General features: G+C 41.2%; 1 non-coding gene across 1 annotated transcript; it reads right to left on the bottom strand.

The window, feature by feature from the left end:
* Window positions 1–28,273: 28,273 nt before the first annotated feature.
* LOC131222308 (small nucleolar RNA R71) lies at window positions 28,274–28,380 on the bottom strand. The gene has a single exon (XR_009159993.1). It is a non-coding gene; the product is annotated as a small nucleolar RNA R71 (small nucleolar RNA).
* Between the last annotated feature and the right edge of the window lie 43,709 nt (window positions 28,381–72,089).

The raw sequence follows: 72,089 nt of genomic DNA, 5'->3' as shown, positions 1-72,089 counted from the left end.
GGGCCTTAGATTTCAAGATAATTTTAACCACTTTGGTCCGAATCACCCATTAGTGTCATGCACCAAACTCGAAAATCGGGCTCACAAAATCCCCAATCGCCGAATCCGGTATCGACAACCTCCATAATACTCCATTATAGGCTCCCAACACCTATACGGCAGATTCCAATCCTGATATCCTAAAAGGAGGATTTTCCAACGTACATTTGTCTCATAAGAAGCATAACCACAAGTTTACCCAAATCACAAAAGCAACATCATCATCACATATCCACTAATATAATTATTTGCATACAATGCTGAAAGGAAAATACATATATCAAAAATTAAATCTAGAAGATCGCTGCATGCTCCAAGCTCAACGCTGCTGCAACCTAATGGCACCTGCACGCATCTATCGTGCATAAGCTTATAAAAAGCTTAGAGGGTGGTGTAAGTGTGTGTCAGGTAAGTGTCAAGAATATATCATCAATCATACATCATCGGTAATACTAACAAGATCATGAATCATACGATATTAGAGTAAGTGGAAATATACTGGCAGGTCCATGAATGCCATCACCCGTACCAAGGCTATGTGATGCAAAAACATAATAAGCCAATATCGGATGCCGATGATGCAATGCAGAGACATAGTGAGCCAAGTATTAGATGCCGAGAATACAATGCAGTATGCAAATCCTGACAGTCCAAGAATACCATCAGCCATCTAGGCCATATAAATGCAGAAACATGGCAACCTAAAATATTAAATGCCACGGATGCAATGTAATATGCGGTGTGAATGAAATGACCAAGCTGGAGTGAAGTTGAGATGATAGTACGTAGTATCGCAGGCTACGGGGTCCATCATAAGAGAATTCTATCCAAACCAGTCTCATACCTAAATTTAGATAGCTAGACTCAATGTAGTAGACTCCTGATCTCAGGTTAGTCGTATGCCCAACCAAAATCCTTGCCATGCGAAGGTACACAATAATTAGTTGTGCACCACCAGCCCGAGTGGATAGTGAATGAATGAATGAATGAGTATGCAATCTCCTACTCAATAAGTCCACATATTAGTACGGTTCCTCTCTGGGAATTCACTAGGGTCTATTGCACTCCAAAATCAGGTTGTCGCCCCATCGTGCGCAACAAGGTGAGTGGAAGAGACCTCACTATCTGCCTGCTAATATCGGGCCTAACTCATCGATAATGGACTCATTCCTCGAGTTGGTCAGACTCAGCCTAGCATTGCCCCCTCCTCTCGGGAAGGTAAGGCCTTACCCCCTTCCAACTGACCACGACAGAGTGGGAGACGCTATCTAACGGTATATAACCCTTATGTGCTCATGCATCCACTTGGTCTAGATGTTGGAGCAACCTCCGGAACCAAGAGGGCTTAGAAACTTTCACCCAAGGATATCTATAGCACCCCATGTAGAACAGATTTCTGGTGTCCCATCTGACCATTCACGAAATACCTGTGGAGGCTACGACCCTAATATCGCTAGGGCGTACAGTAATCACAATACATAATGTAAGATGCATGAGTCATACATTCTAGTCATGCATCAATCCTGCGCATACCGTGTACTCTTGTGAGATAATCTCCGCTTATCAGGGAGTCTCATAACAACATGCCCAATGTTATATGCAATGGTTAACCACATCTCGTAATAAACATGTAGATAATGCGTATGGGCATATATCATGATGCTATGCTGTCACATACTCATAATCGGTATCAATAACTGGCACCGACAATCGGTATTGACAATCGGCCTCGACAATGTGGACATTTAACCAACATTACCCCCAAGGAGTGGCCCACATAGAGCCTAATATATAGTGGACTCATGGCCTCACAAATGGCCTGATATACAACACTATGGGCCTCACTCGAGAGCTTAATACACATCACAATGGACCTTTCACATGGGCCTAACATACATCACAATGGGCTCCATCGCCTGGCCCTTAAATGCATCACAATGAGCCTGATCACATAGGCCTCGACAATTAAAATCAGCCTTGACAAACGAATTCGGCCTCAACAATCGAAATTGTCACTCAGAATCGGCCTCGACACTCGGTCTTGACAATCGTAATCGGCCTATAGAATCGGCCTCGACAATCAGAATCGGACTTGACAAATCAGAATCGACCTCGACAAATCAGAATTAGCCTCGATACTCAGCCTCGACAATCGGAATCATCCCCGATACTCGGCCATGACAATCGAAATCTGTATCGACAATTAGAACCGGCCTCGACAATCAGATTCGGCCTCGACAATCAGAATCGGCCTTGATTATTGGAATCGATCAATAATCGGAATCGGTAAATCAGTTACGTATACTGGAATCGCTAATTGGTCATGATAATCGGCCTCGTTCGCTAATCAGCAATCGGCCACGACAATCAGAATCGATCGATAATTGGAATTAGCGAATTGGTTACGTCAATCAGAATCAGCAATCGATCACAACAATCAGAATCAATCGATAATCAGAATCGGCAAATCGGTCACGACAATCGGAATCAATCAATAATCAGAATTGGTAAATCGGTTACGTCAATCGAAATTGACAACCAGTCATAACAATCGAAATTAATCGATAATCAGAATCGACAAATCGATCACATCAATCGGAATCGACAATCGGTCATAACAATCAGAATCGACAAATCGGTCACATTAATCGAAATCGGCAACCAATCATGATAATTAGAATCAATCGATAATCAGAATCGACAAATCAGTCACGTCAATCAAAATTGGCAATCGGTCATGACAATCGAAATCGATTGATAATCAGAATCGGCAAATCAATCACGTCAATCAGAATGGACAATCAGTCATGACAATCGGAATCGATCGATAATTAGAATCGACAAATCGATTATGCCAATCAGAATCAACAATCGGTCATTACAATCGAAATCGATCCATAATCAGAATCAGCAAATCGGTCACCTCAATCGGAATCAGCAATTGGTCATGACAATCAGAATCGATCGATAAATAGAATCGACAAATCGGTCACGTCAATCAGAATCGGCAATCAGTCACGACAATCAGAATTGGCAAGAATGGGCTTAACAAGGCCTAAGGGAAGGTCATAATGAGGACATCTAACCATCATTGCCCATCAATGTGGACATCTAACCAACATTGCTCCCAAGGAGTGGCCCACATAAGGGATTCATAGGCAACATAACGGCCACACATACATCACATCGGGCCTCGCCCATGGGCCTCAAATACATCACAATGGGCCACAACCCATGAGCCTCAAATACACAATAGGTGGGCCCTACACATGGGTCTCGTATGCATCAAATGGGCCACGTATCTGGGTCTCGAATACATTAAATGGGCCACGCATCATGGGCCTCATACACGTCACAATGGGCCGCACGATTAGGGCCTAATACACATCTTAATAGGCCTCGTGTACATCAAGTCGGGCCTCATCATATGGGCCTCATATACCTCAAGTGGGCCGCACTAATGGGCCTCATACACATCAAGTGAACTGCATCAATGGGCCGCACTAATGGGCCTCATACGCATCAAGTGGGCTACTCAATGGGCCGAACTAATGGGCCTCATGATGGGCTATAAATACATCAAGGTGGACCTCTTGAATGGGCCCTAAAATACATCAAAGTTGGCCTGACGGATGGGTCACAAAATACATCAAGGTGGGCCTCACATATGGGAGCGTGGTTTACATCTAAAATCATTTCAATAGTTGCAGGGGCAACATGTGTATCACTGTACACTATCATTTCATGGGGTACATGGCTCACCAATGACGATTAACATTGTTTAAACAATGTCCAAGTAAATCAGCACCATCTAAACATTGGACAGCACCGTCCAAACATTGTCCAACACCATCCTAACCATTGTCCAGCACCGTCTAGATTATACTGGACGGTGTGGATGAAACAATACATCATGGTGTGGTCCACGCCATGGACAGATGGATGGCATGGATATACAACACATGCATCAAGGCGGCCCACGTCCATGTAATGGACAATGTGAATAAAACCCATACAACAGTGGGTATAAAACACATACACTGAGTGGGTCCCACATAAGGACAATGTGAATAAAATACATACATCCTGGTGGTGTCCCACGTCCAGGGACTGGACGTGAGGTGTCCCACATCCACCATCCAGATGATGGACAGTCTAGATGGCGTGGATATAAAACATACCTCATGTGGGCCCCATATAAATGGACGGTCAGGAAATATGTACGCCTGGGGGGGTGGGGGGGGGGGGGTTGGTGGTCCACACATGTGGATGGATGGACGGTGAGGATGCAGAATACAAACATCCAAGGTGGGCCACGTCTCTACTAGATGGACGGAGAGGATCAAACATCTGGTGGGCTCACACCACCCGTCCAGATGGACAGTGTGGATATAGGGCATATACATCAAGGTGGGTCCCTACCCACACATGCTACACGTGTGGGGTGGGCCCCACATCCCACGTCTGGCCAGCACGTGTACAACTGCTAGAGGACGCATACATCGAATAGGATCCCACCATCCAGATTGCTGGATAGTGGATGTCGTGAATATAAAAAATATATATATCAATGTGGGCCCCACCTCTACACGTGCAACACGTGTGGAGTGGATCCCACCATCAGAAAAAGGGATGGACGGTATGGTTGAAACACATGCCACGGCCACAGCACGTGCAACTTAGCTGTTGGGGCCACCGTCCCTTGGACAGTCTAGATAAAGCACATTTAGGTGGGTCTCACATCACGTGGGCCACACACAGAGGGTCCCACATCACGTGGGCCACCCACACATACGGGTAAGCCCTGTTAAGGGTATATACATACAATATATGTATATATATTATAATATATAATATAATATTATATAATATAATATAATATTATAATATATATATATATATATATTATACAACCTCTGTGTAGCGTCCAGCCACCGTCCAGTAAGCTGGATGGTGGTGGATGGTGTACCTTCATCATGGTGGTCCCACGTAGTGGCCATGGGATTTTGATCAAGCTGATATTCGTCTTTCCCTTTCATCCAGGCCTATGTGACCGTCCGATCATGTTGGCCCCAACTGGAATCAAGGTGGCCCACTTGTCGGACGTCGTGGATAAAATATACACATCATAGGTAGGTCATTAATCATAGAGAAAGAAAGAGAGGGAGAGAAAGATGAAAGGAGAGAGAGATCGGTGATAACGGAGGGGCCTCGCCACTATGGGCCCCTCTTGAATATAAGCATACATCAAGATGGGTCCCACCAAGGTGGGCCCTTAAATCACAAACAAGTAAATACAAGATCACCCACCTTTGATCTTCTCCTCCTAGTTCCGCCAAAGTGTGCTAGAGCTCCAAAGGGACAATTCCAACGATTGAGATGAAACTTGGATGGTGGAGATGGGAGATAGAAAGTGGGCCACACAAAGCTTCTCTCATGGAGAGCCATGGATGTGGGTTTCTTTGACTTTGGGGTTGCTTGGGGATGGGGTTTTGTACTTGACATGAGAGGTGATTGATGGTTTTAATTAATGAGATATTTCTCTTGGGATTGCAACACGCGGCGTTTTCGTCGAACTGAACGCGGACCCACATCTTCTGGCCCGAGTATCGCCTTAGGGCGTGAGACGCGGCAGCGGAACTGCAGCAACAACGCGATCTCAAGGGTACAAGTCTCGCGTCGACTCTGATAACGGGACACGAATCAGGATCACGTGCAAATGCCAGTAATAGATTGCGGGTCATCAAAATTCAACTGGGAGGACCATGGAAGCCTACGGAATGGTACGGTCTAGGATACGAGCCTTACAATTAGCCTTAGAGCCTCAGTGGATGGACCGTGACCAGATTATACAAATAGTTCAAGAATGTGTTGGCCGAGTGCTTGGCCGCAACGCTATCCCCGTGTATCACAAACTATACTCTGAGTGGTTAGATTGACAACATCCATTGTCGAGAAATTATTGAGTGGATTTTTCCTTATTCTCGGGTGAGCCTGGTCAGTCGACTGTTGAGCATGCCGGCCAGTTGACAATGCAGTGTGGCGAGCTAGCCAACAGTGATTACTATAAGCTATAGTTATTCGGTCACTCATTGACCGTAGTGGCCTTTACCTGATACTCAAATTTGCTTCCAGACTTAGTACATACTTAGTAAGAGTCGGAAGAAAATTTTCACGCTCAGTTCTTTTCAAGGAACGGAGAGATTACCATGGCCGATCTCACGCGATTCTGACAGTTGCTTGGGGAATCATGTGAAAGTTTTATTATGCGGTTCAAGTGAGCAGAAAGCCGCTATAAAGTTGTCTTGATTGAGATTGAGTGTGTGTAACCGCACAAGATGGGCTGGATTATAAGCCACGTAAGAAATTCATAGGTACAAAGTTTGTTGATTTATATAACCTGACTAAAAAGGTCTCTCGTTACGAGGAGCTCTTGCAAGAAGGGGATAGGCAGAAGATCTCGTTACTAGGGATGTATTACAACCACCCTAATTATGACATTGCAATTATTGAAGTAGTGGCTAAGAAGCTATTGGTATGTTCAGCATTGGTCAAAGTGGAATCGATCACACAAAAGGCTCAGAAGGTGTACTCCTTTGATATCACCCAAGCCGAAGAGATATTGGATATTTTGTTAGCCGAAAAATTTATTAAAGTTCCTATAAATCATAATATACCTTTAACCAATGAATTACAGAAGATCAAGTACTGCAAGTAGCATGGAACTCAATCCCACTCAACTAACAAGTGTGTTATGTTTATGAATGTCATTCAGGACCACATCGACTGTGGGCTATTAAAATTCCTAAAAAAGGGTGAAGAGGTGATGTTGATTAACACTAACCCATTCCCGGGCTATATTGAGGTGAACATGGTCACTACCAATCTCAGGAATCGGCTATAATGCCCCGAAAATCGAGGGTCGAGCAAATCTCAACTCCCGAGTTCCAATGCATCACTTATGCAACATAGATAATGATGTTTAAATGTTATCCATATTAGTGCATTAAACATGGGTGGGATTACACTAAATCAGCATATCATACTCCAGAGTTAATATAAATAAGCAAGCGAAAGACTGAACTAATTATGTAAAGTATATACATGTTTCATAACCTCCAGATTATGAACGTCTTACGAGGCTGAATATATACATAATTTGTTTCAAAATATACAAAATGACAAAATGTGAATGTACGACTAATCCATGTAATTCCTGTAATCCCAGCGATGCGGATCTAGGTCCACACAGACTCGCTCGAGAGCTGGACATAGGAGAACTCCCCGTTTAAGAAATCTAGTTCTGTTGCGTAAGCCTTACCATAACCTGCATCTAAATCAGAGTATGGTTGGTGTTTTAAAAAACCATCCTAGAGTGGGAGTGAGTGATCCACTCAGTGGAACTATAAGGTAAAGGTTAACATGTTATCAATCTAATCAAGTAGTAATGATAAAGCAATACAGCAATCACTTCCTAATTACTCTTATTAATGAAGGAATGATATGCAGTAATGATGCATGCCCTCTCCTGCACTCCCTCAGCGACTACATCTAGCGATCACGCATGGCAAAATCCCTAGACGTGTGCTTCCTCGCCAAAGCACATACAATGCGGTGCATGGTTGTGTTAGCCAAGTAATTTATTAGGCTTATTCATACAATAGATTTGGAAAGCTAAGGTACCTCTCTTTTTATCAGTTACCCAAACAAGGATCCATCTAGGGTCGTCAATCCTAGTTAATCACATACGATAGGCAAGTTGTAGGGCATCACCCCTGATGAAAGCAATGGATAGGCAAGTTCAAGAGTTTACACTCTAGGTCACCACAGGGAGGCTGGTCACCTTAGCGTAAGCCTAGTTTATACTCAAGGTCACTATGGGAGGCTTGTCACCCCAGCGTAGGCTGACAGCTCGAATACAGTGTCCCATACATTACCATATTCGGCTCATGAGGTTAAGGTTGCTCATGGTTACTACGGGGAGGCTTGTCACCCCAGCGTAGGTCGACAACTCGACCACGGTGTCCCATACACCACTAAATCCGGCTCATGAGTCTTAGAGGATCTTGGTACCATGGTTAAAACGGGCTTTACATTGGTAAGCGGTACTTAGATTTAAACAGTAGCGTCCATACATAATAAATACATAATAGGCCAATCGGGTTATTTGAAAAGTTTGATTGGTATGAGCACATGCTGAATAAATCGACATGGAGCACTTACGTACTCCACGTGGCCTAACCACTGTTGACAATCACCGTACGGCTCGGATTCATTGAACGTATGCAATGTGGCGAAACTAGTTCGGCCACTCAATCGAGAACCGTTACCGATTGCCTGGACTGCGTAGTAGTCCCAATCATACTCAAATGCAATAGGTAGTCACATATGTTAATCATAACAACATTAAATGAACAATTCAAACATAATTCCCATTTGAGCATTTTATCAAACACATTGAACAAGTTATTATACATATGCATTTCATCCATAAATCACATAGTAGCAATTTACATTATATGAAGGATATTATAAATATGGATAGGGTAGTTGAGAATCCTATCTCAATACCCTTGTTAAAAGCAATTCATCAAATAATTTGTCATTCAGACATTTTATCAAACACTTTGACTACACAATACTACATACATAAACTAAATTAGTTATAGCACATATTATGGCAGATCCTTCATAAAGGAGTTGTTATACATACAACAAACATGTATTCTAGATTAATAATCATGGCAAGCATAAATCATAATTTCACTTTCATTCAAACATTTCAACAAACACATGAAATGCATTATATATTCGCATACTTCACACACATGTATAGTTAATCGAATACATCGTAACTAAGATCCTATGGTAACAATCAAGTCAGACATAAATCATCGCTGACATTGAAAGCCTTGAAAACTATAACTTAAATGTTTATAGTCCGTACATTTCGTTGAATTTCTCATTTTGAACTCGGTTCGAATCCTACGTCCTCGTATATAGAACAACAGTACTTAAACATCGAAATAGGTTAGCTATTTCGCTGATTACCCTATCTGGGCTTCTGAAACAAATTCAGGGTTAGGATTTCTTACCCAAATAGCAGTTAGAATCGATGGTGTAGCGATGGCGAGGAGACGAAACGGCGTATGGAGTCGTGGGAAAGAATCCCAGCAGCGATCTCCCTATCTCTCTCTCTCTTCTCCTCACTCTTTCCTCCTCCTTTCTCTCTTCTCTCACCTAAGGTTTGAGAAATTCGTATGAAAGAGAGAGGGGGTAGTTTAAGGTCTTTAAATAGGCCCAGAAGTGATGTAAATGGCCCTAGGACCATGGTATACTTAGGTTATAGCCAAAGGGTGTCTGTTTTCGATAAATAGGGCCCTTAGGAAGGTCCATTTCTCACCTAAGTCATGAAGCAACTTCCCTAACAATAGATCTATGTCAGGACTATGTTTATGGTGCGATCTATCAAACTGATCGGCCGTGAAGGACTCGTATCAAATCAACGGTCATCGTTCCTCGATCAAGGCCACAAGTATATGGATAAGAGTAGGGAAATTTTCCTGATCCATGGGTAAAGTTTGGTCAGAATCGGACGGTTCGAAGTCTTCAATTTTGCCTGTAAGTGAATGGCCCAAATCACTTAAGTTTCATGTTAATTTCTAAAGATATTCGCGTTTCTTACACACTTCGCTCAAGGCTCAAGTTGTACGTTTCTGAATACTATTTGGGCTCGATTCCCGCGATGGTTGTCAAACCCAATAAGGCAGTCATAACTTTATAGTTTCGCGGTAATCGGACTTTCGATGCGCGGTCCAGGTTTGATACAGAGTTTTAATGTGCTCCCAAGAGCAACTGGGTTTTGGGGTTTCTCCTAGGTTTTTATGTATTGTTAAGTTAGAGATTTTAATGGTTTTGGGTCTTGCCATTTACATTAATAGTGGTTCAAATTAAATCCACCGATTATTTAGTTCAACACTTAATTAATTTTCATTTAATTCCTAAAGAATTCAGTCCTTAAGGATTTTTGCCTGAGATGGTACTCGGGTCTTTGTACGAATTTTTTCAAGAATTACAATCTACCCCCTTAAAGAAAAAATTTGTCCCCGAAATTAGTACCTTTTCGTACTCCTCGAGGATCTGAGGGTAGTTCTTACGGACTTCAGCTTCCGTTTCCCAAGTAGCCTCTTCCTCAGTGTGGTGAGTCCACAATACTTTCACAAGAGGGATAACTTTGTTATGCAGCACCTGTTCCTTCCTATCCACGACCCATGTTGGTCGAAGTACGTAAGTAGCCTCTTCACTTAGCTGCACCTGCTCCCACTTGATAATGTGAGTGGGATCAGAAATGTATTTCTTCAGCATGGACATGTGAAATACGTTGTGCATGCTGGCGAGTGGTGTGGGCAAGGTGAGACGGTATGCTACCACACCCACTCGGTCTAGAATCGGGAATGGACCGATAAATCGCGGTGTGATTTTTCCTTTCTTGCCAAAATGGAGTATTCCCTTCATGGGGGAAATCTTAAGAAATACATTGTCACGCCCCAGACTCGGTAACCGGACTCACAAGGAACCCGATGGCCGGTTCTGGCCGCAACAGCCTCCGTAGTACCCCATTCTCGGCTCCTGAGGTAGGTTCCGATCCTGGGATCCTACAAGGAGGATTTTCATAACAATATAATCACTTCCAATGCGAGCATACTCAAGATCACAGCAAGTACATCTGAGAATAACAAAGGCACACATCACAAAATCCACTAAAAATTTAAACTTTTACAATCATCCAAAAGGTCCAAAAGGACATACATGATAATAAAAGGAAAAGAGAGAGAAATCAGCAACACCGGAGTCCTCACTGCTCAACTCTACTCCATGCTCTGCTGCTACGGCGCCTACCTAGAGTCTCCTGCACGTATCAATCGTGCATAAGCTTATAGAAGCTTAGAGGGTGGTGTAAGTGTGTGACAATGGTGCACAGAAGAATAGTAGGAGGTATAAGGAGAGAAGCATAATCAATGAACATATCACTAGTCTTACCAAGGCTTACCATGAATGCGATGCAATAAGTAATGAGTGCCATGCCAAGGCAATGTATGAAAGGGGGGGCTTGTACAACCAATGCTAATGCGATGTAAGTGATGTCAATGCTCATATCCAAACCATAAGTCAAGTACATTTTCAATCATAAGGAAATCACCAGGGTCCATTACACTGCTGAATGACTGCCGCTCTGCAGATCCCGCACAATCAAACGAGCGTAAGAGACCTCACTACCCGCCTATGGACAACTAATCACCAACAAGGCCTGAAGGTAGCGGACCCATTTACGAGCTGGTCAGACTCAGCCTAGCAATGCCTCCTCACACCAGGCAGGTAAGGCCACACCCCTATCCAACCGACTACACGACAGTGGGAGTCACGGCCTAACGGTATAAGGCCCTCGTGCGCTCATGTATTCCACCCGGTCACGGTGTTAGAGCAGATCCTTAGTACCATGGAAGTTTTGGGAATCTCACCCGTGGGCATCCTATGCACCCGGTATGCTCAAGTAATATTTCCGGTGTCCACACATGCGGCCATCCACAAATGTCCCTGTGGAGGCAAGGCCTTGATGAAGCAAGGGCGGTATCCTCATGAAATGCGATGTCAATGCATGAGTCGCACACACAGATCATGCACAAGTTTCAGGCACTCAATGTGCACAAGGGAAGAAACTCCATCCCTGAATGACCATTATACAATGCAATCAATTCATACAGATGATGCATATGGGTCGCAATGATGTAAGTGTGCTACCTGTGGAATATGAAATCGTCTGTCCCAAGGAGGGTTAAGATCTAGGCACATCGACAGGTATTCTAAGAAGAAGAGAAGTCCTTTAGTGGGAGCCCAGTACGTTGGGATGGCCCACAAACTAAGGGAGTCAAAATCCTAAGGAGGAACAGTCCTAGCCAGGCCCAAGGTGGGCCTTTAACCACCTATAAGGGCCTCTATGGGCCTACCTTAGGGCCACCAAGGAGGACATCTAACCTCAACTTGGTCCCAAAAGGTAGCCTGCTACATATGCAAAGAAAGGTCCAAGGCACAATCAACCCATGGCCTAGTGGGCCATACACTAAGCCCAAAAACAAAGGCAACCTAGTGGGCCCTTAAGCAAGATTAAGGCCCAACCATAAGGGTCATAGGTTCATTCATTATGGTGGGCCTAATGGGCAGCCCATTATCCCAACATATGGGAAATCCTTAAATTTTTAACACATGTAAGTTGGGCCTCACATCTCGGCCCAAGTATGGATTTATTATAGTGGGCAAACAAGGGCCCAACTACTTGAGTATTTGGCCCATAAGGCCCATCACAATGACATGGTAAATATAGGACCCAAGGGTTCAATGGGCCTATCAAAAGTTCGGACCAACCAAGGCTATAAGGCCCTTACTTAACTAAGAGACTAGCCCAAGAAGAATCCTATTTGGGATGGGCCTTTAATCATACACTAATTAAGCCCAAAAAATAAAATTAAGATGATAAGATACTGACATAAATCCTCCTCAAATCTAGTGGGCCATATTGCCCCAAAGAACATCTATAGGCAACAGTTATTGGGCTCAATGCCAAATTCCAGCCCACCCAAATTTCTGGGTTGGTTGGAGTTCAGCATTAGAAGTATTTCTTAGTATAATTAATTTTGGATGGCTCACACACATCACTGTGGGCCCCACCAGATGAGAGAGGATATACAATACATATATGAAATGGGCCAGACTGTTAGAATGCAAGCCCAGCAGTAGCCTAGGCAGGGATGTCCCATGTGTAGGCAGTCCTATGGGCCTGGGGTATATGGCCCAAAAATCCACCTAATGTGTTCTAATTGAATAAAAAGGGGGCAAGTATGATCAATCCCCTAAGGACCCTACATGGATGGGTGGTGGGACATTCAACACATCGAGGTGGGCCCACGAAGCAGGCTAGATGCCCCAGCCTGGGCGTCCCTGCCTAGCAGACCACTTCCAGCCATACCACGGGCAACTCAAATGTATTTTGGATCTGAAATTTTACAGAGTAATACTTCCATAGGTGACCTACACCTCCACAAAATTTCAAGATTTTTGGACACTTAGAAATATTTTAATTTATTTAAATAAAATAGACTGTCCAGAAAATCGGACTGACCTGGACGTCCCAACGTGGTGGGCCAGTCCGGCCCTTGCCATGGTGTACACAGAGGTCCATTGGCCCTGAAATTTGGTAAGTGGGTCCTAGAATGGGTGGAACATATCTCCACGAAATTTCAGAATTTTTAGACATATATAAATATTTTAATTTATTTAAAGAAATCAATCTGTCCTAAAAATCGGACTGATCTGGACACCGTATTGTAATGGGCCAGTCCAGCCACCACCATGGTGTGTATAGGTATCCATTGGCCCCAAAATTTTGTAGGTGGGTCCTACCATAAGTGAAACACCTCTCTGTAAAATTTTATGATTTTTGGATACTCATAAATATTTTAATTAAATTAAGAATTTCAATCTGTCCAGGAAGGGATGTTGCTGTCCATGCATTGTTTACCCAATAAGGTGGGCCCAACCTTCATCCAAGAGGGGAAAAATGGAGGTTTAGTATTTTCTTCATAAAATAAAGTAAGGTGGGGTCCATAAAAGTGGCCCATCCTTCAGAGAAACCAAGCTGAAGTGTATGTTTTCCCTCCATACATGTGGGTTGGACAGCCCAACAAGGTGGACCGCCCACCCCTATGGGCCTCCTTTTTGGGTACCATATCATGGACCATCTGAGGTATGACCCATCACACCTCATGGTGGGGTCCACACCTTCTCATTACACTCCATACTTATAAAGAAAATAATGACAATCATGATCCAAAAATCCATGCCAAAGATTGAACATGACAATCCATGCAACAGTCCAAGTTTTGGACAGCAATACATGGCTGGACACATCAGCCTATATCTCAATAATCCCAGCCATAAACAGGGTGTGTGGCCTTCCTCAGTGGGCCCCACATAAGTCCAAATCACATACTAGAACTAGGACACTTGCATGCATTTGATTAAGGTGTCCGATGATCATGGAGTTAGGTGATAAGAGCATCCCACCTTGCTGGATTTTTATTTTTATTTATTTTGGGACATCCAAGGCCCACTATAAATGGGCCACACACACACTATCATCCATAAATCAGAGAAAAGAGAAGAAGGAAAGAGAGTAATCCGGCCATGGGGGTAGGGCCCCGCCACTAGTGGGCCCTCCCAAGAGTGAATCATACCCATACAACTACATTGATTTTACATGCAACATAAAATCACTACATGCATGATATATAATTGTTATGGATAGTTGGGATGCCATCCCAACATGATCCTTAGGGTCTAGATGACCTTAAGATGGAGTGGATTATAAAATACATCATGATGGGGTCCATGGAGAATGGCCCCATCATGGATCATGACATGCATGTAGGATGGGCCAAAGGGCCACATCCATGGGATCAAATGGGATCCCCACCATGGATTGGTGGGTCCCATATGATCCATCTAGAAAGAAAAAAAAGATCAAAGGGTAGAAAATAAGATCAACAATTATAATCACCCACATTGAATCTTCAAGCTACCACCAACACTAGGTACTCCAAGCTCCAAGCTTAAAGGTTCAATGGTCAAGATGAGTTTGTGATGGCTAGATGGAGGAAGAAAGGAAGGGAAAGTTGCTGGAAATTGGGAGAGGGAGGGCTGGAAATTCTTCCATGAAAGAGGAAAATGAGAGAATGAAAGAGGAGAGAGAGGAAGGGAAGGTTGTAGGGGAGTCATCATTACTCTCCCTCCTTGGTTAGAGAAAGAAATCATGACCTATGGTGATACAAACAATGCTTGCTAGGGTAGGTTAGGTGTGGGTAGTGTTTAGGATGGGTAGTGTTTATTCCATGGGAATTGTAGTGTGTGTGGGTGGTGTGCATGGGAACTTGTGCAATGAGAGTGGTCCATATGCTTTTGTACAAAAAGTGGGCCACATGATGAAATGCTCACAACTTTTGATCTATAAGTCAGATGAATGCACAAGACGCGTCGTTGGAATCGCAACGACGATGCGGTCACAATGGTATAGGTCTCAACTCGATCTGAGTCGGGTCTTCATGACTGGGCTCACGGATGACCGCAAACACTATCCAAGGGTCACGGGTCGCCGGGATTCGACCGGTAGGACCGCGGGATCAAGATGGACGGAATGCATACTCACACACACACATGCACACATGCGAACTCAGGTCGGGTCTCACATACATGGTCCCCAACTTTAAATTCCAGCTGTCACCGTCTGGTATTAGTCTAACTCTTCTGTCTACTCTGTATTGTAAGGAGTCGGTGTCTAATAATATCAATCTTTTTTGAGGTCGCTTGAACCAAATCTGGTCCAATCAGGCTCTTCTCGCTAACTTCCGCCCAATAATCCGGTGCTCGACATGTGCGCCCATACAATGCTTCGTAGGGAGCCATGCCAGTGCTCACTTAGAAGCTATTGTTATAAGCGAACTAAGCATAGGAAAGATAGTCATCCCAACTGTCCTTGAAATCAAGCACACATGCTCGCAACATATCTTCAAGTATTTGGTTTACCCGTTCCGTCTGCCCATCGGTCTGCTGGTCGAACGTGGTACTGAACTTCAGTTTCACTCCCATTGCTTCCTGGATTCATGTCCAAGAGATGGACGTGAATCGCGTGTCTCGATCCAACACAATCTCCATAGGCACTACATGGAGTCGTACCATCTCCTTGATGTACAACATGGCTAAATCATCTACTGAGTTTAAAACTTTCAGCGGGAGGAAACGAGCTGATTTCGTTAATCGATCCATAATCACCCAAATGGAGTCATGTCCCTTCCTCGTCTTCGGTAACCCTAAAATAAAATCCACAGATATGAAGTCTTATTTCCATTCAGCTATGGGCATGGGCTGAAGTAAACTAGGAGGTCGGCGATGCTTGGCTTTGATCTGCTGGCATGTGAGATAACAGGATACAAAATCTATTATCTGGGCCTTCATGTTGTCTCACCAGTATGAACGCTTCAAATCTCGATACATCTTTGTACTACCAGGATGCATTGCCAATCTTGATTTATGTTCATCTTCCAGAACCTCTCTCCTCAGGTCAAGGAGGTTCAGGACGCATAGGCACGGCCGTGATATCTCAAACCGCCATCTAAGCCAACCCTCCATTCGGAGTCTTCACTATCACTTGCTCATCTTCTCATTTTCACCAACAATTCATCTTTCTTCTGAGCCACATTGATTTGGCCATCAATGAGTGACTGTAAGTGGATGTGTACGATGCTCTCGAACGGCTCCTCTACTGTAAGCCTCTATTTGAAGTCTCACACAAACTCTACCATGTTCCATTCTTCTATCATCAGTGGAGCTGTAAATTCTATTGTCTTCTTGCGGCTCAATGTGTGTGCTATAAGGTTGGCCTTGCCAGGATGGTACGAGACCTCAAACTTGAAGTCTTTCAAGGTTTCCATCCAATGACGCTGCCTCATATTAAGATCTCTTTGCGTGAAGATGTACTTAAGGCTCTTGTGGTCATAAAAGAGCTCAAACTCATCTCTATAGAGGTAATGTCTCCAGAGCTTTAATGCGAAAATAACTGCCGCCAATTCCAGGTCGTGCGTGGGGTAGTTTTCTTCATGCTTCCTCAACTGTCGCATGGTGTAGGTAATCACTCTGTCCTTCTGCATAAGAATACAACCCAAACTAACACGAGAGACATCGATGTAGATAGTGTACTTGACCCCCTGCTCTTGTAATATTAGCACGGGTGCGGATGTTAGCTTATCCTTTAATTCCTAAAAGGCTGCTTCTGCTTTCTCGTTCTAGGCGAACTTAAGATCCTTTTGATGAGTTGTGATAACGGTTTGGCTATCTTGGGAAAATATTTAATGAAGCGGCAATAGTAGCCTGCAAGTCCAAGGAAACTCCTCACTTCTGTAAGCGAACCAGGCTGCTCCTAGTCCTGAACTGCGGTCACCTTTGTGAGGTCTATGGCAATACCTTCTTTGGACACCACGTGTCCCAGAAATTTAACTTCTTCCTTTTAAAAGTTACATTTTCAGTATTGAGCAAACAACTGATTCTTCCTGAGAGTATCGAAGACTGCTCGCAGGTGCTCTTCATGATCCTTTTGGCTCTTGGAGTATATTAAAATATCATTTATAAATACGATGACGAACCGGTACAGATACGGTCGAAACACCCAGTTCATGAGGTCCATGAACACTACTGGTGCGTTTGTAAGTCCAAATGACATCACAATGAACTCATAGTGCCCAAAACTAGTTTTGAAAGCTGTTTTCTACACGTCTTCATTCCTGACGCACAACTGATGATATCCGAACTGTAAGTCTATCTTGGAGAAATACTGTGCCCCTTTCAACTGGTCGAACAGATCATCTATCCTGGGTAGAGGATACTTGTTCTTCACTGTCACTTGCTTCAACCTGCGATAATCAATACACAATCGCAGCGATCCGTCCTTCTTCTTTACAAATAAAACAGGTGCTCCCCAAGGGGATATGCTAGGCCGTTTGAAACCTAAATCCAACAGATTATCAATCTGTCTCCTCAATTCCTCCATTTCACATGGAGGCATGCGATACGTAGGTAAAGAAATGGGTGTCCCACCAGGCACAAGGTCAATAGTAAAGTCGATCTCACGCCGAGGAGGTAGCCCAGGTATCATCCTGAACACGTCTGTGAAATCTTGGACTACAGGCATGTCCCCAAGTGTCGGACCATCAACATTCTCCAATAAGGAAGCATAACAACTTATACAGTAGGGCCAACTGACCTGCACTAGGAAAGTAAAGGTCGTGCCCTCAGGTTCATGGGTTGTCACCAATCTGGTATCGTAGTCGATCTCTGCCTTCATTTCGGTGAGCCAATCCACATCGAGAATGACGTCGTAATGATGCAGTGGGGTGACAATCAGGTCATTGCGCATCGTTCTGCTCCCTAAGTCTATCGAGGAATCCTTACAAAAACTTAGTAGCATCGGAGAAAGTCCCCGTTGTGGTAAGGACTCTCACCCCAATCATAGGGGTAGTGCTCAACCTAAGCGCTTGACTGTAGGGCATGATACCATTGAGATAGTGGACCCAGTGTCCACCAATAGAAATACAAGTATACCTTGAATGTGGGCAGTGACTTCAAAGGCTAAAGGCACTGCAGTTGCTATCTCAGATGCACCAGCTGCTAGTGCATGTACATGTGCCTATTGAAGACAATTCGGTTGTGTTGCCAGAGGTCGTTGAGGTAGCCTATTTCGAGGTACAGGTGGTCAGTAAAATGGCTATGCTGGCAGTGCCAATCGCAGATGTGGAGCTGATATAGCTTGTGGTGGCCGACGGTTGATCTTTTGTGGTGGCATAAAACTATTGTCCCTCATCTTAGTAAAGCAGTAGGTGTCTGAATGGCCCATCCTCTCACAACAAGTGCACCACAAATTTGATTGCCTCTCCTGGGTCAGTGGAGCCATAAGCCTGGGAGGCGAATCTGCACGCGGCTTCTTGCCGAGGAATGGCCGGTTCGGCATTTTAGGTCGAGGCCTTGGGCCCATTGGTAAACATGTATGGGATAATCTATCTCCATCCTGCTCAGCTCTCAAGGACATGTTCACGAGCTCAGCAGAGTTAGGAGTGCTAGCGCAACACATCTTCGTGCGGATATCAGGCCACAGACCATCTAAAAAATGCTGCATTTTCATTGGCTCATCTGTTAGGATCAAAGGAGCATATTTGGCTAGCTCTATAAATCTGCTCTCCTATTCTGACAGGGTCATTCCTCCCTATTAGAGGTGAAGGAACTCACCCTCCTTTTCATTACGATAAGTGAGGGGGAAGTACTTTTCATGGAAGCGAATCTCAAATGCATCCCATGTCTACACGTGTCCTGTCGGAACTGTTCGTAGGGTGCTTTCCTACCATAGACTAGCCTCCTTCTCGAACATATAGGTGACTAGCTCAACTTGTTCTGCCTCAATACAGTGCAGTGGCTTCAGCAACTTAGAGATGCAATCTAGCAAGTATTTGGCTTGCTCAGGTTTGTGAGTGCCCGCAAAGGTGGGAGGTCGGAAGTGCTGGAAGCGTTCAAATAAACTGCTGGTATTCATATTTCTAGCAGGGTGCATAGGTGGTGCGGGCGGGACTGTACTCATGTTTTGGGCAATGGCCCCGTAATAGTGGTAAAAAACTATTGCTGCTGCTGCATTAAAAATATCATCTGCTCCAACCTACCAGGAGGAGGAGCTGACTGAGGTACATGCAGTGTCGATGTAGACGCACGGTTTTGTTCCAAAACCGGTGGTGCAAAAGGTGTTGGCCCATTAGTGGGGCGAGTGGCCGGCTGTGAATTTGGCATAGTCTCAAAATTCGGGCCCAGGCTAGGGTCCGTCTGGCTATCGTTCAGGGGAGGTGCCCCGTCGATCAATCCGTCAAGTGCAAGACGTGTCATATTCCGAGTGGTTTTTGGAGGCATTTCCTATATACAACATAGGGTGCAACATGTGTAAGATTTCAGATAACTACACTCAATTTTTCTAAGCATTCTACACATTCCAAATCAAAAGAAGCTTCATGCATTTCATTTAACCAAAATTGTCACAATACATGAGATGTGGTATTACATGGATCATGACAGAAGATGCATGTGAGCTAATCTAACAAAAGCTTTAAACACTAAGCATACCAAAAACTAAGGCTATTACAAAGGAAAACAAGGAATAAGGAAAACCCAAAGACGGCTACAACATATGACTAGTCGTCTGACTCTGGTGAAGGTGGAGGTACACCCTTGTCCTGCATACAACACAGGAGAGCCTTCAAGGTGCGAGACATCTTCTTAAATTTTTGTTTCAGATAAGCCTGATTCTCTTCCAGCCTTTTCTTCAATTCGGTCTAGGTCTCCTTAATCTCCTGACTCAGGGCGGCCTAATTCTCTTCAATCTGAGCTATGTGAGCTTCCAAGGTGGCCCAATCACGGCGGTCGTCATGTGTAGCGGGAGGAAGTCCCCCATCAGAATCTTGGGTCTCCTCTTCTTCCTCACTGCTTTCCTTATCATTTTCTTGCTCAATGCCTTCCTTGTCACTGCCTTCTTCCATACTTCCTTCATCTAATCATTTTCTTCCTCTTCTTCACTACTTTCTTCCTCTTCTTCTATCTCATCTCCATACTCATCGAGCCTTGCTTGTTGCTACCTAGGGCCTATGCCCATATTGTTCAGCATAGTGTCACTGATGATATAGATCGGGGCATGGTTCTCCATATAGAGTCAGAAGTTTAAATTTTGGGTGATCTTACAAATAAGTCGACTGAAAGGAAGTGAGGCATCACCATGTGTAGATTATGAAGTACCCACAATATGAGACAATACGAATGTAGGCAGGCATAGCTTGTCTCCCTGACCAGCTTTGTATAAGAAATCTACCATGAGCTGAGTACATTTCGTGTGATTACTTCACCTGGGGTACACATTATACGTAAATATGTGGAGTAGGCAAAAATCGTTAGTCATTTTGGTCGATGTAAGGCTATTTCCTCACCTCCACCACTCAAGCTAGCTGCAAAGAAAACATGTGCAGCAATTCCTTTCTTGTTCACTAGCGAGGTTTGTCTCGCTAGCATGTACAAGTCCACGCTCCATACCCATGATACGAGCTATCATGTCTACATTAACTATGGCCTCCTCTCTTCCTAAAGGGATAGTAAACTATAGTGGTTCCAGTAATGGGTCTCGTATATGAGCATAGAAGGCACGCACTGCTCCTTCACTCGCATGGGTATTTCCCTTAAATATGGGACCCCATCCATTTTCCAGGAGCATGTCCATCACTGGGTACAACCTGAAAAGCCTTTCATCCACATGAGCCTCAAATACAACTTTTTGGTTAAGGAACCTACCTAATTCGACGCCCGCCGGTAGCGATCTTTCGATAGGGATCCACAGGTTAAGATCCCATTTTGTTCTTCTCTCTTGCTCAGCGCTCGTGCTTACTTCAGCGCCCGTCTTTTTCCTTGTACATGTTGAGTGGCTAGGCTCAGCTTCATTCGCAGACACCCTCTTCTTTCCCATAAGGGAAAGGAGCGTTGAGAGCGAGAATATGGCGGTAACTAACTCGAAGAGTACCATGGAAGTGGAAAAAGCTTGTATATTGAAGTGAATGGGAAAGTTTAGGAAATTTGGGACACAAAGATGGGTTTATGTACTCAAATGAGGAGAAATAGGGGAGATGGAAGGTTGTAGGAGATGGGTTTAAGAGAATAGTGGAGGTGTGTAAGATATTGAAGAAGATGAAGCTTGGTGTATATGAAAGAGAGATTTGAGAGGGAAAATGAGGTTTTGGAGGGGTTTTGAGAGCTAGGAGGGGGGTGAAATGGACAAAGGGGAGTAAAGGGACCCAAATAGGGTGGTCTCACACGAAAACGTGGTCCCACACATGTGGGTGAGGGCGGTGGGTAGCCAGAACCGCAGGCCCGTTGCGGCGCGTTGGAGGTGGCCGGTGCACGCCGCTGACCGGGTAGTGCCACCGTGGTCCTTTGGACTGGTGGCAGTGGCCTCTACCACCCGGGTTGTCAGAAAAGTGCGAGGGACCCCTTGGGTCCCACCGAAAAATGGGCTTTATGCCCCTACATTCGTGTGACGTATTTTCTCGGTCCATTTCGCATATATTCACGCCCTTTGGAGTGATTTAAGTTTGGGATTCGCCAACTAATAGTTTAAACTAGTCGATTGATGGTCAAACAAAAGAATTGAGATCATTTCACATGCTCTCAGATGCATACACGTCACATTTCAACGGTCAATCTCGCCCGTCGGTGAAACTTGGGATCCTACGATCATTTTTATTTTTTTTGCCTCCACCTAAGTCAAAGCGCATCAAAGTACGTTGTGTTACCATAACCTAAGTCCAATTTAATCCAAATCATGCTCTGATACCAACTTGCAATGCCCCAAAAATCGAGGGTCAAGCAAATCTCAACTCCCAAGTTCCAACGCATCACTTATGCAACATAGATAATGATGTTTAAATATTGTCCATATTACTGTATTAAACATGAGTGAAATTACACTAAATCAGCATATCATACTCCAGAGTTAATGTAAATAAGCAAGCAGTAGACTGAACTAATTATATAAAGTATATACATGTTTCATAACCTCCAGAGTATGAATGCTACCGGGCTGAATATATACATAATTTGTTTCAAAATATACAAAATGACAAAATGTGAATGTATGACTAATCCATGTAATCCCTGTAATCTTGACAACGTAGCTCTAGGTATACACAGACCCAGTCAAGAGCTGCACATAGGAGAACTCTTTCTACTCGTTTACAAAATCCGGCTCTGTTGCGTAAGCCTCACCATAATCTGCATCTAAATCAGAGTCTGGTTGGTGTTTTAAAACACCGTCCCAGAGTGGGAGTGAGTGATCAACTCAGTGGTACTATAAGGTAAAGGTTAACATGTTATCAATCCAATCAAGCAGTAATGATAAAGCAATACAACAATCACTTCATAATTACTCTTGTTAATGTAGGAATGATATGTAGTAATGATGCATGCCCTCTCCTACACTCCCTCAGCGACTTCATCTAACAATCTCATATGGTAAACTCCCTAGACGTGTGCTTCCTCGCCAAAAGCACATGCAATGCGGTGCATGGTCGTGTTAGCCAAGTAATTTATTAGGCTTATTCATACAACAGATTTGGGAAGCTAAGGTACCTCCCTTTTTATCATTTACCCAAATAAGGATCCATCTAGGGTCGTCAATCCTAGTTAAGCACATACGATAGGCAAGTTGTAGGGCATCGCCTCTGATGAAAGCAGTGGATAGGCAAGTTCAAGAGTTTACACTCGAGGTCACAACGGGAAGTCTCGTCACCTCAGCGTAGGCCTAGTTTATACTCGAGGTCACTATGGGAGGCTCGTCACCTAAACGTAGGCCGACAACTTGAATACGGTGTCCCATACACCACCATATTTGGCTCACGAGTCTAGGGTTGCTCACTAGTCGCTACGGGGAAGCTCATCACCCCAACGTAGGCCGACAGCTCAACCATGGTGTCCCATACACCACCATGCCCGGTTCATGAGTCTTAGTGGATCTTAGTACCATAGTTAAAATGGACTTCACATTGGTAAGCGGTACCTTAGATTTAAATAGTAGCGTCCATACATGGTAAACACACAATAGGCTAATCGAGTTATTTGACAAGTTCGATTGGTACGAGCACACGCTGAATAAATCGACATAGAGCGCATACGCACTCCACGTGGCCTAACTACTGTTGACAATCACCGTATGGCTCGGATTCATTGAATGTATCCAATGTGGTGAAACTAGTTCGGCCACTCAACCGGGAACCGTTACCGATTACTTGGACTGCGTAGTAGTCCCAATCATACTCAAATGCAATAGGTAGTCACATATGTTAATCATAACAGAATTAAATGAACAATTCAAACATAATTTCCATTTGAGCATTTTATCAAACACATTGAACAAGTTATTATACGTATGCATTTCATCCATAAATCATATAGCAATAATTTACGTTATATGAAGGATACTATAAATATGGATAAGGAAGTTTAGAATCCTATCTCAGCACCCTTATTAAAAGTGATTCATCAAACAATTTGTCATTCAGACATTTTATCAAACACTTAGACTACACAATACTGCATACATAAACTAAATTGCTTATAACATATATTATGGCAGGTCCTTCATAAAGGAGTTGTCATACATACAACAAACATGTATTCTAGATTAATAGTCATAATAAGTATAAATCATAATTTCACTTTCATTCAAGCATTTCAGCAAACACATGAAATGCATTATATATTCACATAGTTCACACACATGTGTAGTTTATCGAATACATCGTAACTAAGATCATATGACAGCAATCAAGTTAGATATAAATCATTGCTGATATTGAAAGCCTTGAAAACCCTAACTTAAACGTTTATAGTCTGCACCTTTCGTCGAATTTCTCGTTTTGAACTCGGTTCAAATCCTACGTCCCCGTATACAGAACAACAGTACCTAAACATCGAAATAGGTTAGCTATTTCACTAATTACCCTATTTGGGCTTCTAAAACAAGTTTAACGTTAGGATTTCTTACCCAAATCGCAGCTAGAATCGATGGTGTAGCGATGGCGGGGAGACGAAACGGCGTGTGTAGTCATGGGAAAGAATCTCAACAGCGATCTCCTTATCTCTCTCTCTTCTCCTCACTCTTTCCACCTCCTTTCTCTCTTCTCTCACCTAAGGTTTGAGAAATTCGTATGAAAGAGAGAGGGGGTGGTTTTAGGTCTTTAAATAGTCCCAAAAGTGATGTAAATGGCACTGGGGCCATGGTATACTTAAGTTATAGCTAAAGGGTGTCTGTTTTCGATAAACAAGGCCCATAGGAAGGCCATTTCTCACCTAAGTCATGAAGCAAGTTCCTTGACAATGGATCTATGCAAGGACTATTTATGGTGCGATCTGACAAACTGATCGACCGTGAAGGACCCGTATTAGATCAACAGTCGTCGTTCCTCGATCAGGGCCACAAGTATACGGATAAGAGCAGGGAAATTTCCTTGATCCATGGGTAAATTTTAGTCAGAATCTGATGGTCTGAAGTCTTCAATTTCACCTGCAAGTGAATAGCCCAAATCACTTAAGTTTCATGTCTATTTCTAAAGATATTGGCGTTTCTCACACACTTCGCTCAAGGCTTAAGTTGTGTATTTCTGGATACTATTTGGACTCGATTCCCGCGATGGTTGTCAAGCCCGATAAGGCGGTCATAACCTTATAGTTTTGTGGTAATCAAACTTTCGATGCACGGTCTAGGTCTGATGCGGAGTTTCAATGTGCTCCCGAGAGTAACTGGGTTTTGGGGTTTCTCCTAAGTTTGTAAGTAGTGTTAATCTACCGATTTTAATGGTTTTGGGTTTTGCCATTTGTATTAATAGTGGTTCAAACTAAATCCACTGATTATTTAGTTCAGCACTTAATTTATTTTCGTTTAATTCCTAAAGAATTCGGTCCTTAAGGATTTTTGCCTAAGGTGGTACTCGAGTCTTTGTACAGATTTTTTCGAGACGTTACACCAGTCGGGACCGACGATCGATGTCGGCTCAGATGGTCAGCGAAGAATGCCTAGCCGACCAGCGCAAGGGCGCCGATGGGTTCCTCGTCCTCAAGATGATTGATCGATCGCCATTAGAAGAAGAAACCAAGGTCCTTGAATCTGCGATCGGTGCACTCGAGAGATTATGTCCAGGTCATAAGAATCTCCTAAGATAGGAGGGTAGTATTGTAATCACAGTCTTGACCGTCACCAGCCACCGTACTTAGCCTCCAATCGTTGTTCACAATGGGCTCCACCTTTGTTAAGAGTGGTCAAATCCCCTACTACACATGAATGGGTATGAATGAGTCACTCACCCAAAGTTTCTAGCAATACTGGAAGCTTTAACAAGGATCCAAAAGTGTTGATGGCAAAGACAGTGGGCTGCCGCTAGAAGGGAAATGGAAGGGGAAAGGACACTTCCTCGACCAGTAGCTAAACTGCCCCATCCTTTTTGGAAGATCCCCCTTCCTGATGAGCATGTGGCAGTAAACATGGTCAAAGCAGTGCTACCAACTGCAGTATAGGAGGGTCAAGATGCCCTTGACGACACGGGTCGATTGGATGATCTTAAAGAGGAAGATAGTTATGGTAATTTTTTAGATTACGTTAGCGACGATTGCTTCCTAACAGGAGAATGGCTAGTTAACGGTCGAACTCACAGCTGATGAATATTCTAATTAGATTAAGAAGATTGGATCTGAAACACTAGGGGGGTGTTGAGTGTCAAATATTGCATATTTTGCCCCATTTATATCTTGGTTTTATGAAGATGATAATGCTTAATGGTATATTTTATACATGTTTGTGTTACAAGGTGAGTTTAAGAGCTTGGATTGAAAAGAATGTTAAAAGCATAGATTTGACGCTCAAGAATCACTAACCCAAAGAATGGATCTTTAGAGACTAAGATTGAAGATTTCAAGGCCCCAAGTTTCAAGAAAATCAAGTGGAGAAGGAAGTGCAAAAATTCATATAGAAATTCGCAGAATTTGAGCTTCTATGTCATCAAAGCTTGTTCAATGAAATTGAAGGCTATTTGATGACATAAAAGAAATACAGAAAAATCATGTTTGGTTGCTGGACAAATTGGATGTAGTTCTCGATGACATCGAAGGTAGTTTGATGACTTTGAACTTTTGTAGATTTTCGGAGCAACTCGTTGGAACACTCTAAACACATTCTCGATTCATCGAAGGCGTTCGATGACATCGAAGGCAAGTTCGATGACAAGAAAAGTTATAAAGTGCAAAAGGCATTATATAGTATGAAAAGGCATGACTTCCAGATTCAAGTTACCTTCGATGACATCGAAGGCTATTCGATGACATCGAAAGAGTTACGCGGACTGCGTAAATTTGAGGCGATTTTGCAATCTATGCAGACAAGGCTATAAATATGGGTTTCCTAAAGACTTCTAGGGATATCTAGGGTTTTAAGGAGCAGAACAAAAGGGTGGGGCAGCTTCTCAAGAGTTTTTCTTCATTTCTTTCCTATTTTTAATGCTTTCTTTCAGGATTTTAGTTCCAATTATGTCTATGGTTGGCTAAACCTCTTAGCTAGGGCTAAGAGGTGAATCTTGTAGTGTGTTGGGGTGTTTTTATTGCTTTGATTCTTGTTTTTAATGAACCTCATTGATTCTAATTTGATTTTAAAGGAATATTTTCAGTTTTTTATGATTTATTGTGACTTAAATTGCAATGGATGCTACGATAGTTTTGAATATCTTCTTTTCCTATTTTTGAGATTGTGGGATTAGTAAATCCTATTATTCACCATCGTCTCCTGGGCATGGTAGGGTGATGGAATCCCTTACAAACATCAGAATCCTCCTCCATTGAGAATTAAGTCAATGAAAGTTCAGATTTGATTTAATTGTCATATCTTCCAATTAGATAGGATATGACTCCAATTCCAATTGTGTTCCTTGAATCAAGTATGGAAACATCCTGATAGCTACAAGTGGATCCTTGGCACCCTAGTTCCCACTTTTAAATTCACAAGTTTCAATCAACTTTATTCACAAATACTCTCTTTTATTTTAGATTTAGATTTAGATCTTCTTTTAGTTCTACTTCTAGTTATTTTCAGCATACGCATAAGATTAGTCCCTGTGGATTCGACCTCGGTTTCACCGAGATTATTACTATATCGTGACTCTACACTTGGGGTTGTGAATAAGTTTTTGGCGTCGTTGCCGGGGACTACGGATATGTTTTTCTGAATTTAATTAGTATTAGAATTAGGTTAAGGTTAGGATTAACTTTTTGTTTGGTTTCTAGGTTAGGATTTTTCTAAACTTATTTTTAGAATCTAACTTGGTTTTCTATTTTGTAGGATTCTGACGTAGCAATCTTCAATCCGGTAACCTCTTTCTAATTCGCTCTCTTATTTTAGATCTCTTATTTGTTTTAGTTTCTCTAGCTTTCTTTCTTAGGTTTAGGTTTAGTTACTTGAAGGCTTCAAGTATTTCATGCCCAAGTGGGTTCATGACAACACTCGATGTCGCTTAAGTGAAGGAGGATTGGTCAAAGGGTTGCCTATCCATCACAGGATTAGACACCACCATAGATCCTGAAAGTCAATAGAAGTGATGGTTGCAAATCAACATCAACCTCTAGTTGAGGAGGCCTAGGATGAGAATGAGGTGCATCATGTACCCCCGCCTCGTGCTTTACGAGACTATTTTCAACTGATGGGGGTAAGCACACCTTCCTGTATGATTTTTAAAAAAAATATAAGAAATATAGATATCAAGTCAAGAGTGATCCGGCTCCTTCTAAAGTTTCATGGACTTGAATCTGAAAGTCCATATCTACACTTGAAAGAGTTTGACGAGATAATAGCCACTTTATATTTTCCTACTGTTTATGAAGACATAATTAGACTGAAACTCTTTCCCTTCTCCTTAAAAGAAAAAAACTAAGATGTGGTTACATTCATTATGTCCACGATCTATTGGCAGATGGAATGACATGACAAGGGAGTTCATAAAAAATTCTTCCCTATCATAAGACGAACACCATCAGAAATTCGATTATGAACTTCGCTCAAAAGTAAGATGAGACATTCTTCCAATGTTGGGAGTGGTTTAATGATCTTGTCAGTTCATGCCCGCAACATGGTTTTGAGATGTGGCGCATAACAAAATTTTTCCATGAAGGACTGACATCTTCCATGCACTAATTTGTCGAGACGATATGCAATGGGGAATTCATGAACAAGGATGTCGATGATGTGTGGGATTACTTTGACAAACTTGTTGAAATCGCACAATTATGGGACATCTCCCCAAGACCTAGCACCACTTCTAAGCCTACTCAATAAAAGGAGAAGGGCGGGATATATCTTTTAAAAGAGGAAGACGATTTGAATGCTAAAGTGGCCGGTCTCATAAGGAAACTCGAGGCTATGAAACTTAAGAAGGATAAGGCTAAGGAAGTTTTTTGCGATATTTGTGCTTGAAATATTTATACAACTGAAAGTTGTTCAACAATACCTACTTTTCAAGAAATATTGAATGAGCAATCGAATGTCGTGAACAACTACCAAAGGCCTTTCAAAGGACTCACTTCAAACACATACAATTCAAGTTGGAGAAATCATCCAAACTTTAGTTGGAGGAATAGACAAACTGCTACTCCTCAAGGAATCCCTAAAAAATTCTTGAATCAAAGGAAACCTCAAGATGAATCGGTTCAAAATCCCACACAAACTCAAGAGCTCATCAAGCAAAGTACTCTCCAAGCCTTACAAGAACTTACTAAGGCTATACAAAACATAGACTCATGTGTTACGATTATGGAGAAAGGGATCCTTCCAACTCAACCTATCCCTAATCCTAAACCGTAATATGGAGTTAGTGAACCAAGCTCTTCAAATCCAATGGAGTAAGCCAAGTCTATCACCACTCTTAGGAGTGAAAAAACAATTGACAAATATATTCTGGTAAAGGCTGAAAAGTCTAAGGACTCGGAAGAAGACATAGATAATAAACCCAACGCTACTTAATAGGGATTAGAACCAAAACCTTTGAGTAAGCCGATTGCTCCATTCCCCTAGTGATTGATTGCACCAAAACCTTTAGCCAACTCACAAGATATTCTAGAGGTGTTAAAACAAGTGAATGTCAACATCCTTCTTCTGGATGCTGTAAAACAACTTCCTTCATATGCTAAAATTCTGAAAGACCTATACACAACTAACAGGCGGCAAAGTATCAAAAATAAAAATTTCCTAATAGAAAAAGTGAGTGCCATCCTCAACCTGCCACAAAAATATAAAGATTTAGGTAGCCCAACTATCACTTGCATAATTGGGACTCACCAAATTGAGAATGCACTTCTTGACTTAGGGGCAAGTGTAAATCTGATCCCTTAATCGGTCTACGAACAATTGAGTTTATGTGAATTAAAACCCACCCGGACCACATTACAACTCGTTGATCGCTCAGTTCATGTACCAAGAGGGATGATTGAGGATGCATTTTTCCAAGTAGATAAATTCTACTGTAACGCCCTAGATTTTGAGGGTCGAGCAAAACTCTACTCCCAAGATCCAACGCATCACTTATGCAATATGGATAATGATGTTTAGATGCTCTTCATATCAATGCATTAAACATGAGTGGGATTATACTAAAACAGCATATCATACTCTATAAATAATTAAATTTAAGCAAGTGAGAGACTAAAACACATATATCAGAACGGTAGATGTTTTACAACTTCCAAAGTATGATGATGTAACAAGGTTTAATATATACAAGGGTTATTCAAAATATACAAAATGTCAAAATGTAAAGTGTTCGACTAATTCATATATCCCTGTAATCCCGTCGAATCAGCATGAGGTCTACATAGACCCGCCAGATAGCTGAACATAGGAGAATTCCTCCTCCTCATCTATGAAATCCGGCTCCACTGCATAGGATTCGTCATTACCAGCATCTAAACTAAAGTCTGGTTGGTGTTTTAAAACACCGTTCCAGAGTGGGAGTGAGTGATCAACTCAGTGGTACTATAAGGCAAAGGTTAACATGTTATCAAGTCAATCAAGTAGTAATGATAAAGTAATACAACAATCACTTCCTATCTACCTTGTTAATGCAATAGTGGAGTGCAGTAATGATGCATGCCCTCGCACAAAGCTCCCTCACAAGTGACTTTGACAACCAAGTTTGCACATGACAAGCTCCCTAAAGTGCAACTTCCTTGCCAAAGCATAAGCAATGCAGTGCATGGTCGTGTTAGCCAAGTTCTTAATTAAGCTTATTCATATAGCAGGTTCGGGAAGCTAAGGTACCTCCCTTTATATCGTTACCCTAAACGAATGATCCATCTAGGGTTTCAATCCTAGTTAACCACATACGATAAGCAAGTTATAGGGCATTACCCCTAATGAAATAGCAGTTGATAGGCAAATTCAAAAGTTTATACTCGCGGTCACTACGGGAAGGCTGGTCACCTTAGCGTAGGCCGACAGCTCGAACATAGTGTCCCATACCACCATGCCTAGTTCATGAGTTTGGGTTGCTCACTAGTCACTACAAGGAGGCTCGGCACCCTAGCATAGGCCGACAGCTCAACCACGGTGTCTCATACCACCATGCCCGACTCATGAGTCTTAGCGGATCGTGATACCATGTTTGAAATGGGTCTTTACATTGGTAAGTGGTACCTTAGATTCAAGCAGTGGTGTCCATACATGGTAAATACACAACAGGCCAATCGGTTTGCTTGGTAAGTTCAATTAGTATAAGTACACGTTGACTTAATTAACATTGAGTGCATAAGCACTCCTTGTGGCCTAACCACTGTCGATAATCGCCGTGCGACACGGATTCGTCGAGTTACCAATGTGGCAAGACTAATTCAGCCACCTGTATAATGATTGTTACCGATCACCTGGGCCACGTTGTAGCCCCAATCTTACTCAGATGCAATAGACAGACACATGTGATAATCATATAAGCATTTAAAAATAATCGAAAAAAACTCTCATTTGAACATTTCATCAAACACATTGAACATGTCACCAAGCACTTGTATTTTATCCATAAATTGCGTAGCGGTAAGTATGGTTGCATGAAAGAAATAATACATATGATTAAGGTAATTGAGAATCCTATCTTAATACACTTAATAAATACAAATCATCAACATTTTCTCATTCAGACATTTTATCAAACACTTAGGTTACACTTCACCAAATACATAGATTAGGTTAGTTACGCCATGTGTTTTAGCAAATCCTTATACAAAGAGGTCAACATGAATATAATAACGATGAATCCTAGATCAATAGACATGGAAAAAATAAATCATATTTTCATATTCATTCAGACATTTTAATAAACACATGAGATGCAAATTTTGTTCAACATAATTCACACATGTATATTGTATCGAAAACGACGTAACTAAGATCGTATGGCAGCAATCAAGTCAGTCATAAATCATTGCTAACATTGAAAGCATTGAAAACCATAACCTAAATGTTTATAGTCCGCACCTTTCGTCGGAATACACAATTTGGACTCGGTTCGAATCCTACGTTCCCGAAAATGGAATGACGGGCACCTAAACAATGAAATAAGTTAGTTATTTCATCGATTGCTCTATTTGGATTCCTAAATTAAGATTAGGGTTAAGATTTCTTACCCAAATCGTAACCGAAAATGATTGTGTAGCGAAGTGGGGAGGAGAATCCGTGGCATGGAGTCATGGAAAAGAATCCCAGTAATGATCTCTCTATTTCTCTCTTCTCTCCTTACTCTTTTCTCTTCTTTTCTCTCTTCTCTCTCCTAGGGTTAGAGAAATTCGTATGGAATAGAAATGGGGTCATTTAAGGGTTATATATAGGACCAAAACTGATGCAAATGGCCCCAGGGCCATGGTATACCTAGTTTGTATCTAAAGGGCGCCTGTTTCGGGTAGACAGGGCTCATCTGGGGGTCCATTACTCACTTATGGCGTAGGGTAAGTCCCCTGACAATGGATCTATGCTAGGATGTGTTTTCTGTGCAATCAGATACGCTAATCAACCGTGAAGGACCTATGTCAGATCAACGATTGTAGTCATTCGATCGGGGTCACAAGCATAAATATATGTACAGGGAAATTTTCCTGATTCATGGGTGAAGTTCTATCAGAAATTGATGGCCTGAAATCCTTAATTTTTCCTGTGAGCGTCCAATTCACTTATGTTTCAATACCCTTTCTAAGGATATTCGCGTTTCTCACACACTTCACTCAGCATTCAAATTGAATGTTTCTGGACACCATCTGGGCTCGATTCCTGCGATGGTTGTTAAGCCCAATAAGACGGTCATAACCATATAATTTCGTGGTCATCGAACTTTCGATGTGCAGTCCAGGTTCGATTTAGAGTTTCAATGTGCTCCCGAGAGCGACAGGCTCTTGGGGTTTCTCTTAGGTTTTTATATAGTGTTGAGTCAGTGATATTAATGGTTTTGGGTCTTGCCATTTGTGTAAATGGCGGTTCAAACTAACTCCACCGAGTAATTTGGTTTAGTACTTAATTAATCTCCGTCTAATTTCTACAGAATACGATCCTTAGGGATTTTTCCTGAGGTGGTACTCGGGCCTTTGTACGGATTTTTTCGAGATGTTACAATCTACCCCCCTTAAAGAAAAATTTCGTCCCTAAAATTAGTACCTTTTCATTCTCCTCGAGGATCTGAGGGTAGTTCATATGGATCTCGGCGTCTGTTTCCCAAGTAGCCTCTTCCTTAGTGTGGTGCATCCACAGTACCTTCACAAGTGGGATCACTTTGCTACGTAGCACTTGTTCCTTCTTATCGAGAACATGTGTTGGTCGCAACATATAAGTAGCATCTTCACTTAGCTGTACTTGTTCCCATTTGATAATGTGGGTAGGGTCAGGAATATACTTCTTCAACATGGACACATGAAATACGTTGCGCACACCTGCGAGTGGTGTGTGAAACCTGAAATGGTATGCCACCTCACCCACTTGGTCTAGAATCTGGAATGGGCCAATGAATCTCGGTGTGAGTTTCCCTTTCTTGCCAAATCGAAGGACTACCTTCATTGTGGAAACTTTCAGGAATACGTGGTCCCAAACCTCGAATTCTAGTTGTCGCCATCTAGTATCGGCGTAACTCTTCTATCTACTCTGGGCTGCAAGAAGTCGACGCCTAATAATGTCGATCTTCTCTGAGGTTACCTGTACCAAATTTAGGCCAACCAAACTCTTCTCGCCAACTTTTGCCCAACAATATGGAGCTCGAGATGGGCGTCCATACAGAGCTTCGTAAGGAGCCATGTCAATGCTCACTTAGAAGCTATTATTATAAGCAAACTTGGCATAGGGGAGACAGTCATCCCAATTTTCCTTCAAATCAAGCACACATGCTCGCAACATATCTTATAATATTTGATTTACCCATTCCGTCTGCCCATCGGTCTATGGGTGGAACATGGTACTAAACTTCAGTTGCACTCCCATTGCTTCTTGGATTTGAGTCCAGAAAATAGACGTGAATCGCGTGTCCCAATCTGACACAATCTCCATAGGAACCCCATACAATCGTATTATCTCCTTGATGTACAGCTTGGCTAGATCATCTGCCGAATTAGAAACTCTAATAGGGAGAAAGTGAGCCAATTTTGTCAATCGGTCCATAATCACCCAAATGAAGTCATGCCCCTTTCTCATCTCTGACAACCTGGAAATGAAATCCATATATATGAAATCTCATTTCGATTCAGCTATGGGCATAGGCTGAAGTAAATCAAGGGGTCGGCGATGTTCGGCCTTGACCTACTGGCACGTGAGACAACGAGACACGAAGTATGATATGTGGGCATTCATGTTATCCCACCAGTACAAACATTTCACATCTCTACACATCTTTGTACTGCCTGGATGCATCGCCATCCTTGAATTGTGAGTGGCTTCTAGGACTTCCCTTCTCAAGTCATGGAGATTCGGGACGCATAGGTGGCCATGATATCGTAAACCTCCGTCCGAGCCAACTCTCCATTCAGATTCTTCACTGTCACTTGCTCGTTCTCTCATTTTCACCAACAGTTCATCTTCTTTCTGAGCTACAATAATTCGATCATCAATAAGTGGTTGTACATGGATGTGTGCGACGCTCTCGAATGGCTCCTCTGCTGTAAGCTTTTGTTCGAAGTCTCACACAAACTCTACCATATTCCACTCTTCTATCATCGGCGGAGCCACGGATTCTATTGTGTTCTTGCGACTCAACGCATTGGTCACCAGGATGGCCTTGCCAGGATGGTAGAGACCTTAAACTTGAAGTCTTTCAAGGTTTCCATCCAACGTCGTTGCCTCATGTTTAGGTATCTCTGAGTAAAGATGTACATGAGTCTTTTGTGATCGCAAAAGAACTCAAACTCCTCCTCGTAGAGGTAATGTCTCCAGAGCTTTAATGCAAAGATGACCACCACCAATTTCAGGTCATGCGTGGGGTAGTTTTCTTCGTGTTTTCTCAATTGTCGCGATGCATAGGCAATCACTCTATTCTTTTGCATAAGTACACAACCCAAACCAACATGAGATGCATTGGTGTATATAATATATTTGACCCTTTTGCTTTGGCAATGATAGCATGGGTGCGAATGTCAGCTTCTCCTTTAATTCCTGAAAGGCTGCTTTTGTGTTCTCGTTCCAGGCAAACTTAAGATCTTTTCGAGTGAGTTGAGACAACGGTCTGGCTATCTTGGAAAAATATTTAATGAATCGGCGATAGTAGCCAGCAAGTCCAAGGAAACTCCTCACTTCTTTAACTAAGCCGGGTTGTTCCCAGTCCGGTACCACGGCCACCTTGGTAAGGTCCACGAAAATTCCTTCCTTGGACACCACGTGTCCCAGAAACTTGACTTCTTCTTTCTAGAAGTCGCATGTTCGGTATTGTACAAATAACTGATTCTTCCTGAGAGTATCGAAGACTGCTCGTAGGTGTTCTTCATGATCCTTCCAACTCGAGGAGTATATTAAAATATCATCTATAAACATGATGATGAATCGGTATAGATACGGCCGAAACACCCGGTTCATAAGGTCCATGAACACGGTTGGTGCATTTGTAAGCCCAAATGGCATCACGAGGAACTCGTAGTGCCCAAAACTGGTTCCGAAAGTTGTTTTCTGCACGTCTTCATTTCTAACGCACAACTGATGATACCCGGACTGTAAGCCAATTTTTTAGAAATACTGTGCCCCTTTCAACTGGTCGAGCAGGTCATCTATCCTGGGCAGGGGATACTTATTCTTGATGGTAATGTGATTCAGTTTGCAATAATCAATACACAATTGCAGTGATCCATCTTTCTTCTTTATAAATAACACAGGTACTCCCCAAGGAGATATGCTTGGTCATATGAAACCTGAATTCAACAGATCTTCAATCTGTCTCTTTAACTCCTCCATTTCACATGGAGGCATCGATACGTTGGTAAAGAGATAGGTGTCACACTCAGCACTAAGTCGATGGTAAAATCGATCTCACGCTGAGGAGGTAGCCCAAGGATCTTTTTGAACACATCCATGAAGTCTTGGACTACTGCCATGTTCCCAAATGTCAGACCCCCAACATTTTTCAACAAGGAAGTGTAATAACGGACGAGGAAGGGGTAACTGACCTGAGCTGGAAAAATGAAGGCTGTGCCCTCGGGCCCATGTGTTGTCACTAATCTGGCTTCACAATCGATCTCTGCCTTCATTTTCGTGAGTCAATTCATGCTGAGGATGACGTTGTAATAATATATCGTGGTGACAATTAGGTCAATGCACACCGCTCTGCTCCCTAAATATATTGGGCACTCATTACAAAGCTTTGTGGCATCAGTAAAAGTTCCTGTTGCTGCGATGACTCTCACCCCAACCATAGGAGTAGTGTTCAGCCCTAATCGCTTGATTGTAGAGTATGCTATCATGGAAATAGTGGACCCAGTGTCCACCAACAGAAAAACTGGTGTACCTTGGATGTGAGCAGTGACTTTGAAAACTAAAGGCACTACAGTTGTTGACTCAGATGCTTCAACTGTAAGTGCATGTACCCATGCTTATTGAGAATGATTGGGTTACACTGCCATAGGTCATTGAGGCGGCCTATTTCGAGGTACGGGTGGTTAAAAAAATGGTTGTGCTGGCGGTGCTGATAATAGAAGTGGAGCTGATATAACCCGTGGTGGCTGACGGTTGATCTTCTGAGGTGACGTAAAACCATTGTCCCTCATCTTAGTAAAGCAAAAGGGCTCATTATGGCCCATCTTCTTACAGTAGGCACACCAAAGATTTGATCGCCTCTTCTGGGTCGGTGGAGCCATTAGCCTGGGAGGTGAATCTAGACACGGCCTCTTGCCGAGGAATGGTCAGTTCAGCAATTCAGGCCGAGGCCTTGGGCCCATTGGTATACGTGTTCGAGACACTCTATCTCCATCCTGCTCAGCTCACAGGGACATGTTCAGTAGCTCAGGATAGTTGGGAATGCTAGCGCAACACATCTTAGTATGGATATCAGGCCGCATACCCTCTGAAAATCACCACATTCTCATCGGTTCGTCTCCTAGGATCAATGGAGCATATCTGGCCAGCTCCGTAAAGTGATTCTCGTATTCAGCCGCTGTCATCCCCCCTTATCGGAGGTGAAGAAATTCACTCTCCTTTTCATTACGGTAAGTGAGGAGAAAGTACTTTCCCTGGAAATGAATTTCAAATGCGTCCGATGTCCACACGTATCCCACGGGGACGGTCCGTAGGATGTTGTCCCACCACAAACTAGCCTCCTTCTCGAACATATAAGTAACCACCTCCACTTGCTCTGCTTTAGTACAGTGCAGCGGCTTCAACATCTTGAATATATGATCCAACAAATACTTCACCTCCTCAGGTTGGTGAGTACCCACAAAAGTAGGAGGGCGGAAGCATTGAAAGCGCTCAAACAAGCTACTAGTGTTCATAGCTCCAGCAGGCTACACAGGTGGCATAGGTGGGACCACGTTAATGTTTTGGGTAATGGCCCCTGCAATAATGGCCAAAACTTGCTGTTGTTACTACATTAAGAGCATCATCTGCTCCAACCTATCAGGGGGAGAGGCCGCCTGAAGCATGTGTGGCGTCAATGTAGACGCATGGTTCTGTCCCAAAACTGGTGGTGCACTAGGTGTTGGCCCATTGGTGGGGCCAGTGGCCAGTTGTGAATCCCGCATAGTTCAATATCCGGGCCTAAACTGGGGTCCATATGGCTATCGCTCAGGAGAGGTGCCCCGTCAATCGATCCGCTAAGTGTGAGATGTGCTATATTCTAAGTGCTTTTAGGAGGCATTCCCTATATACAACGTAGGGTGCAACATGTGTAAGATTAGGATAATATTACCCACTTTTTAAAACATTCTACATATTTCAAATCAAAAGAAGCTTCATGCATTTCATTTACTCAAAACTTGTCACAATACATAAGATGTAGTATTACATGAATTATGACAGAAGATGCATGTGAGCTAATTTACCAAAAGCTTTAACACTAACTACCCTAACATCTAACTAAGTCGTCTAGGGATATTACAAAGAAAAGTAAGAACAAAAAAATCAAGAAAACAACGATAACTCATGTCTAGTCCTCTGACTCTGGAGAAGGTGGTGGCACCCCCTTATCCTGCATATAACACAAGAGGGCCTTTAGGGTGCGCGACATCTTCATGAACTTCCTTTTCAGGTATGCTTGGTTCTCCTCGAGTTTCTATTTTAGTTGGGCCTGGTTCTCTTTAATCTTAGCCATGCGGGCTTCTAAGGCGGCCCGATCACGGCGGTCCTCATGTGTAGCAGTAAGAGGTCCCCCATCTGAGTCTTAGGCCTCCCCTTCTTCTTCTTGCCCCACTTCCTCACTATCTTCCCCTTCTTCACTTCCTTCCTCTTCTTCACTGCCTTCTTCTTCTTCTGTCTCTTCTTCTATTTCATCCCCATACTCATCAAGCCGGGCTTGGTGATGCTTAGGGCCAATCCCCATATTGTTGAGTGTAGTCTTGCTGATGAAATGTATTAGGGCATGGTCTTCCATATGGAGTCTGAAGCCGAAGTTTCTGGCGATCTTGCAAATGAGTCGGCTGAAAGGTAGTGAGGAGTCTTCCCTAGTAGATCGTGCAGTGCTGATTATTTGAGCTAAGGCGAGAGTAGGCAACACAACTTGTCTCCCTGTCCAGCTCAATATAGAAAGTCTACTATAAACCTTGTGCATTTTGTGCGGTTGCTCCACCTAGGATACATGTTATACGTGCATATGTGATGGAGTGGGCGAAAATCATCTGTCATCTTAGTTAAAGCGAGGCTATTTCCTCGCCTTCACCGCTCAAGTTGGCCACATAGGAAACATGTGCAGCGATTCCTTTCCCGCTCAGTAGCAAAGTTCGTCTCACTTGCATGTACAACTCTACGTTCTATCCCCATAATACAGGCCATCACATCCACATTGATTATGGCTTCCTGCCCCCCAAAGGGATAGTAAACTGAAGAGGCTCCAACATCGAGTTACATATATGGGCATAGAAGGCTCGTACGGTGCCTTCACTCACATGGGTGTTTCCCTAGAATATGGGACCCCACCCATTCTCTAGAAGGAGATCAATCATGGGATATAATCCAAATAGTTTGTTGTCAACGTGAGCTTTAAACACAACTTTGCGGTTACGGAACTTACCAAGTCCGGTGCCCACCGGTAGAGATGTTTCGAGCGGGATTTGAGGATCGAGATCCCATTTCAATCTTTTCTCTCGCTCGGCACTTGTGCTTGCTTCGGCGCTCGCCTTCTTTCCCGAGCAGCTTGGAAGGCTCGGCCCGACCTCATCCGGGGCCTCTCTCTTCTTGAGTGTGGAAATAGAGAAAATAGTGGTGACTGGCTTAAAAAGATTCATTGAGTTGAAAAGCTTGAAGGATGAGATGGGTTTGTGGGTTTTAAAGGTTATGAGACACAAAAGAGGGCCTTTGTGCTCAAGTGGGTGTGAATAAGGAAAATGGAGAGTTGCAAGAGATGGTTTTTAGAGAAATAATGGTGGAGGGGTGGAAGATGTGGAAGAAATGAGGGGTTTAAATGTATGGAAGGAGAGATTTGAGAGAGAAATGGGGTCTTGGAGGGTTTGGAGGTGTTTGGAAGGTTAGAAAAGGGGTGAAATGAGCAAAAAGGAAAAAGGGGGGTTTATTGGGTGGCCCACATGTGGGAGGGCCACACTTGATCGGCCGGCTGGCCGCTCACCGCCGCCCGTGAGGTGCTACCGTGCCCCGCTGGGAAGGCGGGCAGTGCGCCGCGGCTCCCCTCTGGGGTCGCCGGAGGTGGCTCCGCCCTGGGGCGGTGGCCAACCCCTCCCGGGGTGCCGTGGGTGTGCGTGGGACCCCCCTGGGCCCCATTGGTTTTCACGGTTTGGGTCCTTAGGCCCGCAAGGTCCGTTCTCCTAGCTGTACGCAAACGTATTCATGCCTTTTGGGTCTGTTCTAGTTTTCAACTTCATCGACTTATAGTTTAAACCCGTTGATTGACGACCTAAAAATTGTTGAGATCACTTCACATGATCCAGAACGCGTATGGGCTACACTAGTGCAATCAATCTCGCTTATTGGTGAAATTTTTAGAATCCTAGTTTCTAAATTCTATCACCCCCTTCTTAAGTCAAAGTGCGTCAGAGTGCATCATGTTACCATAACCTAAGTCTAGTTTAATCCAAATCATTTTCTGATACCAACTTGTAACGCCCCGAATTTCGAAGGTCGAGTAAAGCTCTACTCCCGAGATCCAACGCATCACTTACGCAACATGGATAATGATGTTTAGATGTTGTCCATATGAATGTATTAAACATGAGTAGGATTATGCTAAAACAACATATCATACTCTAGAAATAATTAAATTTAAGCAAGAAAAAGACTGAAACACATATATATCAGAACGGTAGAAGTTTTACAACTTCCAGAGTATGATGATGTAATAGGGTTTAATATATACAAGGGTTGTTTCAAAATATACAAAATGTCAAAATGTAAAGTGTTTGACTAATTCATATATCCTTGTAATCCCGTCAAATCAGCATGAGGTCTACATAGACCCGTCAAATAGCTGAACATAGGAGAATTCCTCCTCCTCGTCTATGAAGTCGGGCTCCGCTGCATAGGTTTCGTCATTACCTGCATCTAAACCAGAGAATTGTTGGTGTTTTAAAACACCGTCCCAGGGTGGGAGTGAGTGATCAACTCAGTGGTACTATAAGGCAAGGGTTAACATGTTATCAAGTCATTCAAGCAGTAATGATAAAGCAATACAACAATCACTTCCTATCTACTTTTGTTAATGCAATAGTGGAGTGTAGTAATGATACTTGCTCTCTCACAAAGCTCCCTCACAAGCAACTCCGACAACCAAGTTCGTGCATGAGAACCTCCCTAAAGTGCAACTTCCTCGCCAAAGCACGTACAATGCGGTGCATGGTCGTGTTAGCCAAGTTCTTAATTAAGCTTATTCATACAGCAGGTTCGAGAAGCTAAGGTACCTCCCTTTATATCATTACCCCAAACGAATGATCCATCTAAGGTCATCAATCCTAGTTAACCACATACGATAAGCAAGTTGTAGGGCATCACCCTTAATGAAATAGCAGTTGATAGGCAAATTCAAAAGTTTATACTCGCGGTCACTATGGGAAGGCTCGTCACCTTAGCGTAGGCCGACAGCTCAAACACGGTGTCCCATACCACCATGCCTGGCTCACGAGTTCGGTTCCTCACTGGTCACTACGGGGAGGCTCATCACCCCAGCGTAGGCTGACAGCTCGACCACGGTGTCCCATACCACCATGCCTAGCTCATGAGTCTTAACGGATCATGGTACCATGGTTGAAACGAGTCTTTACATTGGTAAGTGGTACCTTAGATTCAAGCAGTGGTGTCCATATATGGTAAACACACAACAGGCCAATCGGTTTGCTTGGTAAGTTCTATTGGTACAAGTACACGTTGACTTAATTGACATGGAGTGCATAAGCACCCCTTGTGGCCTAACCACTGTCGACAATCGCCATATGACACGGATTCATTGAGTTACCCAATATGGCAAGACTAATTTAGCCACCTATACAAGGATTGTTACTAATCACCTGAGACACGTTGTAGCCCTAATCTTACTCAGATGCAATAGATAGACACATGTGATAATCATATCAACATTTAACAAATAATCTAAATAAAACTCTCATTTGAACATTTCATCAAACACATTAAACATGTCACCAAGCACTTGCATTTTATCCATAAATTGCGTCGCGGTAAGTATGATTTCATGAAAGATACTATACATATGATTAAGTTAATTGAGAATCCTATCTTAATACACTTAATAAATACAAATCATCAACATTTTCTCATTTAGACATTTTATCAAACACTTAGGTTACACTTCACAAAATACATAGACTAGGTGAGTTACACCATGTGTTTTAGTAAATCCTTATACAATGAGGTCAGCATGCATATAATAATAATGAATCCTAGATCAATAGACATGATAAACACAAATCATATTTTCACATTCATTCATGCATTTCAACAAACACATAAGATTCATATTTTGTTCAACATAGTTCACACATGTATATTGTATCGAAAATGGCATAACTAAGATCGTATGACAACAATCAAGTCAGACATAAATCATTGCTGACATTAAAAGCATTGAAAACCATAACCTAAGCATTTGTAGTCCGCACCTTTCGTCGAAATACATGATTCGGACTCGGTTCGAATCTTATGTTCCCGAAAATGGAACGGCGGGCACCTAAACAATGAAACAGGTTAGCTATTTCATCGATTGCTCTATTTGAATTTCTAAATCAAGATTAGGGTTAGGATTTCTTACCCAAATTGTAATAGGAAACGATTGTGTATCGAAGTGGGGAGGTGAATTCGAGTGGTGGAGTCGTGGGAAAGAATCCCAGCAACGAGCTCTCTATTTCTCTCCTCTCCTTACTCTTTTCTCTTCTTTTCTCTCTTCTCTCTCCTAGGGTTAGAGAAATTCGTATGGAATAGAAATGGGGTGGTTAAGGGCTATATATGGGCCTAGAACTGATGGAAGTGGCCCCATGGCCATGGTATACCTAGTTTGTATCCAAAGGGCATCTATTTCGGGTAGACCAGGCTCATTTGTGGGTCCATTACTCACTTATGGCATAGGGTAAGTCCCCTGACAATGGATCTATGCCAGGATATGTTTTCGGTGCGATCGGTTAAGCGGATCGATCGTGAAGGACCTGTGTTAGATCAACGGTCATAGTCATTTGATCGGGGCCACAAGTATACAGATACGTGCAGGGAAATTTTCCTATTCCATGGGTGAAGTTTGGTCAGAAATTGAGGGCCTAAAATTCTCAATTTTACTTGTGAGTGAGTAGCCCAATTCACTTAAGTTTTAATACCCTTTTCTAAGGATATTCGTGTTTCTCACACACTTCACTCAGCATTCAAATTGGACATTTTCGAACACCATTTGGGCTTGATTCTTAGGATGGTTGTCAAGCCCAATAAGATGGTCATAACCATATAGTTTTGCAGTCATCGGACTTTTGATGTGCGGTCCAGGTCCGATACGGAGTTTAAATGTGCTCCCGGGAGCGACAAGCTCTTTTGGTTTCTCCTAGGTTTTTATATAGTGTTGAGTCAGTGATATTAATAGTTTTGGGTCTTTTCATTTGTGTAAATGGCGGTTCAAGCTAAATCCACCGAGTAATTTGGTTTAGTACTTAATTAATCTCCGTCTAATTTCTACAGAATACGGTCCTCAGGGATTTCTGCCTGAGGTGGTACTCGGGCCTTTGTACAGATTTTTCTGAGACGTTATATCTACTATCCAATGGATTTTATCATCCTGGATACTCAGCCCATCATAGACATGAGAACTCAAATCCCTTTTATACTTGGCTGCCCATTCCATGCTACATCCAATGCGATCATCAATTGTAGGAATGGGGTCATGAATTTGTCTTTTGGAAATATGACATTGGAGCTCAATATCTTTTTCGACATGAGCAGATAGGTAGAGGATGATGACGAGGCCCATGACATTAATGTGACATGATTAGGGAGATGGATGCCTTGCTTGATGCTGTGCTGGTACTTGAAGTTAACTGGTAGAGGCCATAATTTGAAAAATTACCTTAAACTAATGTTATGCCTCTACTTCTAGCCTCAAAGCACTGAAGCTTTACTTAAAAATTTTACCCTCTGATCTTAAATATGTTTATTTAGGTCAAGATAAGACATACTCAGTAGTGATTTCTTCCAGTATGCTTATTTCTACTCTCATTGAGCACAAAGGAGCCCTTGGATGGTCGATTGCGGACCACAAGGGAATTGACCCTTTGATTTTTACTCACCGCATTCATCTTGAGGATAAGGCGAAGACCTCCTAGCAACCACAACATAGATTAAATTCAAACATGAAGGAAGTGATTAAGGCCGAGGTACTTAAGTTATTGGATGTGGGTATTATATACCCCATATCCGACAGCCAATGGGTGTGTCCAACTCAGGAGGTTCCTAAGAAGTACGGAATCACCATTGTAGTCAATACTAATACGAACTCATGTCAACTAGAGTTACTACAAGTTGGAGAATGTGCATTAACTACAGGAAGTTGAATACATTCATGAGAAAGGACCACTTTCCTTTACCCTTCATTGATTAAATTTTAGAAAGGTTAGCTGGTCATTCTTACTGTTGTTTCCTTGACGGGTATTCAGGCTACAATCAGATAGAGATAGCTTTTAAAGATTAGGAAAAGACAATGTTCACATGTCCTGAGGCACCCTTGCTTACCGAATTGTTATTCGAAATGTGTAATGCCCCGGCCACTTTTCAGCGATGCATGTTGAGTATTTTCTCTGACTTGGTGGGGTAATATTTAGAGGTCTTCACGGATGACTTCTCTATCATTGACCCATCCTTTAGTGAATGTCTGGAAATTTTGAAAAATGTGCTGAAACGATGTGATTGAAAGAATTTGGTACTAAATTGGGAGAAGTGTCATTTCATGGTTCATAAGGAAATTGTTCTTGGACATATCATCTCGTTCAAGGGAATTGAAGTAGATAAAGCTAAAATTGATCGCATCTCTAACCTACCTCCACCCAAGAGCATACGAGACGTGCGATCCTTCTTAGGACACATCGAATTTTATAGATGATTCATAAAGGACTTTAGTCACCTCTCTCATCCTTTATGCAATCTACTTCAAAAAGATGTACCATATGAGTGGACTAAGTAATGCCAAGAAGCTCTCACTAAGCTCAAAGGCATGTTAACTACCACACCCATCATGTAGCCACCCGATTGGAGCATACCTTTTGAGATTATATGTGATGCATCTGACTATGCTATTAGGGCGGTGTTAGGCTAGAGAAAAGAGAAGAAACCCTATGTTATTCACTATGTAAGTAGAACTTTAAATCCTGACCAAGTGAATTACTCTACTACGGAGAAGGAACTCCTAACTGTAGTATTCGCTTTAGACAAATTTAAGTCCTACTTAATTGGATCCAAGATCATCATTTATAATGATCATACAATACTTAGGTACCTTCTTTCTAAGAATGATGCTAAGCTCCGCCTGGTAAGATGGATCCTCTTACTCCGGGAATTTAATTTAGAAATAAAAGATAAAAAGGGAGTAGAGAACATAGTGGCTGACCATCTTTCACGACTTAATCTTCTTGATTCCCTTGAAACAACACCTATAAACGACATGTTCCCTGATGAACAACTGTTTAAACTCTCCCAATTACCTTGGTTTCCTAATATTGCTACTTATCGGGCCACAAGTTTCACGCCAACTCATTGGATTGCGCAAGATAAGAAAAAAAATCTTTATTAAGGTATGCAAATTCTTCTGAGATGACCCATATTTATTCAAACATTGCCCAGATCAAATTCTAAGGAGATGTGTGCCAGACAATGAACATCAAAGTGTCATCTCCTTCTGTCACTCTCAGGCCTGTGGTGGTCACTTTTCTGATAAAAAGACCATGACCAAAATTTTACAGTGTGGCTTTTACTGGCCCACTATGTTTAAGGACACTCATGAGTTTTGCAAAGCTTGTGAGTTTTGTCAGAAATTGGGAGCGTTGTCCCGTAGAAATATGATGTCTCTAAATCCCATTCTGATATTGAAGCAAGCATCAATTTCATGGGGCCATTCCACCAATCCTTTGAGAACTTATACATTTTGCTAGCACTAGACTATGTCACTAAATGGGTCGAAGCGATCCCATGCCGGAACAATGACCATCGAACGGTCATTCGATTCTTAAAATAAAACATCCTTTCCTAATTCGAAACACCTCGGGCCATTATTAGTAATGGAGGTTCACACTTTTGTAATAGGCCATTCGAGAACTTAATGAAGAAATATGGCATCTCTCAAAAGGTGAGCACTCCATACCACCCGCAGACAAGTAGGTAAGCTAAAATTTTTAATAGTGAGATTAAACATATTTTCGAGAAAACGGTTAACCCTGATCATAAGGATTGCTCAATCCATTTGACTGATGCTTTATGGGCATACCATATAGCTTTTAAGACCCCCATTGGAATGTCTCCTTTTAGATTCGTCTATGGGAAGGCTTGCCACCTGCTTGTAGAGTTGAAAAATAGAGACTATTGGGCTATTAAAAATCTAAACTTTAACTTGGATGACGCTGGCTCGCTACACAAGCTACAACTGAACGAACTTGAGGAAATCTAGAATGATGCATATGAGAACTCGACAATTTATAAGAATAGGATGAAGGTGTTCCATGACAACAACATCCTTCGAAAAATCGTTCTTGACTGGTTAAAAAGTCCTTTTGTACAATTCTCAGTTACATCTTTTTTCGGGTAAACTCCGATCTCGTTGGACCAGTCCTTTCACTATTACTAATGTTTAAAATCATGGGGCTATCGAGATAAGGAATCCAACGAATGACAATGCTTTCAAAGTGAACGAACATCAGTTAAAGCCATTTGTTGAGAAATTTGATTAAGAGGACATGTCCATTCCTCTGATTAATCCTGTTTACTAGGATTGACCTCCTAGTCTGATCGAGGTGTAGTTAGGTTTATTGCTTTCATAGGATTTAGGACTAGAATAGTTTGCTTTTCGCTTATCTAGTCTTCACGCTAACCCATATTCACGTTGAGATCCTTAGCAAAGCCTCAAAATTCCTTCTTCAGGTACTACCTTTCCATTGCTTCTCCTTTCTTTTCGTTTCCTCTTTTACATTACATGCTTATTTCCTTTACATAGAGGACAATGTAGATTTTAAGTTGGGGGGGTGTGGATACTAATCAGTGCTTTCTTAGTTTTGAGTAAAAAAATTTAATTTTTAATGTTTTGAGTTGAAATCTGTTTGAAAAATGATAATTTATGCACTTAAGAATGTTTTGAGTATAATGAGATAAAGATTGAATTTTAAATTGTTGGAGTTTGATCAGCTAAGTAATCTATCACCTATAGTTCTTGCATTCAATTGATTAAGAGGAAGTTTGAATATCATATTAATCTAAGAAATAAGACACTTCAAATTGCTTTCCATGAGTGTGCTGAAATTTCTAATTGTTAGCATGAGAATCATTGATAGATGTTGAGAATTGAGTCTGGAGAATTTTATCTACCTTAAAAAGTTGAAAAGAACCAGTTAAAAAACAAAAGATCGACAAAAAGGTCATGAATGGTGAAAAGACTAGACTGAAAAGAATAAAAAAGAATGTACAGTCTGAAAAGAAAAAGAATGAATAGAAAAAGACCGTCGATATAAAATCAAAAACTAAAAAAAGAAGAAAAGGGGGATAAGTTTAGAATCAGTACTTAAGTTTTTAACTAATATTGATTTGGTGAGCATGGCTAACATTATGACATGATAGTATTCTTAGGAGAAGCTTATTTTCACTAAGCACATTGAAAAGCTTGATATATGAACTTAAGCTATGATTTAATCGATAAAGAACTTATTTGACTGATTGCTTAGATGATTCGGCTCTAGGTTTTCAAAATCACACTTTCTCACCTTAATTCTACTCATTCATACTTGATTGCATATAGGGTTGATTTCTGAAAAGGATTTGAGCATTGAGAAGTGAGAAGTACTTCACACATGTTTTGCTCAGGACTAGCAAAATGCTGGTTGGGGAGTGTGTTGAGTGTCAAATATTACATATTTTCCCTTATTTATATCTTGGTTTTATTAACATAATAATGCTTAATGGTATATTTTATACATGTTTGTGCTGCAAGGTTAGTTTAAGAGCTTGATTGAAAATAATGTTAAAAGTGTAGATTTGACACTTAAGAATCACCAAGGCAAAGAATAGATCTTTGGAGACCACGATTGAAGATTTCAAGACCCCAAGATTCAAGAAAACCGAGTGGAGAAAGAAGGAAGTGCAGAAATTAGTGCAGAAATTCATGTAGAAATTCACAAAATCTGAGCTTTTATGTCATCGAAGGTTGTTCGATGACATCAAAGTCAGTCTTCGATGACATTGAAGGTTATTCGATGAATTCGAAAAAAATATAGAAAAATTGAGTTTGGTTGCTGGACAAATTAGATGCAGTTCTCGATGACAACAAACTTTTACAGATTTTTGGAGCAACTCGTTGGAACACTCTGGACACATTCTCGATTCATCGAAGGTAGTTCGATGACATCGAAGGAAGTTCGATGACATGAAAAGTTATGCAGTGCGAAAGGTGTTACGTAGTGTAAAAAGGCGCGACTTCCGGATTCAAGTTCCATTCAAGTTCCTTTCGATGACATCAAAAGCTTTTAGATGACATCCAAGGAGTTACACAGAGTTACGCGAACTGCATAAATTTGAGGCAGTTTTGCAAATCTATGTGGATAAGACTATAAATATTGGTTTCCTAAAGACTTTTAGGGATATCTAGGGTTTCAAGGAGTAGAGCAAAAGGGTAGAGCAGCCTCCTAAGAGTTTTGTTGAGGGTCAAATATTGCATATTGGACCCTATTTATTACTTGGTTTTATGAACATGATAATGTTTAATATTCTATTTTAATCATGTTTGTATTACAAGGTGAATTTAAGAGAATGGATTGAAAAGGATGCTAAAAGCATGAATTTAACACTCAAGAATCACCAAAGCCAAGATTGGATCTAATGAAACCAAGAATGAAGAATGCACATACTGAAGATCTAAGAAAATTAAGTCAAGAATGAAGAAAATCGAAGTTTTGAAGTGAAATTCGGACATCTTTGACTAGTCCTGCCTCCGGCTTGACCAGTCCTGGCCTCGACTCTACCAGTCCTAGCTACGCACGACAAGTCCTAGATTTTGTTCCACCAGTCGAGGCTCGACCGGTTGAAGGTGTCTCGACTCGAACTCCAATGACTAAATACTCAAAAATCCCATCATCCTCGACTAGTCGAAGGAAACCCTTGACCGGTCGAAGGTGACCCTCGACGAATTAAGGGATGTCCTCGACCAGTCCTAGGTTACGCAGCTAGCACACAAAGTGCGGAAATTTGAAGAGGTTTCCAAAAATTTCCAACTCGGTGCGAAAGTCTATGGCCTAAACTATAAATAGGGGTCCCTAGGGCATCCCTAAGCATCTCTAGGGTTTAAGGAGTGGAGATAAAGAGTGGAGCTGCAGTCCGGGAGTTCTTCTTCTTTCTCTTTAGTTGGTCCTTTTGTCTTATTTAAGAGTCTTTAGTTCAATCATTCTATGGTTAGCTAAACCTCTTAGCTAGGTTTAAGAGGTGAAGCTTGTAGCGTGATTGGGATGTTTGCTTTGTTTTGATTCATGTTTTATTGAACTCTCTTGGATTCTAGTTTGATTATGAAGGAATATTTTTAGTTTTTAATAGTTTGTTGTGACTCAAATTACAATAGATTTGCGATAGTTTGAGATATCTTCTTTTCATGTATTGAGATTGTGAATTCAGAAAATCCTGTTGTTCACCATCGTCCCATGGGCATGATTGGGTGATGGAATCCTTCCTAACTTTCATAATTCTCTTATGATTGGTTGTGGGTTTGGTAAATTGTTGTTGTTTGCCGTGTCTCCTGGGCATGGTTAGGTGACAGAATCACTTCCAAAACCTCACCACTCTCATCCATTGATGATTAGATCCATGAGAAGTTTAGAGATCTGACAAATCTCTTCTTGCCAACTGGCTAAGATAGGACTCTGAATACAGTTGTGTCCTTGAATCATGCAAGGTAACTTCCGAAATGCTACAAGTGGATCCTTGGCACCCTACTTACCTCCTTTAATTTTATTAGTTTTAATTACTTTAATCACAATTACTCTTCAAATATTCCAGATTAGGTTTTCTTCTTTTTCTAGTTCTAGTTCTAGTTGCTCTCAGAAGACACATGAGTTCAGTCCCTATGGATTCGACCTCGGTCTCACCGAGATTATTACTACATCGCGACCCTACACTTGAGGTTGTGAACAAGTTTTTCTTCCTTTCTCTCCTAATTTTAATGCTTTCTTTGAGGATTTTAGATTCAATCATGTCTATGGTTGGCTAAACCTCTTAGCTAGGGCTAAGAGGAGAAGCTTGTAACGTGTTGGGATATTTTTCTTTCTTTGATTCTTGTTCTTGATGAACCTCATTGATTTGAATTTGATTTTAAAGGAATATTTTCAACTTTCTAGTATTTATTATGACTTAAATTGTAATAGATGCTACAATAGCTTTGGATATCTTCTTTTCCTGTATTGAGATTGTGGGATTGGTAAATCCTACTATTCACCATCGTCTCCTGGGCATGGTAGGGTGATGGAATCCCTTCCAAACATCATGATCCTCATCCATTGAGAATTAGGTAAATGAAAGTTCAGATTTGATTTATTTGCCACATTTTCCAATTGGATAGGATAGGACTCCAATTCCAATTGTGTTCCTTGAATTAAGTAAGAAAACATCCTGATAGCTACAAGTGGATCCTTGGCACCCTAGTTCCCACTTTTAAATTCATAAGTTTCAATCAACTTTATTCATAATTACTCTCTTATTCCAGATATAGATTTAGATCTTCTTCTAGTTCTACTTCTAGTTGTTTTCAGAATACGCACAAGATTAGTCCGTGTGGATTCGACCTCAGTCTCATCAAGATTATTACTACATCGCGACCCTACACTTGGGGTTCTGAACAGGGGGAAAAGTTCAAGTGGTGAAATTGTGTTTGGTTCGGTGTTGCCAATGACTTTTGATTGTGATATGGTCTTCACATTGTCATCCAACTTTCAGGCGAAGCCCATTCAACCAAACATAATGGCCGGTGATGTAGAAGAATATACTCCTCTGGTAATCATACAACTTGCTTCTTTCCCATTCGAAGAGAGTAAGGAAAGTGAATCCAAAGTTGACAAAGCTCCACATGTCGACATAGTTACCGTCGCGGTCGGGGGTGTATCCAAAAGGGTAATTATCGATAAGCCCACCTGTGACATAACACAACACCTTAAGCCATTACACATATCGGCTCATTTGGAAGAATGCCCGATTACCTTAATTTTGGTGAATAATGGGCTGCAGTGAACTTGTTGTCATGGAGAATGATGGCCAAGTTAGGAAAGACCACCACCGATCTGATCTTGTCAGAAGTGACAATTAGCAATTTTGTCGGCCATATCATGAACACACGCACAATGTCTTGCCAGTCGATCTGACTGTGGGCACCAAAATAGTCTTGGCACCATTTTTCATTGTGAATACTTCATCAAGCTATAACATGCTATTGGGGAGAGATGGGATCCATTCTTTTCGTGTAGCCCATCCTCTCTTCACTAGTTTGTGATTTTTTTAAAATCAAAATAAGGTCAAGCTAGTGCTGGCTGACAATAAACCTTTCTTGGCCACGTCGAATGCCAATGAGGCTTATTACTATTGTGAAACAATGGGACCTATCAGATTCGCCGGGAGAAATAAGTTTGAACGCCCTATTGGGATTACAGTAAAAAAGAACCCAGATAGCATTGTGCAGGCTATTCCGGAGATCACCCGAATCAATGATGCCCGACCAAAGGACATTGTCTTATATCGACAAGCCTCCTGCGGCACCATTAAAGAGATCCCATGATTAGGATGCCAAAGAATGAAGCAAATTGGGATGAATTTGTGGCCAGAATAAAAAGGCTCGAAGAAATCCTAAAGGAAGTCGATGAAGGCTGTTTCATGAATCTGGATGAGTTGGAAGAATTGGCCGAGGTAGTCAATATTGAATTTGAAGAAGCATCAGAAGGAGAGGAAGATGCTCGACCGCAAGGATCTGTTGGTCAAGATCAATTTGGGTACGGAATAGGATCCAAAACCAACGCTCACAAGCGATTTGTTACAACCTCCTGAGAAGGAGCAAATAGTGAAATTACTCTTCGATTTCGTCGACTGCTTCGCATGGGATTACCATGAAATGTCAAGACTTGATTGATCCCTATTTGAGCACCGATTACCCACGAAAGAAGGTTATCAGCCGTACAAATAGCTGCCTAGGTGGATGACAGTCGAGGTTACCCTCAAGATTAAAGAGGAGTTCGAGCGACTCTTAAAGGTTAGTTTTATCTAACCGATCAAATATGTGGAATGGATGTCAAATGTGGTCCCGGTGATTAAAAAAAGAATGGTAAGTTAAGGGTATGTATCGACTTAAAATTTTTTAACAAGGCTATTGGCCGATTAACTCATCGATCGAGTTGTTAGACATAGGATTGTGTCCTTTAGGAATGGACATTCTAGATATAACCAAATCTACATTGCATTAGATGATGTGTCAAAGATGACATTTAGGTGTCTAAGACCATTAAAAACTTATTGTTGGGTAGTGATGCCCTTCGAATTAAAAAATACAGGGGTCACATCGCAAAAGGCAATGAATGTTATCTTCTATGATATGATTGGCTGCTTCATGGAAGTCTACGTGGACAATTGTAAGTTTTATGGTTTGTATGCTCCTTTGATTGTTAAATTTTGGGGTGCCAAAACCTCAATCTATGTCTTGTGTAGCTCATTAGTATATCTGTTTAAGACATTGCTATTCAAGACATTGCATCACCTCTCTAAACACTTTGCATGAAGTCAAGAACGAAGAACTACTTCAAATCATTTCAAGTAATGCAAGTACAAGCTACAACAAAAGAAGCGATCTTGTTCAAAGATTTAAGTTAGTATATAACTCAAGATGAAGTGTAATTCGAGCTCTAGAAGATCTCAAGTTCAATGCTACATCAAGTAAAGAGATCTCAAGCTTCACAATCTTTAATTGTCAACGTTCATCTGAAGAAATAAAGTGTCAATGTCCATATTTCACATTTAAGGTATGAATGACTTTAGATTGACATTAGGGTAGGTCATTTTGTATACAAAATTCAAATTGAATCATTTTATAGATTTTTGGTCTGTTCTAAGACTAATCCTGGACCTTGTTCAATGAGTCCTAGAACTAGTTCGACCAGTCCAAGAAATTTCAGGACCAGTCATAAGTTTGTTGCAATTTTTTGAAATTTTTTGTTTGAGCTACGACTAGTCCTGAAGTCTGCTCGACCAGTCATAGGAACAGTGTCAACTCGTTTCACGACCAGTTGTGCACTTTCGACTCAAACTACAACAACTATACTTGGTGTCTCACGACCAGTCATGGGTTGGTCACGACCAGTTGTGGAGGGCTCACGACCGGTCGTGGACAGCCTTCGACCAGTCGTGGAACGGTTTTATCTGATCGTACTAAAAATTTCAAAAAATTGTTCGATCTATGACAAGTCGTAGTGTCCACAGGACCAGTCATAGATGCAAATTCTGCACTTATAAATAGAGCATGAATTTTAGAGTTTAACAGTCGAATTAAAGAAAAATCAAGGCTTCACTCTGAGATAAGTTTCTGTTCATTTAAGCTACTTCGTGCATATTTAAAATTCTCTTTTTTTAGCTTTATTAATTTGATTTTGTTTCTATATTCCAATCTGAATTGAAAAGAGGAATTGTTATATTCCTTCTTCTTAGAATCAAAATCAAATTCAGCTAGCCGTAATTGGATTTAATTTAAAATCAATTAGAACTTAGAACCATTTCAAAGTGAGTATTGGACATTGAGCTTCTATATTCGAACTTCTACTCCAATTGGTTCTTCCGGGCTACTACAAAAGGAGAAATCCAGGTATTTTACATTTGTGCAAATCTTTTAATTGTATTGGTTTCTTTTGAGATTAAGCCAGAAATATCTCATTGTGTTGGTTATTTGAGGAGAGCCAGAAAACTCAGAAAGTGTGAGGTTTTTGAATTGTGTAAGCCCATTTGAAAAACACAATTGTGAAGGTTTTAGGTGAACCTGAGAAACCTATTTTAATAGTGAACGCTAATATCCCCTGTATAGGGATCTTAGGAGTGGAGTAGCAAGCTGTGTGGCTGTTGTTTAATAGTTGGTGAACACACAGGCGAACCACTATAACTCTTTGTGTTTCGTGGATGTGTGATTTATTTTCCCTACCTTTTATCATTCAAGTTTGTGGGATGTATGTGTGGATGTGAATGTTGTAGTATTTACATTTCAAGCATTGTGGGGAATGTTGTAATAGTTTAGAATTTATTTCTTGCTATTTCCTTTATTTCTTTTTAGTTTGAGTTTTTGATATTTAAATTGTTCTAGTAAGGTTGTCCTGCCATAAACCCTTCATTTTTATGGTGCAAGGTTATCCTTAGAACAACATTGGTATCAACCTCTCTGTTCTAGTATTTGAAGGTTACTTTACATTTCCATATTGTGATTGGTTTAAAGTGCTACTTTATTCATTTTAATTCCGTTGTTAAAGTTTTAATTTGGCATAGTGCTATTCACACCCCCCCCTCCCCCCCCCCTTTAAGACAAATAGCTTGGCCTTTTCAACAATGTAGTAGTAAAATTGACCAATCCAATGGAGCATCCGGCCCACTTGTGCAAGTCCTTTGAGTGAATGAGGCACCGTAAGTTGAATTTGAAGCCTTGAAATGTGCTTTTAGGGTCTCAGCTAGTAACTTCTCAGGATTTCTTATACATAAAAGAGGGATCGAAGTCAATTAGAACAAGGCTTAAGTCGTGATTAATGCTCGGCCGCTGAGAAACAAGGCTGAGCTACAAAGATTCTTGGGCCACGTTAATTTTTTGAGGATATTTATATCTAATTGTGCATGCATAACTAACATTTTTTCTCATTGATAAAATTGAACCAAGGATCCGAATTTGTTTGGGAAGTGGAACACTAGTTGGCTTTTGACAAGATTAAGGAATATTTAATGAAGTTGCTTGTGTTGATGCCTTCAATTAAAGATCGATCGCTCAAGCTATATGTTACAGCTTCAGCAAAGTCGATTGGGGCCCTTCTAGCACAAGATGATGATATGAGAAAGGAGTGTGTGATCTACTACTTGAGCAGAAGTTTGATCGATGCTGAGAGACGGTATGCAATAATGGAAATATTATGCTTCTCATTATATTTTGTGACTACAAAATTAAGACATTACCTTTTGGCCGAGAGAGTGATGTAATAGTAGTGACTGATTTAGTGAAATATATGTTGAACCAATCGATTTTAAGTAGCCAAATTGGTAAATGGGTCCTGGTTTTGTCTGAATTTAATCTCCAGTACTTCCCGTAAAAAACAGTAAATGGTCGGGCCATTGCTGACTTTCTGGCCAATCACCCTTTAAACCTAGAGGAACAAATTCCCCCAAGCATGCTTGATCTATATTGCGTACAACTCATACCATGGAAGTTGATCTTCAATCTATCAAGGACACATGATACATCCAGGGCTGGGGTGATCTTGGTTACTCCCAATGGGAATTGACAAGAATTTGCCTTCCAATTAGAGTTTGATTGTACTAATAATCAGACCGAATATGAAGCTATGATAATCAGCCTAGAGCTGTTATTGGAATTGAGCATAAAAATTGTGATCATTATAGGAGATTCACAGCTAGTGATAAATCAAATAGAAGGACTGTTTAAATGCACTAGCCAATCTTTACTACCATATTATGCCCCAGCGGTCCAGTTACTCGACCTATTTGAAGAGGTCAATTGATGCATTTCATAGGCAACATAGTGCAGATGCCAATGAAATGGCACAGTTCGCTGCAGGGCTCGATGCCCTAAGAGGTTCGGCCCAGAGATTGTTCATAACCCCAAGTATAGGGTTGCGATGTAGTAACAATCTCGGTGAGACCGAGGTCGAATCCATGGGGATAGAACTTGTGTGTCTTATGAATTTAACTAGAACTAGAACTAGAACTAGATGAAAAACTAAAACTAAATCTAAATAATTGAAAGAGTAATTGTGATTAAAGTGACTAAAACTAACAAATTCAAAGGTAGTAACTACGGTTTCCAAGGATCCACATGTAGAAATCAGGAAGCCCTCTTACTTGATTCAAGTCACACGATTGGAATTGGAGTCCTATCCTATCCAATTGGAAGATATACAATTAAGATCAATCTGAACTTTCCTTGACCTAATTCTCAATGGAGGACAATTGTGATAATTGGAAGAGATTCCATCACCAAGCCATCCCATGGGACGATGGTTAACAACAATATTTACCAATCCCACAATCTCAAAATCAAGAAAAGAAGATACTCTAAGCTATTGCAGATCCACTATAATTTGAGTCACAATGAACTATTAAGAACTGAAAGTATTCCTTTAAAATCAAACTAAAATCAAAGAAGTTTCAATATAAACATGAATTAAAGTAAAAGAAACATCCCATCATGCTACAAGCTTCACCTCTTTGCCCTAGCTAAGAGGTTTAGCCAACTATAGACATGATTGAACTAAAGTCTCTTAAGAAAAGCATAAAAACAAGCTAAAGAAGAAGAAGAACTCCCAGACAGTAGCTCCACCCTTTTTCTCCACTCCTCAAACCCTAGAAGATGCCTAGGAACATCATAGGAACTCCGATTTATAGTTGTGCATCACCTCCTTGCGAACCGACTTGGAAAAATCCGGAAACCGCCTCAAATTTACGCAATCCGCACAATATCATCATAAACCTCGACTGCTCAAGGGTTACCTTTGACTAGTCGAAGATCGTGTGAATTTAGAAGTTGATGTTGCTAGGGTTCGAGTCAAAGTTTCCTCGACTAGTCGACTAAGAGCTTAGACGAGTTGAAGCAGATCTTGGACTAGTCGAAGATCACGCAAATTCACTTCAACTCTTCGATTCTCTTCATTCCTCACTTGGTTTCCTTGGATCTTTGGTATGTGACTTTTTCATTATTCATCTTTTAAGATCCAACCTTTGGCTTGGTGATTCTTGAGCATTAAATCCATGCTTTTAACATTCCTTTCAATCCAAGCATTCAGATTCACCTTGCAATACAAACAGGTATAAAATACAACATTAAGCAATATCATGTTCATAAAATCAAGTAAGAAATGGGGGATAATATGTAATATTTGACCCTCAACACAATCCCCAACCAGCATTTTGCTAGTCCCAAGCAAAGTATGCAAAAAATGAACTTCAATGCTCAATGTTCAAACCTTTTTCAGAAAATAATCTTTTGTGTAATCAAGTATGAATGAGTAGACTCAAGACATGAAGGTGGTATTTTGAAAGCTGAATCACATAAGCAATGAATCAAATAAGTTCTTTATTGATTAAGTCAGAGCATAGTTTGTATATCAAGTTTTTTAATGTGCTCAGTGAGAATCAACTTACTTCCACAAATAATACTATCATTTTATAATGTTAGCCATGTTCATCATATCAAGAATAGTTTAAAAATTCAAGTACTGATTTCGAACTTATCCCCTTCTCATTCTTTTTCCAGTTTTTAATTTTATTTCGGCAATCATTTTTTATACATTCTTTTTATTTTTACATTCCTTTGCAGATTTATCATTCTTTTTCATGACCTCTTTATCGATCTCTTATTTTTTTAACTGGTTTTTTTCTTCTTTTAAGGTAAATAAAATTCACCGGACTTGATTCCCACCATCTATCAATGATTCACATACTAACAATAAAAAATTCTATCATGTCTTATAGAAGACAAATTGAATGTGTCTTGTGATTTAGATTAACATGATATTCAAATTACCTCTTAATCAATTGAGCGCAAGAACTTAGGTGATAAATTACTTAGATGATCAAACTCCAACAATCTAAAATTCGATCTCTATCTTATCATACTCAAAGCATTCTTAAGTACACAATTCATCTCTTCCCAAATAGAGTTCAACTTGAAACATTGAAAATTTTTAAGAATTTTGCTCAAAACTGAGAAAACACTGATTAGTTTACCTAATCCCCCATCCCCAACCTAAAAATCTACATTGTCCTCAATGTAAAAGAAATAAGCATGCAATGCAAAAGAGCCAATGAAATGAAAAGGGAAGTGATGGATGGGTTAGCACAAGAATTAAACCAACAAAAGGCAAACTATCCTAAATAGCGAAAAACAAACTACCCTAAACAGCGGAAAGAAAACTATCCTAAACACATCATATATGAAAGCAATAAACCTAGTTATACCTCCATTAGACTAGAAGGTCAATCCTAGTAAACAGGATCGATCAGAGGTATGGACATGTCCTCTGAATCAAAATTCTCAATAAATGGAATCGATGTCCATTTACTTTGAAGTCATTTCCATTGCTTAGATTTCGAATCTTGACAGCCCCATGAGGATAGACATTAGTAATAGTGAAAGGGCTGGTCCAACGAGATCGGAGTTTACCAGAAAAAAGATGTAACCGGGAATTATATAAAAGGACCTTCTAACCTAGTGTGAATGATTTTCTGAGAATATGTTGGTTATGAAACACCTTCATTCTGTCCTTGTAAATTCTCAAATTCTCATATGCATCATTTTGGACTTCTTCGCATTCATTTAACTCGAGTTTGGGTAGCAAGCCAGTGTTATATAAATTGAAGTTTAGATTTTTAATCACCCAGTTGGCCCTATGTTCCAACTCCATAGGTAAGTGGCAAACCTTCCCATAGACAAGTCTAAAGGGAGACATTCCAATGGGGGTTTTAAATGTAGTACGATGAGCCCATAAAGCATCGGTTAATCGGATTGACCAAACCTTTCGATCAGGTTTAACCGTTTTCTCCAAAATGTGTTTGATCTCCCTATTAAAAATCTCAACTTGCCCACTTGTTCATGGGTGGTATGGAGTGCTCACCTTCTGAGAGATGTTATATTTCTTCATTAAATTTGTGAATGACTTATTATAAAAATGTGAGCCCCCATCACTAATGATGTCTCGAGGTGTTCCAAACCGATCAAGAATGTTTTCTTTTAAGAACTTAATGACCGTTTGATGGTCATTATTCAAGCATGGAGTCACTTTGACCCATTTAGTGATATAGTCTATTGCTAGCAAAATATATAAATTTCCAAAGGATTGAGGGAATGGTCTCATGAAATTGATGCCCCAACAATCAAATGCTTCAATGATCAGAATGGGGTTTAAAGCCATTATATTCCGACGGGAAAATGCTCCCAATTTCTGACAATGCTCACAGGCTTTGCAAAACTCATGAGTGACCTTGAACATAGTGGGTTAGTAAAAGCCGCACTACAGAATTTTGGTTATGGTCTTTTTGATAGAAAAGTGACCATCATAGACCTGAGAATGACAGAAGGATATGACACTTTGGTGTTCATTGTCTGGTACACATCTCCTTAAGATTTGGTCTAGGTAATATTTCAACAAATATGGATCATCCCAAAAAAATTTACGTAGCTCGGTAAAAAAAATTTCTTATCTTGCACAATCCAATGTATTGGTGTGAAACCTGTAGTAAGATACTTAGCAATATCCGTGAACTAATGTGAATGGGAGAGTTTGAACAATTTTTTTATCTGGGAACATGTCATTTATATTCGTTGTCTCAAGGGAATTAAAGAGATCAAGGCGGGAAAGATAGTCAGCCACTACGTTCTTTACTCCCTTTTTATCTTTTATTTTCAAATCAAATTCTTAGAGTAGGAGGATCCATCTTATCAGGCGGAGCTTAGCATCATTCTTAGAAAAAAGATACTTGAGCGCCGAATGATCAATATAGATAATGATCTTGGATCCGATCAAGTAGGACCTAAATTTGTCCAAATCGAATACTATGGCTAAGAGTTCCTTTTCCGTAGTAAAGTAATTCACTTGGGCAGAATTTAAGGTTCTACTTACATAATGTATAATGTAGGGCTTCTTATCTTTTCTCTGACCTAACACTACCTCAATAGCATAATCTGATGCATCGCACATAAGTTCAAAAGGAATGCTCCAATCGGGTGGCTGCATGAAAGATGCGGCAATTAACATGTCCTGGAGCTTAGAAAAAGCTTCCTAGCATTACCTAGTCCACTCGTATGGTACATCCTTTTGAAGTAGATTGTATAAAGGACAAGAGAGGCGACTAAAGTCTTTTATGTATCTTCTGTGAAATTCATCGTGTCCTAAGAAGGATTGCACGTCACGTATGTTCTTAGGTGGAGATAAGTTAGAGATAAGATCAAGTACCAAGTTTTTTTCCTTACGAACCATGAAGTAACACTTCTCCCAATTCAGTGCCAAGTTCTTTTCCTCACATCGCTTCAACACACAATTAACATTCACTGAAGGATGGACCAAATATCAAGAATTCATCAATGAAGACCTCTAAGTATTGCCCCAATATATCAGAAAAAATACTCAACATACATCGCTGAAAAGTGGCGAGGGTATTACACAGTCCGAATTGCATCCTTCAGTAAGCAAAGGTGCCATAACGATGTTAAGGGTCAAATATTGCCTATTGGACCTCATTTATTACTTGGTTTTATGAACATGATAATGAATATGTCCTATTTTAATCATGTTTATGTTGCAAGGTGAATTTAAGAGCTTGGATTGGAAAAGGTGCTAAAAAAATATAGATTTGATGCTCAAAGATCACCAAGGTGAGGGATGGATCTTAGGAGACCAAGATTGAAGAATTCACATGCCAAAGATCTAAGGAAACCAAGTGATGAAGGAAGAGAATCGAAGACTTGAAGAGAAGGCAAGGAATCCTTAAAATTGTCTTGAAAACAGATTCCGGGATCGGGAAGGTCTAATTCTGGAAAACTGCCAAAATCACCTTCGATACATATTAAATACCCTTCGATATATATAGAAAATTGCAGTATTTTTTAGCCAAACTCGCTGGATAGTTCTGGACCTTTTTCGATCATATCGAAAGACCTTCGATGTTATCGAAGATCATATCGAATACCCTTCAATATATATCGAATTGTTGTGCAGACTTTTTTGGACTGCGTAAATTTGAGGCAGTTTCTAGATTCTTCCAAGTCGGTGTGAAAGTTTAAGCCCTAAAACTATAAATAGGGATCCTTAGGGCACCCTTACGTATCATTTAGGGTTTGTGGAGTGAAGCAAAAGCATGCAGAAGCCGTCGCCAAGAGTTTTTCTTCCCCTTCCTTAGTTATTTTCATGCTTTTCTTAAGAGTTTTTAGTTCAATTATGTCTATGGTTGGCTAAACCTCTTAGCTACGGCTAGGAGGTGAAGCTTATGGCGTGATGGCAGGTTTTTATTGCTTTGATTCATGTTTATATTGAACTCTCTTTGATTTTAGTTTGATTATAAGGAATACTTTCAGTTTTTAATGGTTTGTTGTGACTCAAATTGCAATGGATCTGTGATAGCTTTGATTATGTTCTTTTCATGCTTTGGGATTGTGAATCTAGGAAATCTTGTTGTTCACCATCGTCCTTTGGGCGTGCTTGGATTATGGAATCCTCCCTAACTTTCACAATTCTCTTGGATTGATTATGGGATTGGTAAATCCTGTTGTGAGCCATTATCTCATGGGCATGGTTTTGTGATGGAATCACTTCTAGTACTCACACCACTCTTCCATTGAGAATTAGGTCAAAGGAAGTTCAGATTTGATTTTATTGAGATATCTTCCAATTGGATAAGATGGGACTCTAATTCCAGTTGTGTTCGTGAATCAAGCATAGATCTCCCTGATCTCTATAAGTGGATCCTTGGAAACCCTAGTTTCTCACCTTCAAATTTCTTAAGTTTTTTATTAAATCTCTCACAATTACTCTCTATACTTCTAGATTTAGGTTTTCTTCTTTTTCTAGTTCTTCTTCTAGTTGTTTTCAAAATACTCACGAGATTAGTCCTTGTGGATTCGACCTCGGTCTCACCGAGATTATTACTATATCGCGACCCTACACTTGGGGTTGTGGATAAGTTTTTGGCGCTGTTGCCGGGGACTAACAGTTGCATTTTTTTGAGATTAATTAGTTTTGGAATTAGTTTAAGATTAGGGTTTTTTTCTAGTTTCTACTTTTAAGATTAGGGTTTTTTGAATTATTTTAGAAACTAACTTAGCTTTCTATTTCTAGGTTTAGAAACTTTCCTAATTTGATTTTAGAAACTAACTTTTTCTTTTTTTAGAAACTTTTTATTTTTTGTTTTTAGAAACTTTCCTATTTAGAAACTAGTTTACTTTCCTAATTTGTTTTTAAAAACTTTCTAATTTTAGAATTTCTGTTTTAAGAAACTAACGTATTTTGTTTTGTTTTGCAGGATCTTAATTTAGGAACTTCTAATTTGGTAACTTCTTTGTAATTCCCTCTCTCTTTCTATTTCTAAATTTCTATTCCCCTTCTTTCTTTTAGGTTTAGGTTGGAATCTGAAATTTTGGGCTGAGAGTGTTTCATGCCCAAGTGGGTCCGTGACAACACTCAACGTCTTTTAAGTGAAGGAGGATTGGTTGAGGGGTTATCTATCCATCACAAGATTAGACACCACTTGAGATCCTCAGATTTAATTGAGGATATGGCTGCAAATCAATCGGTCAATGAACCCGAAAGACAACCTCAACCTCAGGTTGAGGAAGTCCAAGATGAGAATGAGGTGCATCAAACACCCTCTCCTTGTACTTTACGAGACTATTTACAACCGATGGGGGTGAGTACACCTTCATACTTGATTTTTTCAGAAAATATGGGACACATGGATATTAAGCCAGGGTTGATCCAACTCCTTCCAAAATTTCATTGGGTTGAATCTGAAAATTTGTACCTACACTTGAAAGTGTTTGATGAAATCATAGCTACTCTATATTTTCCTAACGTGTTTGACGACACGGTCAAGCTGAAACTCTTTCCTTTTTCTTTGAAAGAGAAAGCTAAGACGTGGTTGCATTCACTACATCCTCGATCTATTGGTAGAAGGAATGACATGACAAGGGAGTTCATAAAGAAAATTTTCCCATACCATAAGATGAACACCCTTAGAAAGTCGATCATGAACTGCGCCCAAAAGGAAGATGAAACATACTTCTAATGTTGGGAGCGGTTCAAGGATCATGTCAATTCATGCCCACAACACGATTTTAAAACGTGGTGCATCATGAACTTTTTTTATGATGGACTGACATCTCCCATGTGCCAATTAGTTAAGACAATGTGTAATGGGGAATTTATGAATAAATGTGTCAATCCTGTGTGGGACTACTTTGATAAGCTTGCTGAAAACACACAATCATGGGACATCTCCCCAAAATCAAGCACCATGTTTAGGCCGACTCAATCCAGAGAGAGGGGTGGAATGTATCTCCTGAAAGAGGACGATGATATTAATGCTAAAGTGGCTAATCTCACTAGAAAACTCGAAGCCGTGGAATTAAAGAAGGATAAGGGTAAGGAAATTGTTTATGGTATTTGTGGCTGCAACATTCACACAACTAAAAATTGCCCAACAATATGTGCTTTTCAAGAGGTACTGAATGAGCAATCAAATGCCGTAAGTAATTATCAAAGACCTTTCAGTGGACCCACCTCAAATACGTACAATCCCAGCTGGAGAAATCATCCAAACTTCAGTTGGAGAAATGGATAAACTGCTACCCCTTAAGGATTCCCTAACTAAATTTCACATCAAGGGAAACCTCAGGTGGATCCGATTTTAAAGCATCTTCAAAATCAAGAGCTTTTTAATCAGGTTATGCTACAAGTCTTTTAAGACCTCACAAAGGCCATACAAGGACTTGAGACTAACAGTGTGATTGAGAATAAAGGGAGCCTTCTAGCTCAACCTCTTCCCAATCCAAAACCGCAATATGAAATTAGTGACCCAAGCTCTTCAAATCAGGTGGAGCACGCTAAATCTATCACTAATCTTATGAGTGGGAAGACCATTGACAAAACCATTCCAGTGAGGGCTGAAAAGCCTAAGGACCTGGAAGAGGAAAATAATGATAGAACTAACCATGCTCCATAAGAATTAGAACCGGAAAATCAAGGGAAGCCGATTGCTCCATTTCCCTAACGAGTGATTGCACCAAAACCTCTTTATAACTCTCAGGACATTCTAGAGGTGTTGAAACAAGTGAAGGTCAATATTCCTCTACTTGATGCTGTAAAACAAATACCTTCATATGACAACTTCCTAAAAGATCTGTGTACGACTAAAAGACGGCAAAATATTTAAAAGAAAATCTTTTTAACTAAAAACGTGAGTGTCATCCTAAAGCAAGACGTGCCATAGAAATACGAAGAACTCGGTAGTCCAACCATCGCCTGTGTGATTGGGAACTACCGAATTGAGCACACACTTCTTGAATTAGGGGCGAGCGTAAATTTTATTCCTTACTCGGTCTACAAAGAGCTAGGTTTGGGTGAATTGAAACCCACCCTAACCACATTGCAACTTGTTGATCACTCAGTTCGTGTACCGAGAGGGGTAATTGATGATGTGTTGGTACAAGTTGACAAATTCTACTATCCATTAGATTTTATCGTTCTGGATACATAACCCATCAGTAACATAAGTACTCAAATTCCCATAATTCTTGGTCGACCATTCCTTGCCACTTCAAATGTAATCATTAATTGCAGGAATGGAGTCATGAGTATGTCTTTCAGGAATATGACATTGGAGTTGAATATTTTTTCAACACAGGCAAACAGTTAGAGGATGAAGACGATTTCCATGATATTAACTTGCTTGATTCTTTTGTGGAAAATAGAACACTTCTAATCTTATCCTCTAACCCTCTAAATACATGCTTGGCCCACTCCCATGATTTAGATGATGATTAGGGAAACAGGTGCCATGCTTGATAATGTGTCGGTACTTGAAGTTAACCGGCGAAGGCCACAATTTGAAAAATTACCCCAAACTAATGTAGTGCATCTACCGTCTAACCTCAAGGCACCGAAGCTTGACCTAAAACCTTTGCCCTCTGATTTAAAATATGTCGTCAAGAAGAGACATACTTGGTGATGATTTCTTCCCACCTTGAGCAAGAATAATAGAGTATGCTCATTTCTACTCTTATTGAGCATAAGGAAACCCTTAGATGGTCGATTATGAACCTTAAGAGAATTGACCCTTTGATTTGTACTCACTGCATTCATCTTGAGGATAATGCGAAGACCTCACAAAAATCACAACGTAGATTGAATCTAAACATGAAGGAAGTGGTTAAGGATGAGGTTCTTAAGCTATTAGATGTTGGTATCATATACCCAATATCTGATAGCCAATGGGTGAGTCTAACTCATGTGGTTCCTAAGAAGTCCGAAATCACCATCGTATCCAATGCCGACAATGAACTCGTGCCAACTAGAGTCACTATTGGTTGGAGGATGTGCATTGAATACAGGAAATTGAATACTGTTATGAGGAAGGACCACTTTCCTCTGTCCTTCATTGATCAAATCTTGGAAAGGCTAGCTGGTCATTCATATTACTGCTTCCTTAACGGGTATTCAGGCTACAACTAGATAGAGATAGCCCTTGAAGATCAGGAAAAGACCACATTCACATGTCCGTTTGACACCTTTGCTTATCGAAGAATGCCATTCGGACTGTGTAATGCCCCCGCCACATTTCAGGGATGCATGTTGAGTATTTTTTCTGACATGGTGGGGCAATTTCTAGAGGACTTGATGGACGACTTCTCTAATTTTGGTCCATCTTTCAGCAATTGCTTAGAAAATCTTAAATGTGCACTGAAAAGATGTGAAGAAAAGAATTTGGTACTCAATTGGGAGAAGTGTCATTTTATGGTTCGTAAGGGAATTGTTCTTAGACATGCCATCTCGTCCAAGGGAATAGAGATAAATAAAGAAAAAATTGATCTTATCTCTACCCTACCTCCACCTAAAAGCATACGAGACGTGCGATCCTTCTTAGGACATGCTAGGTTTTACAGGAGGTTCATAAAGGACTTCAGCCACATCTCTCATCCTTTATGTAACTTACTTCAAAAGGATGTACCATACGAGTGGACTGAGCAATGCCAGGAAGCTTTTACTAAGCTTAAGGGCATGTTAACCACTGCACCTATCATGTAGCCACCCGACTGGAGCCTTCCTTTTGAACTCATGTGCAACACATCTGACTATACTCTTGGGGTGATTTCAGGCTAGAGAAAAGAAAAGAAGCCCTACGTTATTCATTATGCAAGTAGAACTCTAAATCCTGCCCAAGTAAACTACTCTACTACGGAAAAGGAACTCTTAGTCGTAGTGTTCGCTTTGGACAAATTTAGGTCTTACTTAATCGGATTCAAAATCGTCATTTTCACAGATCATGCAGCGCTCAAGTATCTTCTTTCTAAGAATGATGCAAAGCCCCGCCTAATGTAACGCTCTGAAATTCGGGGGTCGAGCATAACTCAGCTCCCGAGTTTCAAAACATCACTTATGCAACATATGTAATGATGGATGTATGTTGTCTGTATGAGTGCATAAAACATGGATTGGATTAAGCCAAACTACAAACATAATCCAGGGATAAGTGAAAGACGCAAGCGAAAGACTTAAAGAAATATATGTGTATATGAGTAAGTCCCTGTGATATGTAAGCTCTGCCAGGTCATAATACAAATGTTTGCTTTCGAGATATAAGTATCAAAATGAAATCATCTATTACAAAAGAAAACCCAGAATCCCCGTAGATCAGGACACGGCTCACATGAACTCGCCTGAGAACTGCATGAAAGAAAACGCGTCCTCATCATCCTCATACTCCTGCTCTGCCTTAGGGGTCGCATCATCATCTGCATCTAAGACAGAGTCTGGTTGGTGTTGAAACACCATCCCAGAATGTGGGAGTGAGTGATCAACTCAGTGGAACTATACAGTAAAAGTTAACATGTTATCAAATCAATCAAGCAGTAATGATAAGGCAATACAATCAAACACATCCTAATTACTCTTGTTAATGCATGAATGTATGTAGAAATGATGCATGCTCTCGCCTGCACTCCCTCAACGTCTTCATCTTATGGTACGCATGACAACCTCCCGTAGTGCTCCACGACGCCAAAGCACATGCAATGTAGTGCATGAGCATGATTACCAAGTTGTTATTAGTCCTTTTCATACAGCAGGATTGGGAAGCTAAGGTACCTTCCTCATATCAACTTCTAAACGGTGATCCATTCTAGGGTGTCAGTCCTAGACAATCTCATACGATCATGTGGTTCTAGGTCGCTGCAAAGGGCTCGTCACCAATCAATGCATGCCTATCATACCTTAGTTACTACCCTAAGGCTCGTCGCCTCAATGCAGTATCAAGGTATGCTCGAGGTCACTATAAAAGGCTCGTCACCAATCAATGTAGGCCGACAGCACGAATATAGTGTCCCATACCACCATATTCGGCTCACGAGTCTGGTGTGCTCACTGGTCACTACGGGGAGGCTCGTCACTCCAGCGTAGGCCGACAGCTCGACCACGGTGTCCCATACCACCATGCCTGGCTCATGAGTCTTAGTGGATCGAGGTACAATGGTTAATGGGATTGCATTGGTAAGTTTGGTACCCTAGATTCAAACAATAACATCCATACATGGTGCACATCCACCGGTACAATCGGGTTACTTGACGAGCTCGACTAGCACGAGCGCACATTGAGTCGAATGACATAGAGTGCGTAAACACTCTGTGTGGCTAAACCACTGCCGTCAACCCTAATACGACTCGGGTTCATCAAACACGTCCTACGTGGTGAAAACAACCTCGGCCACGAATTCAAGGTCTATTACCGATTTCCTGGACTATTTCATAGTCCCAAACACATTCAAGTATAATAGATATTCATACCCACAATTCAGAACAGTAATGGATCAACAATTCTAATCATACAGTATGTGAGCATTTGATGAACATCAACTTAACATAGATTTACACATAAGTAGTGTCTGAAGTTAAACAATAAAGAATGTAAATTGCATGTAGGAAATCATACACATCGATAAGATAGTTGAGAATCTCTTCTCAACGCCCGTAAATAGGATAATATATTACACACTAGATCATTCAGATATTTCTACAAACACTTAGACTACATATTCCAACATACATGACGTATGTTAGTGATAACACACATTTAGACAATTCCTTTCACCAAGGAGTTGATACACATACAACTAGCACAAATACACGACAATTAATCATGGCAAACACATGTTTATGTTTCATACGTATACGATACTTTCTACATATACAAGGAATACACAAATTTCAATATAGCTCATATATATCAAGAACACAATATAAACGTTGCATTTGGTATGTGAAACTGAACCCACAAAAATAATAAACCATTATCTAACATTGAAAGCCTTGAAAACCATAACCTATACGAATATAGCCCACACCTAAAACCAGAAAGTACCCAACAGATCTGATTCAGACGATAAGTCTTCATCAACGGCGACTAGATAACCTAAGGCATGAATAAAAGAACTACATCAACACTTAGACTATTCTAATCTCCGAAACAGGTTAGGTTTAATTGACTTACCGAAGAATGAACTTAGAATCGCCGGAATAGCGATTCAGATGTGATGGTTTAGGTACGCAGAGTAACAAGAAGGAATACCAAAATGATTCACCAACTTCTCTCTCTCTTTCTCTCTCTTAACTAGGGTTTAGGAAAATCGTATGAAATTTGAGAGTGAGGGTTTAAGGTCTTTATATAGGCCTAAAAATGATGAAAATAGCCCCAGGGCCAAGGTATGCTTAGGTTATAACCAAATCGGGTCTATTTCGGTCCAACGGAGCCCTTCTGGTGGTCCCTTTTCCACGTGTAGTTGGACTTAAGCTCACTGACCATAGATCTAGGTCAGGCTGAGTTTTAGTACCGATCGGATTTACAGATCGCTCATAGCGGACCAATCCCAATTCAATGGTCACTGAAACTCGATCAGGTCCACCGGCACTATGACATGCCTGGGCCATCTTCCCTAATCTGAGGGTAAATTTGGGTCAGAATCCAACGGTCAGATTGCTTAAAATCGTCGCGCAAGTGACACGACCCAAATTTCATAAATCCATATTTAATTTCTCACCTTTCTCATACTCTTCACTCTGGACTCAAGCAAATCGACTCAGGACATCATCTGGACTTGATTTCTGAGGTGATGGTCAAGCCCAACAAGGTGATCATAATTGTCTAAGATCATCGCTATCGGACTTTTGACGTGCGGTCCAGGTCCAATACAAAGTTTCCAAGTACTCCCGAGAGCAACTAGATTTAGCGCTGAATCCTAGATTTCAGGGTAACATAGTGCTAATGATTCTACAAGTTTTAAGTCTTGCAGATCAAATTTAAAGTGATTGGTGCTAATTTCACAAGCAATCGAGATTAATGCTAGTTAACCCACATTAACTTCTAATGAATTTGAGGCAGTACTCGGGTCTTTGCACGAAATTTTTTCGGTCATTACAATTTACCCCCCTTAAAGAAAAAATTTCATCCTCGAAATTCGTACCTTCTCATACTCCTTAAGGATCTGAGGGTAATTCTTTCTGACCTCAGCTTCAGTCTCCCAAGTAGCCTCTTCTTCACTGTGATGCATCCACAGTACTTTCACAAGAAGGATGACCTTGCTACGCAATACCTGCTCCTTCCTGTCTAGGATATGTGTCGGTCGCAGTACATATGTGGCATCCTCTCTCAACTGCACCTGCTCCCAACTGATAATATGCGAAGGATCAGGAACGTACTTCTTCAACATAGAAACATGAAATACGTTATGTATGCCTGCGAGTGGTGTGGGCAAAGCAAGGTGATACGCTATCGCTCCCACTCGATCCAGTATTTGAAATGGACCAATAAATCTCAGTGTTAGCTTCCCCTTCTTACCAAACCGCAGGACTTCCTTCATAGGGAAAACTTTAAGAAATACATGGTCTCCAACCTCAAACTCAAGCAGTCGCCGCCTCGTATCAGCGTAACTCTTTTGCCTGCTCTAGGCTGTTAGAAGTCAACGTTGAATAATGTTAACTTTCTCTGAAGTCGCCTAAACTAACTCTGGGCCAATCAAACTACGCTCACCAACTTCTACCCAACAATGCGGTGCTCTACACAGGCGACCATACAATGTCTCATAGGGATCCATGCTGATACTCGCCTGAAAACTGTTATAATACGCGAACTCTGCATAAGGGAGATAGTCATCCCAACTGTCCTCGAAATCCAAAACATAAGCTCGTAACATGTCTTCCAGAACCTGATTCACACGTTCCGTCTGCCCGTCTGTTTGCGGATGAAACGTGGTGCTGAACTTCATTTTCACACCCATCGCTTCCTGAATACGGGTCCAGAAGATAGATGTGAATTGCGTGTCTTTGTCAGACACAATCTCCAAGGGAACTCCGTACAGACGTACAATCTCTTTGATGTACAACCTAGCTAACTCGTCTACAGAGTTTGTGACCCTAATCGGTAAGAAATGAGCCGACTTCGTCAATTGGTCGACGATCACCCAAATAGATTCATGTCCCTTCCTCGTTCTCGGTAGCCCTAAAATAAAATCCATAGAGATGAAGTCCCACTTCCATTCTGCTATGGGCATGGGTTGAAGCAGTGCAGGAGGTCGGCGATGCTCTGCCTTGACCTGCTGGCACGTGAGACAACGAGATACGAACTTAGTAATGTGAACCTTCATGTTGTCCTACCAATAAGATCTTCTTATATCTTAATACATCTTCGTGCTACCTAGATGCATCGCAAGCTTAGAATTATGGGCTTACTCGAGAACCTCCCGTCTCAAGTTAGGAATGTCTGGGACACATAGCCGGCTACAATATCGTAGGCCCCCATCTGAACTAACACTCCACTCGAAGTCCTCATCTGTACTAATCCACTCTCTCATCTTCGCTAATAGCTCATCATCTACCTGAGTTGCAATGATCCTCTCGTCAATGAGGGATTGTACTCGAATGTGTGTAATAACCTCATACGGCTCTTCCACCGTGAGTTTCTGCTCAAAGTCTCGCACAAACTCCATCATATCCCATTCTGCTATCATTAGCAGAGCCACAAATTCTACAGCCTTCTTGCGACTCAACGCGTCTGCCATAAGGTTTTCCTTGCCTGGATGGTAAGAGACATCTAACTTAAAGTCTTTCAATGTTTCTATCCATCGGCGTTGCCTCAAATTTAAGTCACGCTGCGTGAAGGTATACTTAAGGCTCTTGTGGTCGTAAAAGCGCTCGAACTCCTCCCTGTAGAGGTAATGTCTCCAGAGCTTTAATGCGAAAATGACATCTGCCAACTCCAGGTTGTGTGTAGGGTAATTCTCTTCGTGTTTCCTCAACTGTCTCGAGGCATATGCAATCACCCTGTCCTTCTGCATAAGGACACAACCCAGACCAATGCAAGAGGCGTCAGTATATATCGTATACTTAACCCCTTGCTCTGACAATACTAGCACAGGGGCGGACGTCAACTTGTCCTTCAGCTCCTGAAAAGCTATTTCCGCCTTCTCATTCCAAGCAAACTTCAAGTCTTTCCGTGTCAACTGAGACAACGGTCTGGCTATCTTCGAGAAGTCTCATATGAAGCGTTGATAATAGCCTGCTAGACCTAGAAAGCTTCTCACCTCAATAACCGAACCAGGCTGCTTCCAGTCCTGAACTGCAGCTACCTTAGCGAGATTGACAGCTATCCCTTCCTTGGACACCACATGTCCTAGGAACTTGACTTCCTCCTTCCAGAAGTCACATTTCTTGTACTGCACAAAAAGATGATTCTTCCTGAGAGTATCCAAGACCGCTCTTAAGTGCTCCTCGTGCTATTCTCGACTCGTAGAGTATATCAAGATGTCATCAATAAAGACAATAATGAATCAGAACAAAAATGACCGAAACACCCTGTTCATTAGATCCATGAACATGGCCGGTGCGTTCATAAGACCGAACGACATCACAAGGAACTCATAATGGCCGAAACTAGTCCTGAATGCAGTCTTCTGCACGTCCTCATCCTTGACACGCAATTGATGATACCCTGACTGCAGATCAATCTTCAAAAATTACCATGCCCCCTTCAACTGATCAAATAGATCATCGATCCTGGGTAAGGGATACTTATTCTTCACTGTCACCTGATTTAACCTACGATAATTTATACATAATCGCAAGGAACCATCCTTCTTCTTGGCAAACAGAACAGGTGCTCCCCAAGGGGACACACTAGGTCGGATAAAGCCTAACTTCAATAAGCCATCTATCTTCTTCCTCAATTCCTCCATTTCACTCGGAGGCATGCGATAGGTGGGCAAAGAAATAGGTGTCGCACTAGGCATGAAATCGATAGTAAAATCAATCTCGCGCCGAGGGGGTAATCCAGGAATCGACTCGAATACATCTTCAAAATCCCGAACTACTGGCATGCTTTCAAGCGCCGAACTGGTAATACTCTCCAACAGAGAAGTATAATAACCAAAACGGAAAGGGTAACTGACCTGAACAGGGAAAGTAACTGTCTCGCCCTCAGGTCC

The sequence above is a fragment of the Magnolia sinica genome, chromosome 1 (genome assembly GCF_029962835.1).
Source record: "Magnolia sinica isolate HGM2019 chromosome 1, MsV1, whole genome shotgun sequence".
NCBI lineage: Eukaryota > Viridiplantae > Streptophyta > Magnoliopsida > Magnoliales > Magnoliaceae > Magnolia > Magnolia sinica.
This window is presented reverse-complemented; position numbering and strand designations above follow the sequence as displayed.